The following is a 72,089-nucleotide window of genomic DNA, read 5'->3' on the forward strand; positions in this document are numbered from 1 at the left end:
TAACTGTTGATGTGCTGCATTCCACTGTAAAAACATGTCTATTGTAATTTCTGTGTATACTGATCATGTCTAAATATCTAAATGTATCTGTAATTTTTCTGTGTGGAACTTTTCTCCCCAGGCCTCTGCTGAAAAAGGGCCTTTTCGGCTCAGTCAGACAACCCCTGGTTAACAAATGTAAAATAAAAACATAAATAAAAAATGATACCACAGAGGAAAATAGTAGCAGTAGTGGTTATGGCCAAATGCTGGACTGTGGGATCATCCTGTCTGCTAGAACTAGCTATTCATTTAAAGGGACAGTCTTCTTGTAGCAAGCTAATCAGGGAAAGTACAATTGTGTAAAATCTTACCATAATAGCAGATGTGCTTCTCTTCACTGTTGCAGTATTCTTTACAATAGGGATCTCCTGCCAAGGGCAGCCCACCTTCTAGCCAGTACGCCAAAGCCTTTTGGTTGTAAAGGGTATGCTGTACGCCACACACTGTGTAAGGCATAAAGGTGACATCCGGATGTACCATCTTCAGAACCGAAAAACCCCAGTAGGAATAACAGTCCAAGCATAAAAACAGGTAACAAACACATCCAGAAGGAAAAAGGACCAGGGGAGGAGGGAGGGAGTGACTACAACAACAGTGAAGACACGATATCTACTCTTATGGTAAGACTTTATTCAACTGTACTATGCGCTTCCATATCACTGTCGCAGTATTGTTTACAATATTGTCCAAAAGCTCAAGAAGAAGATTGGGAGGAGGAAGGGCCAGCAGAGCCTCTAGGAAGCCATGGAGAATGGTCCTGGCAAAGCCAGATCTGGCCCTAGAAATTACTAAGCATTATAAGTTGGATGCGAAGGTAATGCACAGAAGTCCAGATTGCTGCTTCAAGAATAGAATTAGTATCCAAACCCTTGAAAAAAGCACCAGAAGAAGCCACAGCTCTGATGAATGAGCCTTAACAGATGAAGGAAGGCTCTTCCCATGAGAAGAATAGCAAAAAGAAATGGCTTTAGATATCCAAGAAGAAATGGTTTGCTTGGAAACAGCCAAACCTAAAGACCTAAAATGAAAAGAAACAAAAAGCTGTTCCGAATTACGAAAAACTTTCATCTTATCTAAATAATAACCAAATTGTCTGTACAAATCCAAGGTGTGCAAAACTTTCTCACAAGCAGACTGTGGAGAAGGGAAAAGTGGGCAAATGAATAGACTGATAAAGAGACAACTCATTAACCACCTAGGGCATAAAATGAGGATTAGTACAAAGGGACACCCTGTCCTTATGGAAAACTAAAAAAGGAGGAACAGCCATAAGAGCTTGCAGCTCAGAAACCCATCTGGCAGAAGTAAGGGCCAAAAGAACAGTCTTCCAAGAACAATGCTGTAAGGAAGCTGAAGCAGTGGGCTCAAAAGGAGCCTGAGTCAATTTCTCTAAAACAAAATAAAGGTCCCAGGAAGGAGGGGCAGGCTTCCTGGGAGACCTAATGTGAAGGACGCCTTTAAGAAACTGTTTGGCCTGAAATCTAGAGGCTAAAGGGGGAGTCAAAGTCAGACAAGCAGAGATAGCTGATAGATGGGCTTAACAGATGAATAAGCCAACCCAGCATTGAGCAATTCACACAAATAAGAGAGAAGCCAAGGAGCATCCACAGTAAGTGGATCCAGGTTATGAGAAAGACAACAAACAGAAAACCTCTTCCATTTGGATAAGTAAGATTTCCTAGTAGTGTGTTTCCTGGCCTACTGCAATCCCGGAAGCACATCCTCAGAAGAAAGATGTCGGTAAGGGATCAAAACTCTATCACCCACAATGTCATTTGAAGTGTGGACAGGTGGGGATGAATGAGAGATCCCTTGTCTTGTGTGAGTAGATCCACCCTGTGAAGTAACTTGTGATGATTGCCCTTGGCAAGATTCAGAAGATGAGAAAACCAATGCTGTCTGGGCCAAAAGGGAGACACCAGCAAGATTTTGGGAGCATCTTGTTTTATCTTGAACAAAACTTTCGGAATGAGAGGAAGGCATAAAGAAACATTCCCTTTTAAGAAAAAAGAGGCTGTCCACCTTCCAGGCTAGAGGGCATGGGACTCTGGCACAAAATAGAGGAAGTTGCCTGTTCAGAGTGGAGGCAAATAGATCTACTTGAGGAGTACCCTACTGGTGGACAATGCCCAGAAACACATCCCTGTAAAGCATCTACTCATGGGATAGTGTTATGGACCTCAGATAATCTACCACTATGTTCTGTTCTGGGGGAATATAAACTGCCTGAAGGGTCACCTGATACTGAAATGCTAACTCCTAAACCCTAAGAGTTAACCTGCCTTGTCCCCCCTTGTTTGGTGAAATTCCACATCACTGTGGTATTGTCTTAGAGAATCTTGAAAGGTGCTGGAAGAAAAAGAGAAAGAAAAGCCTGAAGAGCCAGCAGAAGAGCTCTCATCTCTTTGATATTGATGTGGTCTTTCTTTTGTTGACTTAACCAAAGGACCTGTACTTTCAGAGGGCTAAATGAGGCCCCCCCATCTTATGTCCAAGGCATCTGTCAAAAGTTCCTGAGAGGGGACTGAAGGTTGAAAAGGAAGCCCTGGGTTGAGGGACAACCGATGAATCCAGCAGTGAAGTTCGATCTTGAGGCATGGAAGTAGAGGGACTAGAAAATCTAAAGGATGAGAATGTTGAAGCCAAACTGACTTTAGAAACCACTGAAGCTCTCTCATGCGGAACTTGGCTAGAAGGAACATAGGAATGGTGGAAGCCATGTTACCCAGCACCTTCATAATTTATCTGGCTGTTACTGAAGCCAGAGGAAGAAGGGATTGAAAGAAAGCAATCAGAGTTAAGACCTTGGGAAATGGCAAGGATGCCAGCATTGGAACAGGGTGGATCCTACAACCTAGGAAATCATGATCCTGAGAAGGACTCAGGAATGACTTCTGGAAATTTACTGTAAATCCCAGGCTTTGCAAGAAAGAAATGGTAAAATGTAGATGCTGAAGTAAGAGCTCTTGAGAGGAGGCCTGACTAAGCAGGTCGTCCAGATAGGGAAAGACTTGCATCCCTCTTAACCAGCAGAAAGGAATCACAGGAGCAAAGCATTTGGTGAAGCCCCCAGTGGCAGTAGAGAGGCCAAAGGGCAAAGCAGAGAACTGAAAATGCCAGGAGGCAACAGAGAAATGTAAAAACTTCCTGAAAAGGTGATGAATAGGAATGCATAGATAAGCATCCTTGAGATCCAGGGAAACTTGAAAAGCCTGAGGAAGTAGCAAACGTAACAAGGTTTGAAAGGACAGCATCCAAATGGAATGGACCTTTAGAAAATTAGTTAGCTGACAAAGATCCAAAATGGGTCTCCGGGTACCGTCTTTCCTAGGGATTAATAACATTCTGGAGTAAAACACTTTCCACCTGTGAGGAGGTGGAACCTCTTGAATAGTTCCTTGGGACAGGCCTTGAAACATCTCTGGGGAAAAAAGGGTAATTGTTCCTGAGGAGGCTGATTTATGCCCAAAAAGGGGAAAAGAGGTTTCCAAACCATGTAATAACCCTGGCAAATTATGGAAGTAACCCAGGAGTCTTGGGCGATTTTTACCCAAATAGGAAGGGACAGGGAAAGATGCAGAGAAAGAGGAATGTGACTGAGAAGAAAAGGATAGTCAGACAGCACCTGGTGTGTCAGGAAAAGGAGGCTTCTGAGTAGGAGGAGTTTGGGTAGCCTTAGCAGGGGGGGGCCTTCTACTACTCTTTTTACCTTTGGGGAAGAGTGAGACTGTCTACGGACAAAGGCAGGCATATTAGGATAATTCCTCAGAAATTTGGGCACAGGGGAAACAAAAATATGCTTCAACTCCTGTAAGGCCTTGCCCTTTTCTTGCAGGGACTTAAAGAACTCTGCAATAGCATCACCAACCAAATCTTTATTATCCAGAGGAGCATCCATCAGTTTAACCTTGATATCATCAGGTAAAGGCTGAAGTCTGAGCCAGGAATACTTCCTCAAAATAGATCAAAAAGCAGCAGCCCTAGATGAAGCATCAGCTGCATCATAGCTGCATTTAACGGAATGGTGAGCTACTTGGGAGGATGTCCCAAGCAAAGCAAGAGCTGAGGCCTTCCTTTCAGAATCAGGGAGCTCAGAAATAGCCTGACAGGCTTGAGAGAGAAAAGAGCCAAAACCATATCTAATCATACGTGTCTGATAGTTAACATTCCTAAAAACTAGAGTAGCAGAAGTATACACCTTCTTACCTAGCTTCTCCATGGTTCTGCTATCCTTATCAGATGGCAACAATTTAGTGGAAGGCTTATCAGAAGCCACTGACACCACAGAAGAGTGAACAGAGGGGCACTTGTATAGAAACGTGCAGTCCTCAGGCACTTTATAAAACCTATCAGATATTTTGGGAGAAGGGGGTTAGGGGGTTAAATATCAGTAGCCTGAGAAGTAGTAGGAAAAGCATCCAGCAAGGCTGCAAGGTGACAAGAACTAGAGGAACAACAGACGGCCTTGGAGACTCCATTTGCAAAAGCTCATATTACCTCTTCTGAGCATCAGAAACTTGAGTACAGGACTATTTGAAAAATTCCATAATTCTAGAAACAGTATCACCAAATGAAATCTCCTCAAACAACAGTCAGGACTGACAGACTCTTCCTCAGAACCATAATCAAGTGGCAAATGAATCTGGGAGGAATATGTAAGGAACTCTTCATCAGAATCAGCAGCATCCTATTTAAAAGAATCCTGTTCCTTAGGCCTCTTAAGAAGAGTAGAAGACTGGGGAGGGCAAGAACAGAAATACCCTCTATAAGCCTGAGAACCATAAGGGCATTAAACAAGCCTTCACTGAAGTTCTGCCATTCACTCTGAGAATCCTTGGGAGTAAACAAAATATGTTTTGTTTTCTGCTTCTTTTTGAGTTGGACATCAGCCTTGAAAAATTTAGGAGGTTCTGACCCCTGACAGCACTCAGTAATGGTAGTCAGGACCTCTTCCCTAACTAAAATTTGAGGAACACCCCTAGGCCCTTCAGTAATAAACAGCCATGGTTCACCCTGTTCATCCAAGGCAGAAGTCTGCAAAACCTCCATGGACATGTGTGGTGTCAGGTCTATGCCAGCCTCTCAAGTGGTCACAGCAGAGGAATTTGAGAAAGAAACTGGAGGTTCCTCTGGACTTCACCAGCCTCAAGAGAGATTTCCAGTGGAGATGATACAACCAAAGCTTTCTTGGCCTTTTTCTTTATAGACAGCTGGCGCTTAGGCCAGGAACATCCTTCCATGGTATCCTTAGCCAACAATTTAAGTCATCTGTTCTTAAGATAAATTGCTAGGGAAAAAAGCCAAATCCTCAACATCTTTGGGACAAAGAAATGACAAATCTCGAAAAACGTATGGTCATGAGAAGTGCCTAAACAGAACAAATATTGCTTGTGATTATTTTTATGGAGAATCTGTCTTTAGCACTAGCATTTCCCTTTTCTGGATTACATGAAACCCAACAACCAGATTACAATGCAAATGTAAGGTAAATAAAATTGAAAACCCCAATGGGGCACTTATCTGAAAGCAATAGAACCAGCAGATGAATAGGCATTCAGATCGATGATCGAAGATGGTGTTTGGACTGGTAGCAAAGAAGTTCTGAGGATGGTACATCTGGACATTACTTTTATGCTCTATGTCATGCATGGGAAGCATATGTATGACATACAACATACCCTTTATAACTAAAAGGCTTTGGTATACTGGCTGTATGTCAGGCTGTCCTTGGCAGGGGAATCCTATTGTGAAGAATACTGCAACAGTGATATGGAAGGACATCATTTATGCATTCTATATTTATTGCAGTGAAAGTCATTAATTGTTGAAATAAGAGCAGACAGGTAACTGGATGCCCCTGACTTTTTTCAGAGTAACAGCAGGACTATCAAGACCAGAAGGCAAGCTGTGGGAAATTGGAGAATTCTGCCAGCCTTCCCTGTAAAGTGTGTGTGTGTGTGTGTGTGTGTGTGTGTGTGTGTGTGTGTGTGTGTGTGTGTGTGTGTGTGTGTGTGTGTGTGTGTGTGTGTGTGTGTGTGTGTGTGTGTGTGTGTGTGTGTGTGTGTGTGTGTGTGTGTGCGCGTGTGTAAAAATAATACTTTGTGTAAAAGGCACTTACAGCAGGTAAAGAGTGTGCTGGAAAACATTGGTTCACAGAAAGTATGGTGAGTCTTTGTAAGTGAACACTACTTAGTTAAATTTGGGACTGGGGGTTGGAAGCCTATCCCCAGGACAACAGTTCATATAGAGTAATTACCCATTATGGGACAACAGTGCATATAGAGTAATTGCCCATTATGGATAAAGAAAAATATACTTGAAGGGCAGATGATTTGAGCATGACATCTTATTTCTGATAATATGGTTTTGAGAAATTAGTTATTACTTATTATTGGGATGTTTAAGGAAAGGGATTATTCTATTCCCTGTATGCCAGTGTGGGTGAGAAACCTAAACTTATTTATAAAATGAGATGTACCTTGAAGGATTTCTTACATACCGATAATACTAAGGACCCATTCATTATAACTAGTAAATCTTTTGGGATCTTTTCTTGTGGTCAGTGTAACTGGTGTAAATTTATTCATGTGAGTTCTTATGTTTTTTGAAACATCTTAATAAGCCCATTTATTGTAAGTCACATTATAATTGTAATTAGTTTAGTATTATTTATTTTGCTGTGTGCGTGTGTGTGTGTGTGTGTGTGTGTGTGTGTGTGTGTGTGTGTGTGTGTGTGTGTGTGTGTGTGTGTGTGTGTGTGTGTGTGTGGTGTTTTTATGTTGGTATGACTACTAGGGGGTTGTCTACCAGGATTAGAGAACATAGTTATGCAATGAAAGCAAACTATCTTAATAATGTTTTGGCTAAATATTGTTCAATTTGTAGGGAACAGAAAAATAAGTTTTTATCTTTTATATTAGATCAAGAACCTTGTGATTATTGGCGGGGGAGGGGGTTGACTACAAAAATAGGTAAGAAATGAAAGAGGCCAGATGGCAAAAATATATATATATATATATATATATATATATATATATATATATATATATATTATACGGATGGATGTATCCTAAGGTTTGAATGAAGTTATTGATATTAAATGTTTTTAAAAAAATAAGAGATTAACTAAATGACTTACAATGGTACTTTTTAAGATTTTATATAGCTGTGGAGCTGGTTTAGAAATTTAATCAACTTAATATAGTAATTGTTTTGTAGTACTGTGTAATATTGAATGTTTCTTTAAGAATGGTGTTCGTAATGCTGTCATGTGACATGTTTTTTAAGGCGATGTGCTATATGATATTTTGTTCTAAAGAAGTCTTGCTACATAATGAAGGAAGTGCTAAAATATTTTTACAGCGTCTTTAGGGTGTTTTTTCTTCTTTTGAGTTTGTTTTTATGCATTTCCCATCACTACTGTTTGTTCTAGTTTGGTATGTTTTTATTTACTTTTATCATGACTGTATTGAAGGGGGTCCCTGCAAACCTTTCAGTTTTGCTCAAGAGGTCTGCATATAGCCAAAAATAATGGGGGGGGGGACAAAATAAAGGACTTTTTAAATTTAATTTGCTTAAAATTGAATAAAATAAACTTTACACCAATTTGCATGTTCTGAAAAATGCTAAGTAGGAAACTCTAATGTCTGATATGAGTCACTTGTTTGTAATCTTTAGTGATTTAACAGAAAATCAGGGACAGGACAAAAGCTCTGATGAAAAGGCATAAATGTTCTACAAAAATCAGGGATGAGTGGTATAGTTTCCTGCATATCTCGCAACTTCTTTGTGCACAAATTCTGAATATAGCCAAAAATAATCGTCGGACCAAATGTCAAAATCAGGGACATTTTTTAATTATTATTCTAATTCACTTAAAAAGTTAACAGAACATGTTTTGCATCAACATACATTTCCTGCACAATAAGAAGCATGAAACCCAAGACTTCCTGTCTGGGTGGATTAAGAAGGACACGTGGATTTTCAGCGCTCCCTCTCCCCCAAATTTCACAGTGGTCTTACAGCCTTCAGGGTTAATCCTGATAAAGGTTAGTCATGGTAGTTCACATGAGTTGGTTGGTCTGTGTAGACATATTTTTGTGTGTATATATCAAAGAGGAGGAAAGTGGGATAGAAAGTTTGCATGCAATGGGAAAAAAAATCTAAGCAAGCGGCCATTTCCTAGACTCTTATAAGTCTATTGAGTAGTGCCAAGGCTGCTATGGACCCTCTGCAGGCTATGAATGTTTCCAATACTGCTCAGTTCCAGGTAGTAATGTCAGAATTACAGAAATCAGCACAGAAGTTACAGACTGTCTTCATGGATTCTCAAGTAAGATTATGGACTTTGAGCACATGTTAACCACACACTCTGATGTTTCACTGTAGGATTTAACACACAGGCTGCTAACAGTGAACACACGATTAGATTCATAGAGTCTCAGCAGGTATACTCAGAAGGTCAAATCTGGCAGAAAAAACTACAAGTTTCTAGAGATTTCTATGACAGAGGCAGCAGTGGATTGTAAAGGCTTTTTTGGTGAGTAAGTTGGCTGGCAGAACAGATATTCCCTTGGAGAATGAAAAGGTTATTAGTGCCACAACAAATTAGATCCGGGATTCCAATACCTGTTATTATGATATTTTGACTCCTATATAGTGAAGGAAAAAATCCTTGGAGAATGAAAAGGTTATTAGTGCCACAACAAATTAGATCCGGGATTCCAATACCTGTTATTATGATATTTGACTCCTATATAGTGAAGGAAAAAAATCCTATCTTCTATGTGATAGCCAGGTAAATTAACTAATATCAGAAATGTAAGAGTAGTGTGTGACCTTTTCTCAGTAGAGACATGAAAGTAAAAAAAGGGTGTTTGTAATGTGGTTAGATGGTGCTAGCAACTTAATATGAAAACATGGTAGATTTATCTTACCCAGCTAAGGATTTATTTTTTTTTTTGATCTGGTTGTGCCTCATTTATTGCCCCAGAGGAAGCAGAGGTGAAGCTTAAATCTTTATTTATAGGCAAAGAGAATGGTGCTCACAACAGCAGTAATAAGGAATGGGAAAGGCAACCACTGAGTGCGCCTTTGACTCCAATGGCTAAATCTTCATGCCCCCTATTTATTAAGTGGGTAATGGGCTTGGACACAAACCTGGCTGCAGGAGAAAGTGATCTTTTTCATCCTTTGCATATGTTGAGGCATAAAAAAATGACATTTTCAATATGCAGTTTTGCATTTGTGTTCTTAGGAAGTAGGAGCCCACTACAGTGGTGCTTTTTGAAAAATTCTGCCATTAGCATTCCCAAAAGTTTCATGAATAAATGTGGAATCCTTTTGGAAACACGGGCTTCTAAATCAAAGAGCAAAATTAGCCAAAAACAAACTTTTCTGAGAACAGACTTTTTGAAAATGTTCAACAGTTAATAGGTTAAATGTTCCAGTCGTGGTTGCAGTTGCATCTATTACTATGATAGCATCTTTATGCACATTTTCAGTCAAGTTTTCAACAATTCAACTGTAGCTGTTTAGACATCAAGGGTTGTTCTTCAATTTTTGTAAAGTAAGATGTTTTTGTAGGTTTTTTTTCTTCCCTGCATTCTGAGTTTAACTGCTTATTTGGCAGTTTTTGGGCAACTTTCAGCACTCACACTGAGTGTATTTTCAATGATAATGTCTGTGTTATGCCTGATAGATTATGTGACAGAGACAGCAAGACTAAAATACAATTTTTGTCAGGTTCTGTTGCTTCTTTCCCATGCCATTGTGTAGTTGTATGCATTAGCTCACTTCCTTATGGCTTCATGGTGACAGCATTTTCTTTGTTCCACTTCCCCTTTTTCCACACATCCATCAGTTCTTTCTATTTGAGATGTTTTATGAATGACCTGCATTGCCAACATTAACTTTTCATTGTCTTTATTTATGGACAGCCGTTAGTGCAGCTCATGCACCTTTGTTTGTGTTTAGGTCACTGCTGCGGTCACATTTGGTTTTGATAACTCTACAGTCTTGTATATTCACAGAGATGGTTACACTACATCTGGACAAGTCCACATTGACTGTAGCTTCAGCTGGAAAAAACAAACCATTTTAAGAAGCTTTAACCAAATTAAAAAAAAAACATTTATGCATGGGTACAAGGGCCCTGGCAGCTTCCAGGTGGGGGATTTGTCTGCTACACCCATATTACATATACTAATTCAAAGATCACACAACCTTAAAGACAACTGAAAATCCCAAAACGGTATACTCTCTGCTTCCTCACTAATACAAATTGTATTAGCAGAGATTCTCAACTGGAAACTGTCATTGCTGAGCTGCAGTTTACGGAACTGTACTTGTTGAGCTGAAACCTGGTCCACTTAACAAGTGACCAAGGGTGAACACTCCATGTAACTAGACAACACAGCATTGTAATCTTCATCAAAGTAACAGACTGATGATGCTAACATTTAGTATTTCAATATATTTGACACGGTGACATATTCAATATTTATGTTTCAGCCATATATCATATATATTGCAGGTTTTTGGCATATATTTTGACTTTTGTCTTTCTACATTCAGTCTTTTGGCTTTAGGGATTTAGAAGTGCTCTGTTTTGACTACTGCACATTGAATAAAAAGCCACTTAGCCAGTCCATTTCTTGTTATGTTCATTGTGAGCACTGTATATTAGATGTACTTTAACAGTGTTTTATGTACACATTATATTGATTGCTCTAACTAGCTGCCTGTAGCTCCATTTAACTTGTGGCCCAATTCATAGCTTTAAAAGAATCAGTTTGTAACGGTTTACCTATTTTAATAAAATAAATATAGATCTATGCAGAGCTCCACTGAGAGGGAAATGCACATTTTTTTTCTAATGGTGCTACAAATGCCAGAATTCATCTATCAAATGGAAATCCTGCACCCCTTAACTCAGTCCTTTTATGCATTGTAGGTCTCAACTTTAGATGCAGTTTAGAAAATTCACCTGCGCCTAAGTTAATACCCACATGTGTCTTAAAGTTATATCACCTTGGAACACCTCCATTTTATATCCCAAAGCTTCCAGTATTTTGCTGGAGTAGCTGGTAGAGAAATTATGAAATATAAATGTGCAAGTCTCAGTAAGCATTTTCTGCATGAAATATACTATGGAGTGCAAGGGACCATTTCTAAAGACCACCAGGTAACTTAAACATGAAATATTTTTTTTTTACATCAGAGATAGAAAGTTAATAAATTGTATGAACACTAAGTATCAAAGGCCCTAGTGTCAGGAGCTGCTACTGGTAATGTACATCTGTTGAGGTTGTCTGATGAATTCTGAATGTATAAATGTGATGTTAAGATAAGTTGTTTTGTGATAGGCTGTCATGAGGATGAAATATAAATGCAGATGATTTTTGAAAAGCAAGTGATTTAAAGTGTCAGAGGACATTTTTCAGGTGAATAAACTGCTCCAAATAGTTTGTCATCATCTTCTGTTGGTAGTGATGAGGGAAGGATTCATTATGGGTATCAGTGGGCTGGTTGTGAAGGGGAAGAAAAGTTTTAAATAAAATAAGGATGACGGTTATCTGTATGCACAGATCTGCCTATTTATTTTGTTTAACGGGGTAGAGCGCTGATCAGGCATGACCAACTGCAGACTAAACTAAGGTCGTGAAGTTCAAAAGATCAAATAGAAATAACAGACATATGTATAACCTAGTAAAAGTTTACACCATTAAGATTATTAACAGTTTTAATACTAGACTAGAACAACAGGAAAAGTCATGTGTAATATTCATATGAACGATTTACATGACAGGCTAGTAAGACATAATGTTTAACCTGTACGTGAAACCAGCACTTACAGCAGAGAATTAAGGCTCTTCAGCTGATAAGCTACCTCCTGTAGTCAGGGGTTCAGAGTTTGACTGATTCTATTTGCCTACTGTCTGACTCATACCTAGTCAATTAACCAGATAGTGCTTCCAGGTTGGACCTGAAAAGGATACTTTGCCTAGTCGACTTATCCAGTTAACAGATTAAAATAAAATTAAAAATATCACCAGCTAAGTCCATTTTGTAGAAGCTGAGGGTCATAGGTTCTTACTAAGCTTATGGCCAAAGGAGACCATCAAGAAGTTCAGACACATCACCCAGTACTGGCAGGAGACTAGCAGTACTGCCCCCCCCCCCCCATTTAGTAGACTTTCTCCACATACTCCTGGTGAAAATTTCATCAGACTTGCATCCAGACTGGTTTTAAATGTTGCTAGAAAGTACCCAGCTTTATAGGTAAATGCAGCCTATTACAAAAATGGGAAATATGTTTGGTTAGGTATCTGTCATGCCATTTTATGTTGTTAGTGCGGCACAGTAGTTTAGGTCCCTAAAATGGATGTTTGCTTTACCACATGTTCTGTTTAGGTGAAGGAGTTCAAAAAGGTAACGGCATGGAAAGCTAAGCAGACATCACACCTAAGGAATCTGTATGACACCAAGTACAGGGACATGACTTTTAGTATATCTCACCTACTAAAGTTTCTGAGACCTGAGATCTTTTGATGAGAAAAAAATTGAGGTATGTCAAGCTACTATATGTGCTTGGTGAGGTACATGCCAAAGGGTGCATCATATTCAATGCTGGGCCTAATAAAGGATGAATGAAGTCAGACTATAATTCTTTGGACCTTGAGGAGATGCCATGAAGAAGCTGTGCAAAGTAGATGGATTTTCTAGCCATCACAGAGACGTGGTGGTCAAAAGAGTCTTGTTAGCATATGTACCCAAGTCCCTGATGACTGTCAAATTTAAGTAGAATGTTATAGACACGGTAAGCAGTAGTGACACTAGATTTACCAAAAGAGGCTATAGTGCATTTTCTGGTGTTGAGCGTAATCCCATTTGTCTGGTCAAGCCTTCGCTAGGGAATGTGAGTACCAGAATGTGATATGATATCTGCCCTAAGTTTGGAATCTTCAGAAAACTTAGTTAGCCGTTGCCCTTTGATATCTTTTTTACTTCGCAGAAATATATACCAATGAGGAAGAGCCCAAGACAGATCCATGTGAGACACTATTAGTGACATTTTTCTGTCTAGGGCAAATATCTTTGATATTAACAGTATAGGTTCTGTCAGACAGCCAGTTACCAATCCAGTGAATTATGTATGGGTTAATGGTGAGTTGAGAGAATTTGTTAATCATTTCAGCATAGAGGATAGTGTCAAAGCCCTTGGCAAGGTTTAGATAAGCAGTGTAGACTGTATGCCCCTTAACCATGGCGTCAGTAATCTTTTCAGAGAACTCAACCAGGCTGAGCAAACATGATCTGCCTTTTACAAAGCCAAACTGATGTGCATTCAGGGATATAAGGCAACTGTATCATTGTTTATTAATATAGCTATAATATGTTCCAAAGCCTTGCAAATAATATCAGTGAGACTAAGAGGCCGGCAATGTCCAGGATCAGTAGATGGATGTCCTTTATGCAAGGGCACCACAACTGCCTTTCTCCCTTCTTTGAGACATCACCAGTGTTGAAACAGACTGAAAGGCTGATCGAGGGGTTTTGCTATGAGGAATTTTATACTTCTCAACAAGCATGTATGAATATTGTCTGGGAAGCAGTGTTTTTAGTTTCGTAAAGTGTCAAAAGCAAAAGGACTTGGTCAAAATTGATTTCAGCTGGGGGGTGAGGTGGAATGAGGGGAAGAGAGGGGAGGGTGGATGGGTGTAGTGATGCTGGAATAGAATTTGTCCTCAAAAATATCAGCAATGTCTGAAAATGTTACTGTAATATTTCATCTGGTTAAAGGGCTGATGAAGAAAAGCACACTTCAGCTAGCTTGTACACATGTGGATAGTATGTGCATTTCTGCTACATTTTGCGCAGTCTTTCACTTGTTGTTTGTTTTTCATGTGCCCCACGTGGTAGTTACTGTACTCATATTGCATCCTAGCAAGAAAAGATACATGTAGCCACAAATGCTGCTGAATCAGATGAAGCTTCTTTTCCAGTGTACTAATGTGGGCTTTCTGACACAGACCTGATAAGTACGGCCCTCTATAAATGAAGCATACCCCCACTGAGTCCATTTTGAAAATGGGAACCAATATTACAATTTTCAACTAGAGTCAAAATCATGTCACTTAAATAAGGCAAGACTGCAAATGTGTGGGTGGGGATTTCATAGCATATAATGCATCTTATATAGCTCTACTACCAACATAAATGCATATTAGATGTACGTGAAGACAAGCTTACTGTATACCTTTCTAGAAGAGCAGTGACATTGTTCAGTTAGCACAGGCATATATCTCCTGGTAACCCGAGAAGGCATCTGTAGGAGATACTTCAGTTTATGGTGCTTCACTCCCATCTACTGCACAATGCTTATGGCTAAAAATGTGATTATTTAGCTTTCCTAGTTTAGCTACCACCACTGGATGGCTCAGTCTGCTGCATATAAGTGTTAATAGCAAACTTTAACATATTTCTTAAAGGAAGACTTTTTTTTATAAAACACGCAGTTCTTTATTATTTCAATTCTTTTCAGTTCTCCTTTACTATTGTAATGTTGACCACAGTAACAGTCATATAGCAATGCGTGTGTGTGTGTGTGTGTGTGTGTGTGTGTGTGTGTGTGTGTGTGTGTGTGTGTGTGTGTGTGTGTGTGTGCTGCGTGTGTGTGTGTGTGTGTGTGTGTGTGTGTGTGTGTGTGTGTGTGCGTGCGTGCGTGCGTGTGTGTGTGCGTGTGTGTGTGTGTGTGTGTGTGTGTGTGTGTGTGTGTGTGTGTGTGTGTGTGTGTAAGGGTCATGGGAGATGTTATGCTCAATACCCTGTGCTCTGATTAGTTCTTTGTAAACACAGGAAACCACCTAAGGAGAACAGCTTTTTCTCAATAATTCACTTACAGTTAAGCACTTAAAGCCCATCAGATATACTTCCTTACTATAAAGGTTAGCACCCATTTAGCACTTACTAATGCAAAAATTAATTATTTATGAAAAAAACATGCTGAAACAAAATTATCACTTAGCACCATTTCAGTGCTAGTGTGATAAGATCATCAAATCTAGAGTGTGGCAAAGAAGTAAAATAAGGCAATAAAAAATTACAGTTTAAAGGAAAATCACTTCTTGTTCTAGCAGTCCAAAATTTACCTTAATTAATAGTTCGCAGTTACATTAATAATTAGAATACTATTACTTATAGTCAGATAAGGGTATATATCAATTACAGTTTGCCTGGAATAAGGAATCATTTCCAGAACTCAAATGCAAAAACTTGTCAAGACCACCGAGAATTAATTCACCTGTCCTACCTTTCTCATGCTCTACCATCATCTCTGTCAGTGAATGTAGGTCTTTTAACATGACATGACCTTTGAACAATCAGTCACCATGGAGACAGGGTCTAAAGACAAGCAAAATATTTTCAGATTAAAACATACAACAGAATGGAGGTTTTCTATTGGAGAATGCAATCTAACATAACCCAGTAAATCCTGAATTAATCTAATTGAACCAATTAAAGTAAAATATTTTCAGATTAAAACATACAACAGAATGAAGGTTTTCTATTGGAGAATGCAAGCTAACATAACCCAGTAAATCCTGAATTAATAATACTAACAGCCTATTCTTTTATAGATGCTACACTGTAGACCCCGTTACAACTGGAGGATGCATTATATATCATTCACAGACAAAAGTAAAATAGCAATTTTTTATTGTATTATATCCGGTACATTCTCATGGTAGAATAACTTGTCTGAGTATAGCTAGTGCACCGAAGAACGCCCTTTAATAGTTTGACTATATGAAGATAGACATGACTGAGCTCTCGGATTATGTGTCAAAGGCAGGTATAACCATAGCCTTAAACATCATTCTGCCTTCTCCAAGGATGATGCCACAATACAAACAAAAAATTATTGACTTTAACAATTGGCTTAGCTTCTGGAGTCAGTCCAAGGGGATTCAATATCTGTCAGCTTGGGAAGACATGGTCGACAGACCACTCTGCTTTGCCAGAGATGGTCTGCACCAGTCTCCTGTAGGTTTTCAGATACAGGCAAAGGCATTACCCACCACTATTGTGTCTTTTTAGGCAGTGTCAAAATAACCAACCTCCCGATGTAATATAATCCTCTCTCAATAAACTCAAGGTACTGCTGCTTAATGCTAGAAGTCCAAGCAAGAAACTGCACTCCGTGGAAGCACTCCTTACCTTGGATGATGTTGACATCTGTGCAGTCACTGAGAAATGGTTCAAACATGCAGAAAGCACCCCAGCCATGTAGGGTTACAATGCCTTCCGTATATTCAGACTACAGACCAAGCGCGAAAGAACCAAAGAAGGAGATGTATCCATCTTCAATAAGAACAAGTACACCTTGAGACTGGTCGAACAGTACAACTCTCTTGAGCTACTCCATGTCCAGTTAACTATAGGAAAACCCCCCTACCACATCATAGCCCCCACTATGAACCAGGAAAAGCATATTGTATACCTGTATATAATAAATAAAACAATACTGTTCGGGGTCCCCAGGCTGTCGACACCAAAAAAGTTATTGAGACTCAGTCGATTGCGTCTCTTCAGACCATTAATTGGACTCCAAAAAGATTTTTCAAACACAAGTGTCTTAAATGCAGCAATATAAATCCAAGACATCTCTTCAGACCATTAGTGATATTCCATAAGAAATATATAAACGTGAGCATGAATTGAAACTTTTATTGGTAAAATAACAACTGGTAAGCGCTTTTGCTGAAAAGCTTTTTCAAACCTTCAAAATCAGCCCAAAAGCTAGCTTATGTAGTGCAGTCTTAATATAACAATTAAACAATCAAACAATTAGTACTACATTACTTAAAGAAACACTAAGCTGCACATAACTATCCCAGCAAAAGACCATAAAAGTACATTAGTATTAACACAAATACTGATGTAATAAAATATTGAAAAAATATATTAAAAAATATATTAAAAATATATTAAAAAATGAATTTGATATTCTATAAAATATTAACATATATTTTTAATATATTTTTTAATATATTCTTTTAATATATTTTTAATATATTTTTTAATATATTTTTCAATATTTTATTACATCAGTATTTGTGTTAATAATAATGTACTAATTGTTTGATTGTTTAATTGTTATATTAAGACTGCACTACATAAGCTAGCTTTTGGGCTGATTCTGAAGGTTTGAAAAAGCTTTTCAGCGAAAGCGCTTACCAGTTGTTATTTTACCAATAAAAGTTTCAATTCATGCTCACTCTTATATATTTCTTATGGAATATCACTAATGGTCTGAAGAGACGTCTTGGATTTATATTGCTGCATTTAAGACACTTGTGTTTGAAAAATCTTTTTGGAGTCCAATTGATGGTCTGAAGAGACGCAATCGACTGAGTCTCAATAACTTTTTAGGTGTCGACAGCCTGGGGACCCCGAACAGTATTGTTTTATTTATTATATACTGGCTTTTTATTTTCATCTGTTCGTGGTCAGTTTTCTGCTTGTGGTGTTTATACTTACTTGGTGTATATTGTATACCTGGACTTACTGGAGTCACTTGCCATATAGCTCAACACCTTATTCACGGGTGATTTTAACTATCCTTTCATCAACTGGGAAACATACACAACCACAAATATGCTGGCTCAGAGGTTCTTGGACTTTTATCAATGCAAATGGTTTGGAACAGCTAGTCAGCACTTACACAAGAGGCTCAAATGTCCTGGACATATTACTTGCTAACATTAGGGAGCACTGCACCCCCCCATGTGATGTCCTGCCTGGTATGATCGGACCATAAATCAATCTCATTCAATGTATAAGGCCAGATACCCTATCAAGCTCAAAAACATTTAAGAATTTTTCCACGACAAATTGCCTCCTACTAAGAGATGATATAAGAAGTTTCAAAGTCCCTCAAACACAGATAACATGCACTCCTGTGCAGAGGTGTACACCAATGCTCTGTATGACCACTTAAGCAGTTGTATAGAATCATCTGTACCGGACCGGATTAAAACCAGGTCTTGCTGAAAAACAAGCCACTTTGGTGGACCCCCTAGTATAAGCAGGCTATACAACAAGAGAAAGAAACTGATGTCCAAGAACAAGAGGGAACTGGCTCAGCAGAGGAAGAAAACCCTCTCTGGCTTAAACAAACAAGTCAGAGATCTTGTCAAGTCCTCCAAAGCTAATATGAAGCAAAAATAGCCTCCTTAGCCAAGGATGTCCAAAATCTTAAAAGGAATACCCAGCTATGTACTGAACTGGTTGGATGTCACCACCCATACTCATCCAGAGGTAATAGCCAACCTGCTAGCTGACAGATTTGGAGCAAAGTTCACCCCCCATCTCCACCTGCCATCCCCCAAAGTATACCTGCCACCATTCCTCAGTCCATTATCTCAAGAGAGCAGGTAATCTCTGCCATCTTCAAGGCCAAAAACAAAGCATCAATGGGACCAGACGATATCCGAGGTTGCCTTTTAAACAACTTAAAACATGACTTAGCAGATCCACTAGGATCCCTGTTTAACCACTGCCTGCAAACTAGCTATGTTCCAACAGAATGAAAGACAGCAACAGTAATCCCTCTGCACAAAGGGAGATCATCAAATGACCCTTGGAATATAGACCCATAAGCTTGACCAGCCTCATCTGTAAGACCATAGAAAAAATCATTATCGACCTTATCAACAAAGTCATAGGTAATCTCCAAACTCTAGACCCAACCCAGTTAGGATTCGTTACGGGTAGATAATACCTGTTAAAACTGGTTGACTTCTTCAAGAAAGTCACCAAGGCCCTGATAAAGGGAAAGGTAATGCACACCACCTACCTTGACCTAGCCAAGGCATTTGACACAATCCCCAACTAGATGAGTAGCCAAATCATTCACTAACAGGACACATACTGTCAAACTGGGTGACTTTACCTCTAGCAAAAGACCAGTCACCAGTGGTGTACCACAGGGTTTTGTACTGGGCCCTTTACTGTACTAAATTTATTTCTCAGAAGTCAAAGCAAACATGGATGGCCTGTGGCTGACCAAGTTCACTGACAATTGCAAATTGGTAGCAATCATTCAGTCTCCCAATGATGTTACTTTACTGCAGAACAAGTTAATGCAGACAAATGATTAAAGCCAAAGCCATGGATTAAAGCTAAATGCAAAAATATGCATTATTCTTCCCTTTGGAACAGCTGACATCCCTGCTAATTACATTATAGACAGCACTCTCCTAAGTGTAGACCCAGTGGTACATGATCTGTGTACTCAGGTTGATAGCAATCTGAACTTTGACCACCACGTGTCTACAGTGGCAAGGAAATCCTCATCTGTGGCATCAGTAAAGGCATTGTATCCTGGTCTGTGGATGTTATAAGTCTATTATACTCAGCCGTCACTGGACCAGTAATTGAGTACAATGTTCCCTTTTTCATGTCCCTTACTAGACAACTGGAGAGACAACAGAGATTTCTCACCAAGAAAATACAAGGTACACAAAACAAGTCCTACATGGAAAGACTGAAAGCCCTCTCACTGTATCTTGTTTCCTACAGGCTGCTAAGGGGTGATCTGTGCTGGCTAACAGGGCAGTCTCTGACCCAGCCATGATTGAAATGCTACACATTCATAAATCAAACTTTATGAGAGTCACTCACTCCAGGAATCTTAATGTAGACTCTGACATGAACAAATCATGCTGGAGAGGTAGATGCATCTCCCAGAGACTGCCGCTCCTCTGGAACAAGCTTCTAATTCATGTGAAACAGAGCCCCTCCCTGACCTTCTTCAAACGCAACCTAGATCAATGAATGGGTGACGGCATATTCACTGCTGGGGTGGCACCCATGTTGCTCATGGACAGAGGCAGTCAGTATTAATTACCATAGACCCTTACCTCTGTGAACTTCGCTCACCTAACCACTGACAATTGGGGCAATTCAGGATAAATATGGCTAGGGCTTATAAGGGCTCTAGGGCCATTAGCCTAGTAACCTTCTATGACTCTATGAACCTATGAAATGGCATGCCATGTTTACTTAAAATAGAATGTATTTAGCTGTACATGTCACTCTGCTAAATATTTCATCTTTCAGTTTTATGATGTATCAGTTCTGCGGAATGATCTAGAAGCCTCTTCCTTTTTTCTTTACAAAAGAAAGGAAAGGAAGGAAGGAAAAAAGTATTTTCAAGGGCAATATTAGACAGAGCAACAATAAAATTAAAACCAAAAGGAGCAAGACCATATAAACAGCAAGAAACCAAAGGCATATGCATTACTTTAACATTAAACTTGCTAAGGTATATAGGTACTGTGTAAGACAGGTAAATAATAGAGGCATAGTAGGATTATTATGTTGTTACGTTAAACTAACTGCTAGAATATGAACACTACAAAGAAATGTCTTAAACTGAACAGATTACACTTCCAACTGTTTGGCCAGAATTTAATCTTGAAATGAAGTACTGTTGTGCAACTTACTGTTAGAAAAGTTCCTCAGATGATCAGAGTTCATTAGAGTTTTCCTGTGGTATATGCAGTTAATACCAACTTCTTTTGCCTGTGTAGTCAGAAAGGCATTGTTTCAAATCTGGGAATGTATATGTGCAAACACTATTGACAGACAACAGTGGCTTACCCAACAAATAGTGATATGGCTAAACCACACTTGTGTGAACAATAACATAGGTAAATCTTTTGGGTTGTAAGCATAATGGCTTATCTCACAGACAATATAAAGGGTTTGATTCTGACATTTGAAAAGAAAATTAACTATGCTTAAAATGGCCCACAAGGACAGCTAGCCTAGTACTTGCCTATAAGACACTCCTGTAGCAGTACAATACATGTCTCTCTACATACCAAATACCAGTCATTTGTCCAGCTTGATTTTTCCAGTACTCAAATGTATAATTCTTGGGACACAACACCTGCCTTGCACTGATTAGCAGTCACTGGTTATAAAACTGGCACAACTCTATGCAACTTACAGGTCTGCAGCTAGGAATCTGACATCATAGAAATGATGTAAAACACAATGAGAGCTATCACTGTTGTCATTGTCACTCCATTAAAATGAGAATGCTCTCCACCATGGGTCACTGATGGGCTAATGATTTAGCAATCAGTCTTAAACCCAAATATCTATTCACAAATAATTGCTTATGTCTCCATTTAGGAAAACTGCCTGCTTTCTAGGGATTAGCTCATTTTCTTCGTAGTCTGTCTCTTCAATTTCAAAAGCAAGGCATCTTTCCTCAGAGCAAGCTAGCACTTGTTGTAAGTTGAGTGGTTAATGGCCACTTTCTTCCAATTTGAAATACCAATATCTGTTTTTTGTTTGCATCTTAAAGAATAACTGTGTACAGAGCAATGCATGCTTTCTAAATGTCACAGCTGTAGTCATCAACTTTGTAGATATATTAATTTTATCAGAAACACATTTCTTATGTGCTTATCATCAACAATAATTCAATAAAATTTGATGATCTTTATAAATATTCATTCCATTTTTTCACATAAAATGCTGTATTTTTGTATACCTGGAGACTATATTACCTTTCTATATTTTGGGATAGGTTTTTGTTGGCTTAATTTCTCCAAGTCTTTTGGGCTTCCAGTACCATGATGGGAATGGACCCCATTCTGAACTCACAGTATGAGTAACATTCCTGAAATTAGTTAAGTGAAAGACCAACACTGGTAGAGTTTTTAGTAGAATTTAGAAAATAAACTGCTGTTAAAAAAGGGATAATTAGAAGGGCCTTTAAAATATTGCATGATAACTATAAGATTCAATCAGAGGAGATTAGAAAGGACTGGAAAGATAAATTGGATAAGCAATTCACAAAGAAACAATGGAGATATATGTATGCCTCCCAAATATGCAACAAAGTCTAGAAAATGTAGGATTTTTGCTTGGAAGTGTTTGTGTTTGCACAGGTATTTTTGCACCCCAAGTAGACTCCAAAGACATTTTCCATGGGTAGATTGCAAATGTTGGAGGCATGATGCAGAATAAAGAGGCAATTGGGAGCATATTTTTGGGGAGTACAATGAGTTTGCAGACTTTAAATATGCACAGAGTAGGTGGGTATATTGTGCAGCCCTCCACAACACAAGTAAATGAAACAGAAGATTCATGTAGACACAGGGAGAAGTCCAGCGCTGATAAAACCTTCAGTAAATCTACACCAAGTGAATCAGTCCCATCCAAAATGGAAATGTTTGATAAAATGTTTTACTCCTCACATATATACAATAATAATAAGTGCTTTCATCCCAACAACTTGTGACATCTTCAGAACACTGCCTAAAAACACACTGTTTATACAGAAAATAATTTAATATCCCTTAATTAAGTCAATTAATTTAAAGTAACAGGCACATAAAAACCTTCATGTGTTAAAAGATAAAATGCAGAAAACAAAAACTCCATTAAATATCATAAAAATGCTTAATATAAACAACTGTAAAACAATTCAAAACTCCATCACAATTCAGCTGCTCTCGTTTTTAAAACAGGGCAAACTGAAATTTGATCATTCAGACTCAGAGCTGTAGGAGTGTCCAGCCTAACTTGCCAGAAAATCTTCATGTTTTCTATCCCTGTTTCCCATTGCCCACCTCTGGCATCTGGATATATTTTTTGCTAAAATTCCAAATTCAAAATTTCCAAAACCCTCCCACTCCAAAGAATGTTTATAGAAAGCATTATTTTTATTCTCCTTCCTAATATTATATAGATCCTTATACATTCTCTTACCCAAGCTCCTCTTCATTTTGTCAACATAAAATGATTGGCAATTATTACAAATTGCAATGTAAACAGATCCCTTTGTATCGCAATTACCCTTTATAAACATTATCATAGAATGGCAGTAATTCTTCAAAATAATAGACACCTTATCAATAATATAGTGACACTGGTTACACCTCCCACACTTTGTTGTTCCAGTTGAAAGTGCCCCTCATTCACTTTCATGAAATCAGGCTTGTTACTCTCCAGGTGTCTTTTAATATTTTTGTCTAACTTATAAACAAATTGTGAGGCATTTCCAACAGTCCAGAAAATAGCCCTGTGCACTTTGAAAATACACCAATTGTTTCTTATGCTCTTTTTAATAAGGGAACTATTATCATTGTATGAAATTGTTATAAAATTTTGGTGTGTCAACCTCACTATTAACATGTTCCTTTGCTGGTGTGTATTTACCTAAAAGAGGACTATATTTCAAACCTTTGTTCCTAACCACCTCATCATATACATCATTCAATAATTCTTGGGGATAATCCCTCTCCAGAAACATTTCACACATTCTTTCTATCTTGATCCTGAAGATTTCCTCCTTAGATGCCACTCTAGCTGCTCATACAAATTGCCCCTTGACTGAATTCCTCTTGCCATACCATTGGTGACAACTTCTATAATGCATGTAAGAAGTAGAAAAAGTACTTGTTCCATTAATGGAAGAAACAAAATTGTTATCCTCAACTTTTAAGTTAACATTCAATGAATGGGTAGATTGTACTGGGTAATCGTGGGTTTGTTTGTGTCTTTCGGCTTTTCCCGGTTAGGGGTCGCCACAGCGGAACTCCAGTCCGCTAATGATTGGTAGTGGGTTTTTACGTACCGGGTTACCAGCCCTGACGCACAACCTTCAATGAAGGCATGCCCCATTCACATATGCCTCCACATAGAAGACACTCTAACTGAGAATTGAACAGGACAACGTCTTGCTATGAGGCGACAACGCTACCGCAGCACCACCACCGCAAACGTTAAAAAAAAGTAGTGGTTTCTGATATTTATTTCAAAAGTTTTTTTATTTCTGCCAGATCTCTTTGCCACATAATAAATATGTCATCCAGAATATACAATAAAAGTTCCAAAAGAACTGGTAAGGGGAATTTAAAATAAACAGCTTTTCCCATGCAAGAATAACCAAATTAGCATAAATGAGGGTACATGCTGCCTTCATTGCTACCTGTTTAATTTGTCTGTAAAACTACCCTTCTAAAAATAAAAAAAAGATATCCTGGAAAACCATTTTCATTAACTCCATAATAAGTCTAACCTCCTTTCAATCCAAACCCCCATAATCTAAAAGTGCCTCATGAAAATATTCTAGGCCCACGTCATGTGATATAGTAGTAAAGAGCTCAGCAACATCCACAGTAAGGAAACTAATGCTGTTCTTACAGTGTTCAAGTATTAATTTTTGCAAAAAATTCCATGAATCCTTCAATACTAGCAGATGTCAGTTTAAAATATTCTTCAGTTTCTGATCAATATAAGTAGCCAGGGGGTATGTCTTAGCTCCCTGAGCAGAAACAATGTCTGTATAAAGGCTTGAGGATGTATTATATGTCTTAGGAATCCCAAACATGCAGGTATTAATGGTTGCTCTTTCAAAAGAAAGATTTATGTATCCAAAGTAATCACACCCTGTGTAAAGCATCTTTTAGGTACAGATCAGTTTTACCTGTATGCTATATTGATTTCATTCCTAGAAATAATAATATACTTAGTATCATCCTGCAACATATTAAAAAGGTGACTTGTATAATTAATCTGGTTAGCTATAACCATCCCACCCCCTTGTCAAGTTTCATAATCCTTATAGTTTTATCCTTAGTTCTTCAAGAAGTTTCTGCTCCTCCTTTGTTAAATTAGAAAATCTCATTCATGTTTTATTTAACATGGAATATATATCCTTTTCAAATGCTTTCTCAAATACCCAAACCATTATTTATAAAGGGGGTTATACACAGTTTGTTTTTTAATGGAATTAAAATTAGGTATTAAACTGTAGATTTTGCTCATAATTGCAAAATCTAATTTCCTGGTATAAAGTTTCACATCTAATATTGTATCAGAAATATCCACCCAACTGTTTGAACATTTACAAATTCCCTGCAGACTACCATATGAGAAATATTGGGTGAGCAAACTGGTATAACTAAAGAAATTATTTTAATGAGTTATGATACAGAATCAAAATTGCCTAGACATAGTAAGTCCTTGCTGAGTCTAATTATGGCAGCTGCCAAAAATGCAATTACTAGAAAATGGAAATCACAAAGTCTAAGCTGACTGTGCTAGAAGTAGTGAATATAATAACAGAGATAAAACAACTGGAATTGGGATCTTTAAAAAATGTAGGGGCAAATTACATAGAAAAAATAGGAATTGTGGGAACAACACATGCAGAATAAAGTTTTTGAAAAGGAATGAGGTTTAAAAGAAGTTAGGATTTGAATGAGCTATGTAATGTTTGATGACTGACAATGACTGGATAGATTTTAAGTGATGTATAATGTTCACAACTAAAACTATATCAATATGGTTAGTTTACATTTATATAAATGTATGATTGCAAATGTCATAAATAATTTAATAAAGATTTTTCTTGTTAAAAAAAGTTTATGAAATTAGCATTGTTTCAGTCTTTGATGTTAGCCAAACGTGTTCCTCACAGCATCTGCAATATGCCCAGAAATAACTCCTCCTGTAATTCATATGGCGTTAAATGTGTCTGTAGCATATTTAAATACAAATGCAAATTCTTTTCGAGACCCATTGCTCCTACTACTATTGGAACTCTCTGGGTATCATTCTTTCAAATTGCCCTAATTTCTGCATGCAAATCCTGGTATATTATAACTTTGTGTCTCTCTGTATGTAACACACTGTAATTACTGGGTGTAGCAATTTCAATAATCAATGCTACTTTTGTCTTCTTTTCATGGACTACTATATCTGGTTTCCTCAAATCTGTTTTTTTTTAATTGTTGTTAATGGGTGATCCCATGTAATATAAACTTCATCATTCCTACAATACTTTGTGGCTCATGTTTCCATAAGTGAATAATGTAATATTTGCACAATCCCAAATGCAACAGTCTTGACACATTATTATGCTTTTCTGTTTAAGACCCACTGCCATTAGTGTATCACACCCAGCAACAAGATGTGTCACTGTTTCCAGTTCTATTTTACAGAACCTGCAGTTGTCTGTTTCTCACATATGTTCAATGCACTTTGTAAACCAACTTGCATGTAGTCCACTATTCTGGGCCGCCAATATTAACCTTTCATTTTTTGGTCTAAATTCACCTCTCCTTAACCATTCCTGTATCAGATCCTGATCAACATGAGGTTGTTCTAGGAGTTTTCTATGCATGCAAGTATATTTATGCCTTTTCCACATTTTTTCCTTCTCATCTGATCCTTCTCCTTCTCTGTCTATATATATATATATATATATATATATATATAGCTATATATCTGTATCTACATATCTCTCTCTTTCTCTCTCTATATATATATCTATACACACATATATGTATATATATATATATATATATAGATATATATATATATATATACATAAGGATCCAAAACTAGCGGTGCGAGTGTTAGATGGGGGTGCTCCGGTCAGTAAACACCAAAACGAAATATCAGCACTCAACCCAGCAAAGCTTCTTGTATAAAGTGCCTAAGTACAGGCAAAAAAACACGAGTCTGGAATCACTTTTAAATGACTTAAAAGTGCTTCCAGACTAGTTTTTTTTTTGCCTGTACTTAGGCACTTTATACAAGAAGCTTTGCTGGGTTGAGTGCTGGTATTTCATTTTGGTGTGGTGTATATATATATATATATATATATATATATATATATATATATATATATATATATATATATATATATATATATGTGTGTGTGTGTATTTTTGGCACACTTAGTTGCTACCTGATTTTTTACTACATGTCTTCCAAGAAGTATGTCTGATGCAGTTATATCATTATCAGAACTGACAACTGTTTGTCTTCAGTTTCACACAGGCACATGGTTAAGTTCTATCATGGTGTCTACCATTATTTCCAATTCTTTTTCTAAGACAACAGTTATCATATACAGTCCCATGCAGTAGTTGTTAACTTTTGTTTATGTCTCATATGCATTATCTACCACTTTAAGGAATTCATATCTAGATATTTTCCTGTACATTTTGAGACCATTTAAATTAAATTATGGGATGTTGTGTGTCTCTTGATAGGAATTTGTGGGAAAAACATTTAGAAAGAAGCTAAATAAATTATCTTACAGGACTGATTGTTGTGGTATTTCCCCATCCCATTTCTTCCATTCAGAATGTCTGCTGCTGCACTTGGTTTTAATCAATGCATTCATCAGTCATTTAGCTAACTATTTAATAATCTACCTCCATGAAACTACCTTGCATGGAGCTTCAGGCTGCTTGTAGAAAACCTGACAAAAACAACCAGAAGGGCATGTGATATGAAAGTGAACAAAGCAGCTCATGCTTTTTCTCACTACAGCCCCCCCCCCCCCCCAATGCCTCATATCTCATCCATTAATTGTACTTCTTACCCTACTACAGGAAATCTGCTACTTTCCTACTTTCTATTAATTATCTTTTAGCTACTATCAAAATGTAGATCGAATCATCCTTCTCCATATTTAGTGAAGGGTCTCCCAACAATTTAAGAACAAAGCAGGTGTTATTTAGGTATTCTGTATCTTAAGGATTGAAAGTTTATTTGCTGAAAATGTGCAGAATTAGCAAAAAAGGTAGCGCATAATATTAGCATCAAAAGTCTTTCAACAATTTCCAGGTGACAGGTACCTTTCCACTATATCTGCCACATTGCATGTTCAGTATAAGGTTCCTATTTCATACATGTCAAACCAAAAGTACCACTTCACCGGCATTGCTGCTCCAGTATCACACTCAGCCCTTCCGTATGTCCATCCCATTCTTCATTAGCTGAATATTCACTGTGAATGCAAAAAAGGCATAACATACACAGTGGTCATTATTGTAAATCTGTTTTCATTTTTGTGGAGGAGGACTTTTGAAACTATTTATGCTTTATAATTTTGATAGGTATCACTGAATTGAACTGATGATTATTACAAAATACAATTTTCACAAGCCCATAGCATGTTGGGACATCATGGTATTCTTTTCATGAGCCTACAGCATGTTAGGATGTAGGAAATGCATTTTTCACATGCCTGCAGCATGCTGAGACACAGTGAATAACATTATTTTCCATGAGCTTGTAGCATGCTGAGACTTACGGAGTGAGTTGTAACACTAAAGCCAGAAAAAAGGCAGAATAATAAGCAGACGTACATGAATAAAAATTGATTAACCTGAGTATGGGTCTGCAGGTGACAGGTGAACTCTCTCTTAAAGAAAGTGCACAGATTCCCAACTGGGACTGAAAAGTTTGTGCTAGTTCTGGACAGGAATTTGTGGGAAATCATCAGCATAGTTTACTATGAAAATGTGATGAAAGCCTTAACTACATAAATTATCTCACAGGACCAGTTGTTGTGGTATTTCCCTATACCATTTCCTCTCATTCAGTATATTTGCCATTACACTTTGTTTTAATCAGTGTATTCATTGGTCATTTAGCTAACTGTTTATAATGGAGCTGCATCAGACTACCCTGTTTGGAGTCTGTGTTTTTGTTCCTTCCTGTGTGGTAACTGAGAATAAGGGACCTCCCAGATAGCTTCTGGTATGCAACAAGGAAATGGAGTCATGCTACATTAATTTCTGAGTTTGTGTTTGGTTGTTTTCCCTATATTCCTTGCCTGCCCCACTATGTTATTTCTCAATACTTACCTAAATATAAAAATGATCAGATAAAATAAATGTTGTGCAGGCTGCCTGTGGTACTGGTGGGACTGTTCTGATTATTTGATAAAGCTTTGAATCGGGCCTCTTTTTCCCTGAATGAAAAGAAATGTATTTTAATGATTAACTCGTGAATTTAAGGGAGAAGTATAAGATGGATTACATAGACAGAATTATCGAGATGGATCTCTTTGATAGAATTATTTCAGACATTATACTGCTTGTACGTCTATACAAATAAGATGGGAAACAACTATTTTCAGCTACCCTGAAACATTGTCAGGCAGTGCTAGTCATGGGATGCAAAGAACAGTTTATATTCATTATAGATGAGGGATTCATAATCTGTTTTTGGCAAAAAGTAGTATATAGTCATCATAGATGAGAGATCTGCACTAACTGGTCACATTAAAAGAAGATATCTGAATATAGAAAAGTACTGGAGACTCCTGTAAAATATCCACACTGCCTAACGCTTTCTTTTATCCCTGTATTTCTTGTGTATAAAATTAGTCATAGCTTTCAGTACTTTAGACTCTGTGTTTCTCAAGATGATGCTGTACACTACTCATGAATTAATCTGTGTACTGCAACAAGCCTGTTGTGGTCAGTAGCCTTCCTTTCATTAAGATGGGTATTTATTGATGTTTCTCAGTATGTCGCTGTACACACTCAACTTAATGCTATCATCCATTAGGTCACCGCAACCTACAAAAACATTGCAGTAACTTCTGAATCAATGTGCATTTCAGCAAAATACAAGTGGTCAACAAGCAAGCATTTTATATCTATATATATATATATATATATATATATATATATATATATATACAGTATATAGCAACGAGCAATACATAATATGGCCTACTATTTGTATGCAATACAAGTAACATACTCCTGCAGGAGTTGTGCATTATAGAAGTCTCCTCCGGACTGCATGAAGAGTATAGCCACACTGCAGGGCATGAAACAGCTCCTGAAAATCATTTATATGAATGGTAAATATGAGTCTTGTTAAAAGTGATAAAATCACCATAACAAAAATATAACTCAAAGGTTATGTCAGCTTGTTTTGCCTCTGTGAAGAGGCCAGTATCAAGCTTATCACATAACATTTTAGACCATCAGTATCATATCTGGAATTATGGGCATCTAAGATTTGCCACTCTCAACTAATTCCCTGCAATTAAACTTGCTTAAGTGAAACATCAAAAACATGTTGATCGATAAAAGCCCATAGGATAAGTAACATAAAAAGAACATTAAACAACACATACATTAGCATATACAAGATCTGCATTATATTACTGGCACTTCTACTGCATTGTTGTTAGAAGAAAATATTCATTCATCAGGAAATGATAATATACAAATGACTTTTATCAAGATAAGTATTTTTTAATTACTCGGCTGTATAAAAGAGCAACGCTTACCTCCTGGACCATTCAAATGTACCTAAATCTGGTGACATTTATACTGAAGTCATGGAAAAAATCTTAATCTACTATGAAAATATCAAAGATTATTACTTCAGAAAGTCCTGAAATATAGTGTGAGATATTAGATAATGTTTCTGCAAAATGGACATAGTTATGAAGTGGAATATGTTAGCGCCTGTATTAAACTGAAAAAAAGTAGCCCTCCCCTGCGCACTCTAAAAGTATGTGTTTAGGAAAGTAAATTATACCGAATGGGTGGTTAGAAATGGTACAACTATCCATGAGTATGTTACATTCTTATTTTAGATATCTTACAATGGAAGGTTGCAATACTCAAGAACTATGAAGTAGTCCAAGCCCTAAGGCAGAAAATCTGAGCAGAGCAGTATCTCTGACTTGACAAAAGTAAGATGGCCTGCAAGTTCTATGCAAATTAGATGTTAACTGAGGTGTAAATGTATATTATTAGGAAAGTGCATCAGTGTGGTACTTTAGTGGCTCTTGCATATAGCATGGGACATACAGTAGCATATGAAATTATCAGGTGCCAGAATTAAGGCATCCTAAAATCTTCTGAAAAGTGGCTATTGCAAACAAATAACACATGCTATTATAAAAATGCTTTACTGTAATGTTAGAGTCCCACTACTGCATCTCAAACTCGAGGCCCTTTGGCCTCAAGTAGCCCTCAAGACAGCATAATTCCTGGTGAAACAAGCAACTACTCAACATTCCTAGCTGCAATGATTACCTTTCTTTTTCTTTTGGTGATTGTTGATCTCAGTTAAATGCACTATTCCACATACAGCCTTCATGGTAATTTGTGTTTGAGACCTTAGATAAGTACACCTCCCATGCCAGAATATTCCATAGCATATAAGTTATTGGCATATGAAAAGGTTAGATATTCCCTATGTTTTCCTACAATTCAGATGTCATAAAAATATGCAACACTTGTTATTAGAATACTGTACTATAGCGCATGAGAGAAAAGCAATTTATTTATTTATTTATTTAGTTGAGATTTGTTAACTGGGTATGTCCGTCTGAGCATGAGCCCCTTTTCAGTGGAGGCCCTGGGAGAAAAGCTCCACAAACAGAGTATATAGCAGATACAAATAAAAATATTCTTTGAAGCTATACAAAGTATTTAAAAAAGTCCTTAATCTAACAGCAAAAGTTGCTATCAAATATAGAACAAGTATTTGGAAGAACAGTACATTTTGTTACAATGAGTTTGAGGTGAAGTTTAGTACAACGTCGGCAAAGGTAGTTGTCTAAAGTAAAATAAGAAGTGATGCAGCTCCACAAACATTATTAATAGCAGATACAAATAGAAATATTCTTTGAAACTGTACAGAGCATTTTAAACATTCATTAGTCTGTGATGACCCATCACTGCCAACCAATATGTGACATGGATATCCCACCTCTGGGCCAGTAATCAAGGAGCCTTAGTCCTCACCACTGGCATTTGTGGGGGGAAGTTCACTGGGAGGATAACAGGTACACACACACAGTATTTCCAGATGCAGCTCTCTGCATCATGTGCAATTTCTCTTAAGAGCACACAGAGACCACAGTCAGTCTGGGGCTGGTTTTTCCTTCTTTCTCCAGATGCCCAATAAGACTCCCCACTGGCACAGCTATAGAGTTGTCCTTAGCCAGGGTTCCAAGTCAAGTCCTCTAGCACTCTCTATGTCCAAGCAGCGCTTTGTATCCCTGCCCAAGTAGCTGACAGACACACTCTTGGAGATTTGATTTACGCATGCGCACACACACACACACACACACACACACACACACACACACACACACACACACACACACACACACCTGGGAAAGGTTAACTCAGGTTCACCAGCCATGTCCTCTTTTTTCCAGACTATAAGGTAGTTAACACTGCCACCAGAACCCCTTCCAGCTACTTTAAAGCCCTTAACAAAGGGTGTCCAGTCTTACTGTGTAATATTAATATTAATACAAATGGTAGTTTGACCAAGAGCAAGACTGTTGGAGTGGCCCACAGAGTGTCACCAAATAAATATGCAAGTACTCTCAAAACTTAAATATCTCTAAAAAGATCAGCCACAATGAGAGAATTAAATATATTTAATAATAAATAATAAAAGAAAACAAGAAAATACTAAGTATGTAGTGGGTATATATTCACAGTGACAGCAGAGTTCAAAACAGAGGAAATACTTAAAATAACATTGCAGGACAGGCTCAGATAAAGAAAGAAACACAATATCTAAACTAAGCTTCACTATATTTGACTGTATCTAAGAGGCTCACTATACCCTAATAACTTACTTTACAGAGCAAGGCAGATGATGTGGTGAATGGTTCTTCTTCTTGTCAGGTCCAAGGCAGAGTACAGAATGCTCTGTCTCACTAAGAAACTTCACAAAATAATATCTAAAATATTACTGCTGGGATAGCTTGCAGAATGACATCATTTCTGATCATCTGACTTCTAGTTCCCATGCAAAACTCCCATTGCTGGCAGCTGGTGGTATTTAGCACCTACCCATAAAAATGCACACACAAGGGCTTTTGCTCAGATCTGTTGAGCTTCTGGAGGTTATAAAATAAATAAACACTTCCACCCTTTCTGAGTGGCAATTAGTTCACCCCAAAGACAATATAGAAAGTTTCCTAGTACAGGCTTTGTGTCTCTGGCTGCTTTGAAACCTGTGAGGTAGCATCTTTACGGCCTAGCCTATAAAGTGATTTAATCTCACATATTTTTCTAAAGTTTTCTGGGCTGGGGTTAGGCTCCAGTTTCCTCCATTAAAACATATATATTTAAACAGTTACAATAGTGCATGTACACTTCTGTTCTCTCCAGTAAGGTACACTGTGCATATATTTCAAACACAAGCACTTTACCTTTTCAACACAAATGTCTGTACAAATCAGTTTGATATACACACAACATACAGTTCCAATAACACCAGCATCTTGTATGAATCAGTTTGATAATCACAAATGACATATAGGTTCATAGGTTCATAGGTAGATACTAGGCTATCTGCCCTAGGGCATTTATAAGCCTAGCCAGAGTGTATTTGGCTTCCGCCTCCCTATTAGATTAGCCTACTGTGCCTCTGTAAAGTAGGTCACAGAAGGTACCCTTTTAAGATTAGTTTACTGTGCCTCTGTCTAGCAGGGACACAGGAGAGATCCCAGGGGTGAATTTGCGATTTCCCATCCACGCGTCCAAATTTCGCTTAAAGAGGGTCAGCGAGGGGCTATATCTAACATGAATTGTGATTCTATTCCAGAGTGAGGGGAGCCTCTGGGAAATGAATCTGTCCCTCCAGCATGTCCTATTTATTTTTGTGCTGAGGTTTAGGTCCCTTGAGCGTGTAGCTCTAAGGGACTTGGATTTTTTGAGGTGGAGCATGTCCATTAATTCTGGGTTTGACATGGCTTTGTACATCAGGCATAGATCGCCTCTGAGTAGGCGGTAAGCAACTGAGTAGAGCTGGAGTTTCTTTAGTTGAGCTGCATAGGACATCTGTTTGCAGCCCATGATCCTCTTGGTGAGGTACTTTTGGGGTCTCTCCAGTTGCTGCAGGTGTCGGGTAAGGTACATCCCAAAGGGGCCTGGTATTCAATTATGGGCGTGGTGAGTGGCAGTAGAGGGCACAATGACCTCTCTTGATCTAGATGCGAACCCTTTCGTGATAAGGTGGGCTATATAGAAGGTCTTTCTAACCACTTTGGCAACGTGATTATTAAAGGAGAGATTACTATCTACGTTGGTCCCAAAATCTCTAATTACTTCTTCCGTACTTAATGGATTACCACCTATGTGGTAATTTGTGGGCACCTTGTTTTTTCCAACGGGGATGACTATGCACTTTTTAGCATTTAGCTTGAGGCCATGGTTCTGGCACCATGCATCCGTCTCTGTGAGACCCTTTTGGAGGATGCTTGTGTCAGCTGGAGATTCGATTATGGCCCCCAGTTTGCAGTCATCTGCGAACTTTGTCAGCCATAATCCCCCGTGTTAGCCTGAACCTCAGAGAAGTATATACCGAACAAGAGAGGTCCCAGAACTGAGCCCTGTGGGATGCCACTTGTAACTGGTTTGGATTCGGACATGGCACCTGTGATTCTGACCATGTGGGTTCTATCTCTGAGCCAGTTTGCAACCCATCTTGTGATATAGGGGTTGATATTTAAGCTGGTAAGCTTATTTATGATGCCCGAGTGGGGTATTGTGTCGAAGGCTTTTGCAAGGTCCAGGTAGGCTGTGTGGACTACCTTGCCCTCATCTATGGCTTTGGTAACTGTTTCAAAGAAATCAACTAGGTTTAAAAGGCAAGATCTGCCCTTAACAAAGCCGAATTGGGTAGGGTCCAGTGTCTGGAGGCTCCCAATGTCTTTGTTTATGAGTTCCATGATAATACGCTCCATAGCTTTACAAAATTCCAGCTAGCTGTGCTGGCAGTACCTCCTTTCATCACAGTAACAACAAAAGTTGCAATTATATGCAGAACAACAGTACAAAAGAGCAGTACACTTTGTTACTATGAGTTTGAGGGGTTTAGTACAATGTGGGCAAAGGTAGTTGAGTGAAGTAGAGTAAGAAGTGAAGTTTTAAGAACAGATAAACCTAGGTAAGTCAGACATAAGAGAGGGAGATGGTACAAGCAAGTGGAGTTGTCTCAACTAGTTGTTAGGCAGGGGAGAGCGAGTATGAGTAATAGAAAAGAATGAGAGTAGAGATATTAAAATTGTTTTTTGCAGTGACAAATCCAGGTGCTTAGTAAGTAATCTTTTAGAGCTTTTTGAATTTGTGAGTATTGGCTGGTGTTCTAATGGGCAGGGGTAGATAAAGCAGGAGATTAACTGTACAGATTTTTGGCCTATTGATCTTTTGGGCTTGTATATTTCTAGGTGAAGTTGATCAGAGCCTCTGAGGGTCTGAGTAGGAGAATATTGAGCGATGAGAGAAGAGATACATGGGCAAGAGTTGGGCTTGATGAGAAGTTGGGGTAGAAGGAACTGATGTGGGAATTCTAGCCAATTTAGAAATTTGAGAGAGAGAGAGACAGTCATATAAGTTAGAGCTGTAAATATAGCTACTTTGTTATAAGTGATTCCTAGTCTGATTTTTAGGAAGGATTGCAGGTGAGTTAAGATTTGTGAGTCATAAAAAAGACAGGGAAGAAAGTAGGCATAAGCAAGAGAGAGTCTGGAATATTTGGTAAGGAATGTTTTATTTCTGTGTAACAGACCCAATTTTTGGTGCATCTTCCTGATGCACTGATGGATATGCAGTTCAAATTTGAATTGGTCATCAGTGATGGCACCAAGGAGTTTGGTGTGTGTTTCTACGCTGATGACAGTGCTATTAAGAGATGTGATAGAAAAGGTAGATTTAAGATGAGCAAGTGATTTAGAGATAAATAGGAGAAGTTTGTTTTTTGGGACTGATAATAAGTTGGTTGTTAGAAAGCCAGTTTTCAACAGAGTTGAGTTTTGAGTTAGAGTGTATAGGTCAGCAAGATTATCAGAGGTAGAGATGATTGTGAAGTCCTCAACATATTGTATAAGAGAATAATTAGAGCAGGAGGTGAGCAGACAGTTAGTAAAGATATTGAATAAGAGGGGACCAAGAATGGAGCCTTGAGGAATTCCCATTTTAAGACAAAGAAAGGGAGAGAATGAAGACAGCCATTTTACAGGCTGCTGTCTGTTGGAGAGGTAGCTAGAAAACCATTCAATAGAGGGACCAGATAGCCAGAGGTCAGAGAGTTTGGAAAGGAGTTTGGGGTGAGAGTGAGTGTTGAATGCTTTAGAGAGGTCTAGAAAGAGACAGGAAATGAGTTTGTTATTGTCTCTGGCTTGGGAGATAGTTTGGGTAAAAGAAATAAGGGCAATAGTTGTGCTATGGTAGGGATGGAAGACATGTTGAGTGGAAGTGAGTAGATTTTCTTGGAGTAGATAGTCCAAGAATTGCTTGTGTGCACATTTTTCTAGTAATTTAGTGAAGGGGGACAGTATGGCTATTGGCCGGTAATTTGAGAGTTCAGTGAACTTCCCTCCTTTGTGCATAGGTATGGTAAAGAACTGTTTCCAGATTGTGGAAACAGTACATTCAGAGATGGACTGATTGAGAAGGATGGAGATCGGGTACGCTATGGAGTTAGTGGCAAGTTTAAGGAAGAGGGGAGGTAATTTATCCATGGAGGCAGAGCATGACTTTACTTTGTAGAGGAGAGTTTTTATGTAATAAGTGGGAACTGTTTTGAGTGAGAAGGAGCTTGTTTGGATTGTGGGGGGGGCATGGGGTTAAAGGAGTTGGTGGTCTGACCTAATTTACTAATAGGTCTGATGAAGTAGAAGGTAAGTGTGATGGCAGTTTCAAGGGGAGTGTTGTTAGGACAGGGGTTAGATTTTGTGGGGTTGCCAGGATGGAGTATAGTGTTCCAAAATTTTTGGGGGTTGTTGTGATGGCATGTCTTAGGTTTTAGGTAAAAATGTTTCTTGTCATTGTGGACATGTTTTTTGGTTAAATTACAAAGTTCTTTGTAGGATTTATGATGAGCAGGGAATTTGGTTTTGAGCTAGAATTTCCAGGCTTCAGCATTAATGATTGCATGGATTGAGAGAGCCAAGGTGAGAAGATCGATTTAACTCTGATTTTCCTAAGGGGAGCAAGGGAGTTAAGCATGTCAAAAAAATGTGGTTACATTTTTGTACAGCCGCATCCAGGGGTAGGTATGAAATGAAGACCAGTTGATAGAGGAGAGCATGTTGTTAAATATGTCAGAATTGAAATTGGAGAAGCTCCGACATTCTCTGAACTTGTGGGACCTAATTTGGGGAAGGGAGTATCTTTGAATGCAAGTAGGGGAGTGGTCACTAATGGAACCTGGAAGTGTTTTTGGGTCATGGTATAGGTCAGAGTGGGATACAAGGTTCCAGTCAATGATAGAAGTGGTGTTGGTAAGCTTATTGTAGTAGGTAGGGTAGACAGAAGTTGAGAGAAGCCATGTAAGTTAATACCTGAGTTGGAGGAGTTAGAATTTAGGGATTGCCAGCTGATGTTGACATCACCTAGCAAAGTGGTTTTGTTGGGTATGTTGTGTGTGAACTAGGAGGGAACATGTTCCAAAATTGGAATGTGTTCTGCAGCAGGACTGTATATGGCAGCTATAATTAGTGTTTTGCGGTTGTTGAGTTTGCAATTCACTGCAACAAGTTCTGGAGGGTGAAAACTGAGGGGAGAGAGGGACAGTGAAGATAGTTTAAGGTAGCTGGAGTAAATTATGGCAACACTCTCTCCTTTTTAAAGAAGAGGTGTGAGGAAGATGGTAAGAAGCAGATTGCTATACTGTGGAGCGCTGCTATAGAGTTCTGAAAGAGACACTACTAAAATGCAAATAACAAAGAGATAATTTGGCTGTAATGGACAGACTGTATGGAGGCTGAGACAACTCAGACTATATAGAGTGCCTGTGTAGAGAGAATAAAGTTGGAGGCTCAGAAGTAGCAGTAATGAGAAAGACAGGAGAGCTGCAGTGGTTAATTTAGGGGGATGCTAGTTAAAAACTGCCTAGGAATGTAATTCTGTAGAATAAGTAAGACTTAATGGAGCAGAAATGGAAGGGGAGGAGGAACAAGAATCCAGGCATTTTGGTGATGTACTAGAAGCCTTTAAAAGTAATGCATTCTAGGTATCTTAATATTTATATTCAACAGGAGTATTTCACAGATGTAGAAGATGTAGAAGTAAAACTAATATGCTGGACTGTATGCAGCTTAGGAATGTGTTTTCACACCTGTATTTCTCATGCATTAAGATTTTTTTGTTTAAACCTTTTGGGGTAAAAAGTAAAAACACAGCAGTGTTTAGCACTGTACTTTATGAAAGATATGCATGTCAAAACTTTACTATTTGTGTGAAATTATATTACCAATTTTTTATCTCATAGTATTTCTGATATTTGTGTTTTTATCATTCTCTCATTACAGTTTGTAAGAAAATGGAAAAAAATTATCTTGGTCTCTTACAAGAATAATTGTATCCCAAAAGATAAATCTACATTTTATTTAGTTTAGTTATTTGGTTACATCAACCCAATTTATCCTAAATCATCATTAATAAAGCCCTTTTTATTCACTTCTTGCTTGTGCAGCTGTTTAACTAATCCAAGTAGTACCCAATTTGAATGCTGTTCCTCTTTCTTCACTGTTATTAGACCTTTTTTCCATCGCAAAGTTTTTTTTTTGTTTTTATAAAATTAAAATAGCAATTCAAATGTCAAAGTTATCTCAATTGCAATGTGTTTGCATTTAAAACTGTATGAGATGTTAAGCTAGGTCTCTCCCTTTTAATTTCTCCAAATCTTTTGGGTTTCTTATACAATAACGGGAATGGACCCCATTCCTAAGTCAAAGTGATTAAAGTTCATGAAATTAGTATTGTTTCAGTCTTTGATGACAACCAGAAGTGCTCTTCACAGCACCAGCAATGTGCCCAGTAATGACTCATTCTGCAATTCGAATGGAGTTACATGTATTGGTAATATATCGAAATATGATTATAGATTCTTTTTTATAAGACCCATTGCTCCTACTACTATTGGAACTGTCTAAGTATCTTTCTTCCACATTGTTCTCATTTCTGTCTGCAAATCCTGATATTTTATGACTTTGTGTCTCTCTATATGCAAGAAACTGTAGTCAGTGGATGAGACAATTTCAATGATCAATGCTACTTTTGTCTTCTTTTCTTGGACCACTATATCCGGTTTCCTGGCATCTATCTTTTGAACTGTTGGTAATGGGTGATCCCATGTGATATAAACTTCATCATTTTCTATATGCTTTGTGGCTCATGTTTCCAGTGCTTGTCAGCCACTTCAGTACCATAATGTTTGTACATCCCCAGTGCAACAGTCTTACCACATTATTATGCCTTTCAGTATACAATCTTTCTGCCATTAGTGTGTTGCAACTAGCAACAAAGTGTGTGACTGTTTCCAATTCAGTTTTACAAAACCTACATTTGTCTGTTTCTCCCACATGTTCAATGGACTTTGTAAACCAGCATGTATGTAGCCCACTATCTTGGGCTGCCAATATTAACCTTTCATCTCTTGGTTTGAATTTGTCTCTCCTTAACCATTCCTGTGTTCGTTCATGATCAACATGAGGTTCTTCCAGAAGTTTTCTATACTTGCAACTATAGTTATGCTTTTTCCACATTTCTTGCCTTCTCATCTGGTCTTTCACCTTATATTTTTTCTTTTGTTTTTTTTTTTTTTTTTGTCACATTCAGTTGCTGCCTGTTTTTTATCTACTTCTGGTTTGATTTCCATTCCTGCTTGACATTGATATACTTTTGCTAAATTAAGCAGAGAAGTCATCTTAGATTTATTCTCCTCATTTTTCAAAACTTTCACTACATCTGGATCTTGTGAGGTCAGTAGATATGTGTGTAGTTCCACGATTGCAGATCTACACATGTAATCAGTTTGAAGGAGGCCCATCCCTCCTTTGGAATGGGGAATATGTAATCTTGGTATGCACTGCTTTTTAAAAATCATTTGGTGAGCATGAAGCATCCTTCTTGTTTTAACATCTTATCTATCCAACATGTTTTGGGGTCAGTCAATCACTCCAAAACTGTAAGTTAGGACAGGAAGAGCAAATTGGTTTATAGCTTGGATTTTGTTTCTGGATTTCAATGCTGTTTTCAGGATTAATGTATGTCTTCTAAAGTATCCCTTACTGAGTTTTATTCACATTTGTTTATGTTTTATTGCTGATCCTTCATCAGTTACCAAGTATTTATACACTCCCTCTTTTATATCACATTCCTGTCCCAAACTGATGTTTTCCTGGTGCTGCAGTTTTCCTGCTTTAAAGGTTGCTTTTGCACATTTATCAAGACCAAATGACATTCTAATATCATCTGAAAGTTTTGACAACCTGCAACTGTGCTTTCAGTTCCTCATCTGATGAGCTATACAGTTGTAAATTATCCATGAAGAGAAGATAGAAGTCTTTAGACTTTGTTGTTTTCTATGAGCCAAACTGTAGCCATGACCTAAGCTGTTAAGTAGACAGCTTAATGGGTTAATGGCAAGGCAGAATAGCAATCCTGGGATAATAGTCTGTCCTTTATCATGGCTTAATTGCAAAGTGGACTACCATTGTTTCATGGTCACTGTAATGTAGTCAATCAGTGTAGGGTGTATCTTATACATTTTTAAGCACTCTTTTATCCATGAATGTGGGATACTATCAAATGCTTTTTTGTAGTCAATCCATGCCATACTTAGATTATTCCCCGTTTTACAGTTCTCCACTATAACTTTATTTAACAACAAATGATCCTTTGTTCCATATGACTTTCTTTTATTGCCCTTTTGTTCTACTCCCATAATTGTGTTTTCTTCTAAATGACTATAAACTCTGTCAGCGTAAATTACCATGTATAGTTTATACAGCGTCAGAAGGCAAGTTATTGGTCTATAATTTTTAGGGTAGCTTGCAGGTTCACTCTTAAGTAAGAGCATTGTTTTGCCTGTAGTTAGCCAGGTTGGTGTCTGTTCAGGGTGCGTATAAATAGTTCTTACTCATGGCTAAATCCTCATGCAAAGATGTTAATACTTTTAACCAAAAGTTAGGTAGTGCATCTGGGCCTGTGGTTTTCCAGTTAGAGGCTTTTCTTAATTTTGTTTCAGTCTCTCTGGCTGTTACTTCATTCCATTTCATATCCTGTACCTTTAAACTTTTTATTCTTTCTTTTACTTCTTCTATCCATTTAGCATATTTGTTATGTTCCACAGGATCTTCATAGATAACTTCTCCAAAATCTATCTACTTCCTCTTTTTTTTTGGTGGCCTTTCAATTCATTTTACCTTATTTCCCAATTCTCTATAAAACTTTTTTGGGTCATCAATAAATTGTGTAGTTTGTACTTTTCCCTTATATTTATCTGTGTATCTTCTACGTTTTTCCACCTGTGCTGAAATTTTTTGTTTATTTGCCATAGTGCATGATAGATCCTGGTCTGTTCTAATACTGCTCATTGCTTTAATCGCGTCTATCTTTCTTAGTATTTTTGTTGATCTATTCCCTCTTGTATAATCTTCTAACAGTGACACTTCTTGTCTTAATTGCTTTTTATTTTTCTCTATTCTATATTTCCATGATGGTTTTTGATTTCTCCCCTTCCTTTCCCTCACTACCCTGTTTTCTTGTGGTAGAACTTTATCAGTTTTTAATTTAGCTGTACAGTAGTATACGCTGTTTACTTCTGTTATATCACATGGATCTCTACGGACAGCCCTAACTACTGCATTCATTTGTTTTATCAGGCTTCTTACTTTTTGGATTTTATTGACCTTCTGCAGTGTATTTCTCTCATTGATCTTAATATATCTAATCATGTCCATTAAATCAAGCAACTCTTCTCTTAGCTCATTTTCTTCCATACTGAGGGCACATCCCCTGTTTTCTGTTTCATGCTGGCATTCTATAGAAAGTTCTATAGCATCTTCCTGTGGCAACTTCTCTTCAATGTCATCCTGTGCCATCTGTTGCTCTGTCATATGGGATCTCACTGGCCTATCACTCCTCAACATTGATTGCATCAGAGTTTCCACAGTTTCCTGTTCCTTTCCTTGCTGTCTAGCTACAAGTGAACATTTATACTGGTTTCCTGTGGAAGGTTCCAAAATATTTTGATATAGCACCTGACCAATTGCTTCCTGTTCCACTGGTTTCCCCTTAATTTGGATAGCCATTGATTTATCCTGTTGTGGTGCTTTCTGTATTGGATTTTCTACACTGAATCCTTCTCTTTGCAGGTATTCCATAACCTCATTTTCTTTGACTTCTCCATTACTAATCACTTTTTCTCCTTTTCCTGTTAGTCTTCTTATTTTTTGTACTGTAAAATTTTCCATATCCAGATTCTTTTGTTTGTATTTCTTTTCAAATATCCTTGGTGCTGCTCTTTATGTTTTGGTTAGTTTTGCTTTTTCCTTTGCATAAATATTACACCATATTAAATCTGTTTTCCTTTCCACTGTCCATATATCTTCTTCACATGTCTCCTGATCTTCTTGCTTTTCCTTATTCTGGGGACTCACTCCATCATGTTGTAATGTAGTTTGTGTTAGACCTACATTAAATCCTTCACTTCGCAGGCACTCCATAACTTCAACTTCTATTTCTTTAACTTCTGCTTTACTAATCTTCTTTTCCACATTCCATCTTTGTGATATTATTTTTTTTTATTGTGAAAGTTTCCATATCTGGATGCCTTTGCCTGTATTTCTGTTCGAATATTTTTGGGTCTGCCTTCTCTATAGTTAACTTGGCTTTCTCCTTTGCATAAATATTGCAACATATCAAATCTCTCTTTCTTCCCCATGTCCATATTTTTTTTTATATTTTTTCAAATATCTCTAGGTTTTGTTGTGTATATTTTCACACTTCCTCAGATGCTTCTTTTTCCAAACAGATCAAACTTTCTTGATCTATATACTGTTTTTCAAAAATCTGTTGTATTAATAAATGCAAATTTTTATTTGAAGCTTCTGACTGTTTTTTCTGTAGAAATATTTTTCTTTCCGCTAATTTCTTTCTTAATCATTTTGTATATCTTGTGTCTGGAAATTCTGGGCTTTTTACATAATAGTAACAATACATAATTTCTTTCTTATCCTCAATAGTCTGCTCTATCATCTTTATGACTCTTCTTTGGCCTGTCAGTTTATGTGATTTTTGTGGACTGCTACTTCCTTCTACAACAGGGGGGGGGGCATCCTCCCCCTGGGCCTGCCCTGGCCCCATTGTAGGAATGTTTCCGTATTTTGAGGATTCTACACCATTATTTTTTCAAGTCCTGGCACCAGTGCGCCTACCAGGATTGGGCACTTTTTATCCTGCATCTTGTACACCCAGCTATCTTTTCTTGTTTTTGACTTACTTCTGTCCATGATATGTGTTATATAAATACATCAGTGTCGCCTTGGTGAGATTTTGTGAAAAACAGGGTCCACCTCGCAAAGGTACTCACCAAGACTTGAGGATAAATTCAGTTTTAGCACTACTACTCTCTTTTGCTTGCTGACTTTCCATCTCTCCATTAGGACCCCTAAATTAAGTCCAGTGTACCTGGGCTGATGATATTAAAATCTTCTTAATATCACCAAAATATTTTAATATTTTAACTATATACCTTCCTGATATGTTTAGAACAATTTCTTAGATACAAAACTCCCTATGTCACCACAGCCTTTCTTCCATAAGTATTTAATGTCTTGCATAACCCCAGTTGCACTTCATACTTTATTGTATAAAAAATGTGCACATCATTAGATCCATACCCCTCAACCTCTATATGAAAGAATTATGTACAAAACCAAAAATAATTGGGGGGAACAAAGGCACAAAATCTGGAACAAGATTTAAATCTTGCTATTATAAACTTAGGAAGTAGGGCATCTGTGTATATCATTGTATAGCATTCTCAGGTTACCTTAAGGGCATAGGCTTTCAGCTCTGGTGTCACTTGCTAGGGGAAAAAACAGTAGGTGTGGATGTGCTTGCAAAGGGTAAAGTGTGACTGTGATGCCGAGGTCTGGATCTATAGCTTTGTTGCCTAGGAGGCTTGGGAGAGGTTTGTTTTTAGTTACCCAGCATAAGAGGGTTTAATTTGCTTATCCTTGACTGCTGTGGTGTGATAGTGTTTTGTAGTGATGACTGTAGTATATGTTATGATAGCCTTCAGCTTGAATAGGTATTTCTGCCTCGCACAGCCAAACTCGATCTCTGGCTGTTGCCAAGAAAGTGGTATCAGTCAACAAGAGATAGTTCCAGTACCACATCAGGGTATCTAGTGCCATCAGTCCGAGAACAGATGAACTGAAGGCAGACTTCAATCATATGGTGGTGGAGAATCGGTATGCTAATGACCCAGTAAAATACATATGAGGGATTCTCAATATGATAGAATTGGGGGCAAAATCAAGAAGAAAATAGAACTGTAGCTCAGTAAGGTAGCAGTGCAAACTGTAGGACAAAATACAGTGTACCATACAACATAGTACAGTATTTTAAAAAGCAGACAGAGCAGTATGCCGAAATGTAACTGGGCTATGCCAGGACAGGTACCACAGTCATTAGTGTAATTGTAGTAAGACAGAAACACAATTAGTAGTGTAATTGCAGTAAGTTACAAACACAATGAAAATTACTTCACATGCAGTAATAAACAGGCAGCAAATTACAAAGTCATAATAAAAAGTGTTTGTCAGAACAGATATGAAGCAAGGACAGTAATGTATATAATACAGTTGGAGAATGCAGGCATGGGTGCATCAAATAATGGAACAGTGCTAACTGGCAGAGCTATGACCATACCGTCCAAGCACAGGTGCCACAGATATTTGAAAAGAGCACTTTACTAAGGATATGGCTGTATGACCCAGGCATGGGTATCACAAATAATGAAACAGGTCAATTTGCTAAAGATACAGTAAATATATGACCGAAACAGTATAGCAACTAATGACCCACTAAACAGTAAAGTTTGCTTAGAAACAGAGTAAAAGAATATTCCTTGAAAGTGAAATAGTAAAACTTTTGTCACTTGAGTTAAGAGAGATGCATAAATGCTCACATACTATACAGTATGGGGTAGCATCTCACCATTAATGGAAAATAATTCACTTCCAGGAATTAAGGGCTTGGTTCAAAAGTCTATTTTGGTGAAATCAGAAACAGTGATGAGCATTATGGGACACCTCTGCACAAATGCACACTGTCTGCACAACATTCCTAAAAATAAAGTGAACAAGAGTAGTCATATAGCCAATAGAAACACACTGTGATAACCACCATCCAGCAAATAATCACCTAGAACTGAGAGAGTACAGAAAATGTACCCATATCCTGATGAAATAACCCCTAGTTAGTATAGTTTCTCCTGGAAAGGAACTCTACCTACAGGGGAGTAACATGGTCAGTAAATACGTTGTCTGGTAGTAATGCAGAGGGTCTGCCAGTTATCACACAAAATGAAGTCTGTTAAACTACTGTTGAGCTACTTCATGTAGTCCAAGGTTCAATTCCCTCAGTCTCCATTTGTTTCATCCTTGCCCCTAGTCAAGCGGTAAACAAATAGAGACAACTTGTCCCTAGTGAAGCATTCTCTATTTGTTTACCACTTGACTAGGGGGAAATCACTTAGCCAGACAGTGTTCTGGTGAATTTGTAAAATTGGGCTAAGCTCCTCACTGGGCTTCTGGACTGCATGTCTAGTAACTATCTTTGAACCTCTATATATATATATATATATATATATATATATATATATATATATATATATATTTATATATGTGTGTGTGTGTGTGTGTGTGTGTGTTAATTTGTCTGATGCTTTTCTCCCCAAACCTCTATTCAGTCAGAAGTTTCCTGTGAATGAATGTAGTGAACAAGTTGAGCACACAACCAGAACATAGCAAAACAAAAACATACTTACAAATGCATTTGATAACCTCATTTTATTAAGGTATCTTGGCGGATATGTAAATTCCCAAAAAATAAAACTTCAGTACACTGGGTCATAAATGTCAATACAATAATAAACTCAGGCCAATAAGCTAGAATTCACTGACCATAAATATGTTTAGACATTATTTGAGCGGATCAGCAGAGTATAAGAAGAAAGTCTAGCTGTGTTCTGAAGTGAAGACTTATATTTACAGCAATAGTTTGATTAAGACTCTTTTTAGGAACAACAAGGAATTAGTCTAATTTTTTGGATTCATATACAACCTCAGTGATAGACTGAAACTCTTGACTTGGAAATAACATTTAGTTTTTGGGTTTAATAATTTAGCAATTCTAATCATAATTTTTGTCCACAAATGTAAGCATACATCAACAATGTTATTAATAGATACAATATTTAAAAGAAAAAGACACCTTTCCAGCTGAAAAAAACATAGGCAAGTAGCCTCTTTTGATGCCAAAAGGTAGAACATCTACACTGCCCAAGCCTGCTGAATGGATACCAGCTGATATACCCAAAGCATCTGCTGTACTGAATCATCCTATGCCATTACATCATCATTTAAAGCTGACCCTGACAAATCACATCAGAGGAGCATCTGAGACTATGGTAAGGACAAGTCCTGCAGAACTCATGTTTAGGAGAATATTTAACAGAGGACTTATTCTAGCAGGTTTCCCATATCCTAACAATATCTGCACTTGGCACACTGTCTATTTTCATTGCTGTCCATTTTTCTGGTGTATTATTTGCCAGAGATTTATTCCTTGTTAGAAGTAGCCCAGCTTAGCTTTTATTGAAAGGGAGTTGAATCATGATTTTAGGACAGGTCTGTGATTATTCCCAGGAGAAACAAGTTTATTGCAAGACATGGTAATACCAAAATCACAATCTATTGATCCAAAATAAAATCAGTTTAACAAGATTAATTATTTGTCTATCCATTTAACTGGGTGAGGGGACTGATCCAAAGATCCTTTTCAGCTATGACCCTGGCAGTAATGACAAAGCAAAAGTAATACTGAAGCATCATCAATGCATTAAGCGGTACATTTGGCATAGGTTATATAAATTGTAAACAATACATGACATGGTGCATTCTGGGATAGTCAAAGACACAATAAAACATTATTGTGACAATTTTATGGAAAATAATCAATCTTTTGAACAAAAAAAAACAGCAAAACATTGCAGGATTAAGTTCTTGGTACAGATTAAACAAAAAAGAGAAAAATAAAAAAAATAAAAAAAGGAAAGTAATGCAGATTTACTAGATTACCAGAGCTCTGTTGTGCAGTTTAGCAAGACAGGGGAGAAAGAGATAGAGACAAAGATGGGTAGAAAAGAAAGGTGGACAAAAGATAGGCAGCAGAACACAACAGAGGATAAAAAATGCAAGTTAGTTTTTTAAATGATACAAAGATTGCTAAATAGGCAGACAGTAAACTAATACAGACGGCTAAGTAGGCAGAGAACAAAGAAAGGCAAGTAAGAAAGTAGTTGTAAGACAAATAATGGTAAAGTAGGAATGTAGTTTGAGTAAAAGCAGGAAGTCAGTGAATTGGAGGAGAATTGGGGAAGAGCTTATCATGAAAAGGGCACTAGCAGAGGAAAGGAAAGGAGAAGTGCGTGGTATATGCATTGGTCAGCTTAGTTGACAAAATGGTAAGTTTTATTTACATTTTTTAAAATAGGTGAGCTTTGAAGGTTATGTAGATTGAGTAAGTGGAGGGTGGATTCCAATTTAGGAAATAGAATGTGTTTGGCTATTAATGTAAATGATTCTGGGGTAAGTTGGCCAATAAGTCTGTAGGTAATTTTAGGCTGAGAGAGCTCAACATCCATGTGGAAGGAGGGTACTGGATTAAATGTAACAAGTAAATATTTTAAAGTGTCTGAATTATGAGCTATATACAGCCCCAGTGATAGGTTCTGGGTTTAAGTTTAAGTAGACAGCTCCCTCCCAGGATCATGCATGTTCATTTAACTACATTGATATACGACTCTGTCCTCGACTGTCTTCTATATCCTTCTCAGATTTTCATTTGAGAAAGTCCATAAGAAGAGGATTGATCAGTATTGCATCAGGCATTCCCTGTTACCTGATACCATTTTTTTTTCTCTGGGAAAATTTCTGTTACTTCCTCACTATATTATTACACTCCTATCAAACTCCAGACTTCAGGTTTTGTCCTAGATTGAATACATGGTGTAGATCAGTACAACAGGGACCTTTTTGTTCGCTGTTGCATAGGTGCCTAGTAGGATTCCTGCTCCCTTTAGATCACAAGTCCTGAAGTAGCTATTGATGTTCACATTCCATTTAGCTTATCGCTCCTTGGAAGCCTCCTATCACTCATGTTGTCTTTAGCTCACTGGTTGCCAGTTATCTACTACAACTTGTTCCTTTTAGACCACCATTCCTACTGTCATCCTGTTTCCTTTAGCATTCCTATGTTATTACTACCAGTCATGTTTCATTTTCCTTGCCATTTGTAGGGTCTTCCCTTTAGCTTACATCACTTAGGTCTACCACTGATGTTCCTTTCATCACTTTAGCTCAGAGTTCAGAGGATATCCTTTAAGCGCATGTTTCTTATAGCTCACAGTTCCCAGGGCACCTACCACCACACAAGCTCTTTAGCATACAGTCCCTCGGGTATATCTTATAACACATCTCCCTTTAGTTTACTGCTAATAGGGTACATACTGCCATTCGTGTTCCTTTTTGTTCATGGTTTCTAATGTACCTATCATGTTCCCATTAACTCACAGTTTATCAGGTACATAGTGCCACTTCAGATTCCTTTAATGCACCATTCCTTAGATACCTACCACCACTCATATTCTCATTAACTTACATTTCATAGCTTACCTTTTACCACTCATGTTCTGTTTACATTAGCCTGTAGACTACCTTCTACAAATAATGTCCCTTTAGCACACAGTTCCTAGAGTTCCTAATGCTGCAATCATCATTCATCATCATTCTCTTTCGGCTTTTCCCGTTAGGGGTCGCCACAGCAGATCATCTTTTTCCATTTCTTCCTATCCTCTGCGTCTTGCTCTGTCACACCAACCGCCTGCATGTCCTCTCTCACCACGTCCATAAATCTTATCTTAGGCCTTCCTCTATTCCTCTTACCTGGCAGCTCCATCCTTAGCATCTTTTTCCCAATATACCCATCATCCCTCCTCAGCACATGTCCAAACCAACGCAATCTCGTTTCTCTTGCTTTGTCTCCAAACTGTCCAACATGAGCTGACCCTCTAATATACTGATTCCTAATCCTATCCATCCTAGTCACACCGAGTGCAAATCTTAACATTTTTAACTCTGCCACATCCAGCTCTGACTCCTGCCTTTTTGTCAATGCCACTGTCTCCAACCCATATAACATAGCTGGTCTCACTACCCTCTTGTAGACCTTCCCTTTCACTCTTACTGGTACCCGTCTGTCACAAATCACTCCTGACACTCTTCTCCACCCCATTCCACCCTGCCTGTACTCTCTTCTTCACCTCTCTTCCACATTCACCATTACTCTGAACTGTTGATCCCAAGTACTTAAACTCATCCACCTTTACCAACTCTACTCCCTGCATCCTCACCATTCCTCTACCCTCCCTCTCATTTACACACATATATTCTGTCTTAGCCCTGCTGACCTTCATTCCTCTGCTCTCTAGAGCATATCTCCACCTCTCCAGAGTCTCCTCAACCTGATTCCTACTCTCACTACAGATCACAATGTCATGCTGCAATGTTGATAAATATGTCATCCTTTCATATGGTCTAATAATGTTTACATGGATATTGGTATATGCATAGTGAGGTAAAAGAAGTACAGTCATTAGAAGACTTTGTACAAGCTAACAATGAATATCCCTGACAATGAAACTGCATAGAATGTTAATCAAAGGACTGCAAGTCATGAACTTTTTTTTCCCCTAAAAGGGAACAGTTTGTGCCAAAATCTGTTTTCTGTAAGTTCATGCAGGATTCCATCTGCCTAGTAAACAGAAAAAAGTGACAAGAGAATAAAACGCCTAAAGCACAGAAGAGCATATGATAAGAGCCATGAAAAAGGATACTTTGGATACTAAAATTACTTTAGTGAAATAAACGGCTAACATGCGGGCATAGAGTATGCTTTACACCATTAAAAGGATTACCTCATTTTATATTTTTAGTATATTGACAACTAGAATTACATCATCAGAAACGGAGTCTTAAATTAGGATTTAAAATTGTTTTAGTTTTTTTATTATGATACAAGTGGCTTTGTACCATCGTAATCCCTTTCTTCTCTTCATAACTGCCTGTATAATGTTTTCATTAAATGCATTATATAAATAAAATTCCTGATTTTACTTGCCTAACAGTATCACTTTGCAATTTCTTAGCATACTAGGAGCTTGTCTATGTGAGGAGGAATGATGGTGTGGCAGAAACAAAACATGAAACCCAGCATCTTTACGTTTTACAAAAAAAGAAACCTCAGAGAAATCAGATAAGGACCTTCCAAAAAAAAATAAAAGAAAGAAAGAAAAAGAAAACTGTGGTCACAGAAAGATGTAAATGAACTCCAAGCAATAGATTTAAAGCTGCTTTTAGATAAAAAAAACAATAAAAAAGTAGGTGAAGCATGTGTAACATCTAAGTATGAAAAGGCTGCTGTGTTATATAAAGTCCTGCATATGTGCTAGCATTCACATCACATGTTAGACAGCGGCCTTACCTGCATGTGTCAGACGTTGCTCAGGAGGACATAAGAGATTCCACAGCACTTAACAAACAGAGTAGAAGAAGGATATCACCTCTGGTCTACCCTGAAAAACGAGCCTGCTGACCTAATGGACTAAGTCTGCCAGCAGAGTATAAAATAAAATACACAGATGAATACATCAATATGCAGTGACATAAAAGAACACAAATATAGTAACATCTGAACTGAATGAAATAAAAAAAATTGGATATTTATTTTACTAGCATTTAAATGGTTATAATAAAGTAAGTGTATAAGAAAAAAACGTTTTACATACATCTAATGGAATATATATATATATATGTTGTTGTTGTGTCATTCGGCTTTTCCTGGTTAGGAGTCGCCACAGTGGAACTCCGGTTCGCTAATGATTGGCAGTAGATTTTTACGTGCCGAGTTGCCAGCCCTGACGCACAACCTTCAACGAAGGTACGTCCATTTACGCATGTCTCTAGACAGAAGACGCTCTAGCTGAGAATCGAACAGGACAATGTCTTACTGTGAGGCGACAGCGCTACCGCAGCACCACCACCACAGTATATATATATATATATATATATATATATATATATATATATATATATATATATGTCCCATACAGAACACCGACAGCTCACAACGCCGACACCCATATGGCCAACGCCATATGGTCGATGTTCAGAATATCGACAATGGGGAAATGCTATCTCCTAATAGTGCAGAATGGAAAAATTTCCATTCTTGCACTGTAGTGCAGTCTCGGAGTTGGTATATTAAAGGTACGGGGGGTGGAGTGCAAGGGGTGTACCCCCCTGCTAGCACAAAAAAGGAAATTTTATTTTCCTTTTTTGTGAAGTTCTGGCGCTGTTGATATTGTGAGTGTCGACCATATGGCATCGGCCATATGGGTGATGGTTTAGTGGCATTCTTCAGACCTTCTTACTTTCAAAATAAGCATCCTAAGTTAGAACTATTTACTATTTTTAGAAGGAAATCATGCCTCAGTTCAAATTTTTGAGAGACAAAACAGAGAACACGACTTGTGGCCAGCATTTGAAAAATAGGAGTACTAGCTGCTGGCTACAGAGTTAAACTACTTTTGTACCTATCATAAAAATTTCAGGGATTTTTACTTTTTCATTGCCTTCATAAAATAAGTTATTGCACAGTACTGTAAAATAAACAATATAATATGCAGGTTTTAATAAAATGTTCCTGCAAGGGAGCAACAAAATACTCATGTGCATGAGAACAGCCAGGCAGTACATCCTTGAATAAAGATGAACAGTCTGTAATAAAGCAAATGTAGCTTGTCATAAACAAGTTCTACACAAACTACATCCTGTCAGATTAAAAACAGCAAAAACATTGTCTAAAAAAACTGCTTGCTTTGCAATATCTACATTCATCCTTAACTATGAGTGACCGTTAAGGAGCTGAGACTTCTAGCAAAACAGAAAACAAAGCTAGTCAATCTGTAGTTACACTTGCATATGTCATCTATTTTCTGACGAAAAAGAAAGACAGAGAGCAAACATTCATGGCAAATATTTTAAAGTCTGCCTCCCTAAGATGTATGACCAGAGAGCAAAGGGAGCTGAAGAAGCAGACATGCCAGTGACTGCAAAATGAAATCAGTGCAACATTATTTTTTCCGACTTTCTTATCTCCAGAGTAACTGTTAGAACATTTTAAACAAAAGAAGCAAACCAACAAAAAGGCTGTTAGCCCTTCTACACCAAGGCATGTACCTTTAAAAGCAAGGGAAAGCTATCCTACTGGGGGATGAAGTTTGACATCTTGAGAATCAGTTGCCCTAAGGTTCAAGTTGCTGAATACTGGGCAAATCACTGTCAGTGAGATGCGTCAGAAGTAATGTCCTTTTTATCTTCACGTTGGTGCAGCCATGTGCATGGTATATACAAGTTCAGTGAGGCACTGTTTGGTGATTCCAATTTTCAGCACTTTGATTTTTGACAATCCATACTGGGATCCAAAAGGAGAGAGAAAAAAAAATAGCCAGAGATGTCTGTGACTACAAAATATAATATAAATAGAAAGTTTCACCCCCCCCCCCCGAAAACTTTCTTATTTACAGAGGAAGTGATGCGAGTTCTCACAGGAAAACAGAGAGCAAAAAAAAAATTCTAAATTTTAAGAGTTACTTATGCCTACACTATGATTATAAAGTAAATCTTTAGGACTAATGACTACATGAGTGAGTCTAGTAACCTTTCTGCTCCCTTTAGTTATTGGAGTACCAGTGGTTTTGTCACAGCTAAGATATCCAGTGGGTCCAAACTACTTATCAGTCTTTGCCCTGGCTATGAGGATTCCTTAGGCCTGGCTTTCAGTGATTTGTTCACTGCTGAGACTACATGTGAATGCAAAGTTTGAGTATTTAGCTATATTTTTCACTAGAATTATTTTGTAGATGTTTGCTAGTTTTGAATTAATGATTTACTCGACTCAGAGTTTAATGCATTATTTTATTAGTTGGTATGTACTTGAGGTCTGTGTTAAATATCTCTTACTTTATTCCTTTTGTACACATTCTTACTGATAAATGTACCATAGTCAGAGGTCTTGGTTATATCATAAGAAGTAATTTAATCTTGATCAGTTCACTTCTTTATTAAATAACTAAATAAATTCAGTTCGGTTCTCACTCAAACTCTTTTTCTAAAGAGACAATAATTTACTATAGCTTATACAATTACAAGATTGTATTTCTACAAGCAATCTGAACATCCTTGAAAATGAAACTACAATGGTACAATGATATCCATTTTTAGCACCTACATACCGCAGAATCAGTGCCAGTGGGTTCATTGCTGCAGATATACATCTAAACATCAATGCCACAATCAGTGAAACAGTGAAAGTGCACCAGCAAAGTCCATTGCAAGTTAAACATATAAAAAAACAAGAATTTTAGTATGGGGCAAGCCCCAGTGAACCATCCATATTTGGTAAAGTCTCATTCTCACACCCCCTTACTTAGAAACTTACTCTACATACATACAACAGAGAAACAGCAAACACTCCAATGCAGGAAACCTCTTCCCATTCATTTTTGCAGCATTCTGATGCACATTAAAGAAATTTGAGCTGTACCCACAGTTAAATAATGTGAAAAACATAAGAACCTCATCAGTATTGGGCCTGAATTACTCCAGAAAAGGGGCACTTCAGCATAATTGCTTTATACAGTTAACAAAGGGAAAAAAATAAAAAATAAAAAATAAAATATATTTCCAAAAGAATGCCTTGATGGAAGGTGCCAGCATCTGACATTTATTTATGGAACAGTCTTGCACATATTTTGTACTGGATGCATTTTTTTGACTGAAAATACCATCAAAATCAGGCATTCAAAGAAAAATAAGCACACACACACATACACACACACACACACACACACACACACACACACACACACACACACACACACACACGTATATGTTCTGCCCTTGTCCCCTCATGAAGGCATTTAGAATGATGGGTAAAAGAATAAGGCGCACTGGAAGGGAAATAAAGGCAACTAAGAGAAGTGACAGGGTAACGTCACGTTAAAAGTGACTGTGAATGTTCATAAAAGAGACTAGAAAAGGCCATTTGAAAGCTCCCTTCAATGGCATGCTTCCTGAGATTCAATGCTATTATGGGTACTACAGGAAGCCAAATTAGGGAGAAGGACCTGCTCATATCAGTAATATCAGTAGACTTTAAAGGTTTTCATGAAATGTTTATTTATGTGCAACAGAGTACAATCTCTAGACAGCACAACTTAAATATACAAATAATAGTTTACACAGCTGATAACATGGTAGATCTTCAGTTGTATTTTACAGATGGCAGTAACCTATACAGCCATTGTAAATCACAATGAATCTAACTTGCCATCACTTGTGAGTTTGCAATCATGTCATTAACTACAAAGAATAAATCGGTGAAAGGGACATGCTGTTATGAAGTTCTTCACGCATGCCTCTCAACTGTACAGATTTTCACGGAATGTCCAGATTTATTCCTCATATTTGTGGTCCATTTTTCATAAAATTGTGGTTTGTTGGCAAGTTAGTGGCAAATCATTGAAGACTGAAGTTGAAAATAATGAAGGTCATTTGAGTTTCAGACTTCAAACCCTTCAGAAAATTCATACTAATGCACAACCGGTTATTCTATCAACTTTCTATGTTTGTAAGAGCGATATTTAAAAATTGTCCCTATTTTTGGGCCTTTGTCCCACTTTTATTTATGGCTTTGTCCAGATTACTTGCTCTAAGAGGTTGAGAGGTATGTCTTCAGCAAAAAATTATGCATGCAAATGCAATTTGTATTTGTTATGCTTCAGTTTGGAGGCTTTCTTGCGTGCAATTTTAGTAGTTAGATGGAACAAAATCTCTGTAGGATATTAGCTGGGAAAATGTCTCTGATTTACAGATCTGCAGTTGTTCAGAGTTCCTTTTGCATTTCAGCATTACTGTACAACTACGCAAGTAAGATAAATGATGCTGAATTTTAACTGATTATGTTAAAAGCTTTGCAGGATTGATTGCTATTTTCTCATCCCAGCCTTCTATCTCACAGTGTCCAGATCATAACCACTGTCAAAACAGACTATAATCTGGTTAGATAATAAATCTTCTTCCAGGCCAGATAAATACATTCCTCCTCCATAATTAAGAAAACAAATAACTATGCTTTCTGCCCTGTGCATCTCACAGGGCAGGCTTTGATCTGGTGTGTGTACTAGAAATAGAAACACAGACATTTTTAGGATAGAGAAGCTTTATCCAAGTCTAGTCCCCACCCCTTCACCCTACCCCAAGGCACTGCATTACATAAGACCAGCAATATCACAAAAAAATTCCTAATTTAGAGCACTTTTCTAAAACACCTCTTGCTTCAATTACATTTGTTCTCATGCCTTCCTAATACCTATTTATATTCACCATGTAACTTCTTGTGTTTTGGAGTGCACTGCTTTTTGTATGAAGAAACATCTTTGTATCTTTCCTCTGTCCACACTATCTACTGGTTTATGAGAATTTCAGCAATGTCATAATGTAATGCCTTTTATTCGTCTAGTCTAGATGTTAGAACAAAAAATCAACATTTGTAACAATTATGCTGGACCACTAAAATGCATGTACTCATCTTTTTTTTCTAGAATTCTAAGAAGGCCCAATAAGGCAAGATAAGATAATGCACTGTTTTCTTCTCTGATGCATTTCATTCCCTGTCAGGTATTTCTTTCCCATGTTCTAAGATGTTTATTGACATTATTTTTCCACCACTACCTAAACCTGTTAAAGAGAAAGTACAGCTATGTAAGATCTTACCATAAGAGTAGATGTCCTTCTCTTCACTGATGCAGTGTTCATTACAACAGGGATCCTCTGCCAAAGGCGGCCTAACATCCAGTCACTATACCAAAGCCTTTAGGTTGCTTTAAGGTTCGCTGTACATCACAAGTATGTTCCCCGTGTATAGAGTAGGGCATAAAGGTGAATTCCTCAAAACTCAGAGCCCCAGTAGGAAGGCTAGTCCAAAAAAAGAGGTAACCAGTACATCCAGAAGAGAAAAGAACCAGGAGGAGGAGGGAGTGAATACTGCAACAGTGAAGAGAAGGACATCTACCATTATGGTAAGATCTTACACAACTGTACTATGTCCTTCTAATTCATTGTTGCAGTATTCTTTACAATAGGGAGGAGGAAGGACCAGCTGAGCTCTTCAGGAATCCATAGAGAATGGCTTTAGCAAAGCCAGCTCTGGCTCTAGAAATCACATCCAACTTATAGTGCTTAGTAAATGTATGCACAGAAGAAGTTCAGGTAGCTACCTCAAGAATAGAGTTTGTATACAAACCCTTGAAAAAAAAACACTGTAGGAACCCCCAGCCCTAGTAGAATGAACCTTAACAGAAGAAGAAAGGCTCTTGCCATGGAAAGTATAACAACAAGAAATAGTTTCCTTGGATACAGCCAAACCTAAGCATCTAGGATGAACGGAAACAAAGATCAGATTTAGGAAAAGTCTTAAGCTTATTCAAATAAAATCTGAGTTGCCTATGCACATGCAAGCTGTGCAGTACCTTCTCACTAGCAGATTGTGGAGAAGGAAAAAAAGTGGGCAAATGAATAGACTGAGTGAGAGACAACTCATTCACCATCGTGGGCATAAAAGAAGGGTTAATATGAAGGGACATCATGTCTTTATGGAAACTGAAAAAGGAGAACAAGGCATAAAGGGCTTGAAACTCAGACACCTGAATTGCAGACGTAAGGGCTAACAAAAGTACAGTCTTTGAAGAATGATGCTGTAAGGTATCTGAAGCAGCAGACTCAAAAGGAGCCCAAGTCAATTTTTCTAAAACAAAATTAAGATCCCAGGGAGGAGGGGCAGGCTTCCTGGGAGGCTTAATATGAAGGATGCCTTTAAGAAACTGTTGAGCCTCAAATCTAGAAGCTAAAGGAGGTGATAAAGGCAGACAAGCAGAGATAGATGATATGTGGGCCTTAACAGAAGAATAAGCCAACCCAGGATTAAGCAGTTCACACAGATAAGATAGAACCAAAGGAACATCCACAGTAAGTGGACCGAGGTTATGAGAAAGACACCAAACAGAAAACCTCTTCCATTTGGATAAGTAGGATTTCCTAGTTGTGAGCTTCCTGGTCTCCTGTAGGACCGTAAGCATGTCCTTAGAAAAAAGATGTCTGTATGGAAATAAAATCACCCACAGTGTCAGTTGAAGAGTGGACGGGTGAGGATGGACGAGAGATCCCTTGTTCTGTGTTAGTAGCTCCACCCTGTGAGGTAACTTGTGATGACTGTCCTTGGCTAAATGTAGAAGAGGGAGCCAATGTTGTCTGGGCCAAAAGTGAGTCACCAACAAAATTTTGGGAGCATCCTGCTGTATTTTTAACAGGACTTTTGGAATAAGGGGAAGGGGAGGAAAGGCATAAAGAAACATCCCCTTCAAGAAAAAGAAAGGGTGTTCACCTTCCAAACCAGAGGGCCTGGGACTCTGAGACAAAATAGAGGATGTTATCCATTCAGATGGGAGGTAAATAGCTCTACTTGAGGAATACCCCACTGGTGGGCAATGTCCATAAACATATCCCTGTGAAGCACCCACTCATGGGATTGTGCTATGGACCTGCTTAGAGAGTCTGTCACAGTGTTCTGACCCGAGAGAATATAAACTGCTTGAAGAGTTGCATGGTATGGGATAGCTAGTTTCCAAACTAGAAGAGCCAACCAGCAAAGGAGGCACGATCTCATCCCCCCTTGCTTGTTGACATACCACAACACTGTAGCATTGTCTGTAAACATCTGAGAGGCCCTGGGGAGAATAGAGGGGGAAAAGCTTGAACAGCCAGCAGATGAACTCTCATCTCTTTTATAGTGATATTATCTTTCCTTTGTGGAGAAGACCAAGGACCCTGCTCCTTTAGACAGCCAAAGGATGCACCTCATCCCATGTCTAAAGCATCTGTGAACTGATCCTAAGAGGGAAGAGGGGGTTGAAAAGGGAGCCCTGGATTGAGAGTCAACTGTTGAATCCTTCCAGTAAAACCCAATGAGTGGGGCACAAAACTGTTCAAACAACTCTTTACTATATTAAATTTGGTGTATACTTATGTTATTGACTGTATATTGTTATATATATTGAGCTATGCTGTATGAGCGTTTTTCAAGAACTTAGATTGTTATGTATTATCTTGAGTAGAGTGGGAGGGTTGACAGAGCTTCATGAATCTGATTGGTGGTTACTGGATTTTGAAATGGGTATTTAAGTAAAGTTTAATTGATTTCTAACTGTCTGATGAAGCAATGTTGATCATTGCGAAAGTGCTCACTCAGTAAAACATTGGATTTTTATTCCTTGTGGATTATCTTACTTCTTTCAGTTACCTTTAGCCTTTGGATAAAATTTGTTGTTAGAACAGTTTTGTGCCTTGCTCATTGGGTTTTACTGGGAAGATTTATTGTCAATTTTTGGTTTGTGAGGATGGCAGAAGGTAATGTGATGCTTAATGAAAAAGAAGGAAGCAACACGGATGTAGACAGTTGTTTGTTGAATTTGTTAATGGGACAGAGTAATCCATTACTCATGTTTGAACATTTGGAAGCTGATCAATAGCCTAATGTACGCGAGGGTAATGAGCAAGAAGTACGAATGCTTATTATGGAGAGCAATAGAGAATGACTTGTACAAGTTCAAGCAGCTTCAGTGCCAGCGGTCCCATTTTGAAGCTTGCTTGAACATGAATGTGGTACCAAGAGGACTCTGTGTACTGAACATACCAACTTATGGCAACGCGTACCCTGTGCTTTTAGCACAATGGCAAAAGATTAATTTGGGCACTAGTAAAGCTTATCATAAGCTTCTTATTGACTTTTTTCAGCCAATGGAAATCGAGCTGAATGAAAAGATTTGCAAGTAGCAATGAGCGCTAGCTTTGGCTGATGGGAAGGATGCCACTGATATATATATATATATATATATATATATATATATATATATATATATATATATATATATATATATATAAATGAACTGATAGACAAAGTTATTCAGTATGACATAAGGCTACTTGATCAGAAGAAGAAAAAATTGATTAGAGATGCAACTGACTTCTCTAATCAGCATGTATTTACTTGGCCGAGAGCAGTGGAGCACAGTGAATGTCGCTCATCCAATCCACAGGTGATTTTGGGCAGGACAACTAATGAAACGATTGAGGGAATGCGCCCAACCAATCAGCAGAAGCGGGGGCATGTCCCATCATTTCCACAGTGAGAAAGACCCAGTACGAATCAACAGCAACGACCTGAAGAGGTGACCAATGATCCTTTAAAGGGAGAGGTATTGTCTAATGGCCTAATTAGAGGGTGTGTCTCCTCACCTGAGCCAGCCGTTTCAGTGTATTCCACTCCTACGAAGGTTCCGCTTAATTTAACAGCGGCAGAAGGAGAACAGTTTGCAACATCAGCAATGGTCGTAAGGTGGAAAATCAACTTGGATCCTAAACAACAGGTTTTTCCAGTGTTTCCCTTGCCATTTCGTACAGGGAGAAGGAGGTCAATGGAGCAGGAACTGCAGAAGGGGAGTTTGAAATGGAAAGAAGCCCCAACAATGCTACAGACGCATATGCTGAAAAAGATGTGGGGATATGAACAGGAGGTTTAGTTTGGAACCTCTCACATCATGAATTGACTGCAGTGGAGTTTTCATTAATCAGCAAAGGTCTGAATTGTATACCTTCTAGCAATATGGACATAAGTGACTTATTAATTAGTTTAAGATTATTTACACGTAATGTAGTTTTGAAATTACAGCCCAGTCTATGTAAGTGATTCACAGTATAAAAGGAAAAGCACATTTGTACCAACTCTACCATATAATGTTGAAGCTTTTTTGAGAGCGTGTGAAAATGCTATTTATATGCATGATTTTAGAAATGTTGATGGTGGGAGATTAAGTAACTTGACAACATCTGAGAGACAAGCATTGTTTCAGTTACAGAGAAATAATGAAATAGTTATTTGTCCATCAGATAAAGGGGGACCAATTGTGATTTTAAATTCACATTTTTATTATGATGGGATGAATTAAATGTTGAAAGATACCACAGTCTACAAGATTGTAGGACTGGAGGCAGTAGACAGTATGAGTATACACATTTTCAATACTTTGCATGAGTGCATGTGTTTGAGTATGTTAACTAAAGAATTATTTCAGTTTTTTATAGTTGAGAAACCACTGGTTCCACGATTACATGGTCTACCCAAGATACACAAGAATCCAAGATGCCCTAAGTTCAGACCTATTGTAGCAGGAGCTGGATGGCTTACAGAACCCATATCCATTTATTTGGATGGGGAATTGAGAAAAGTACTAAATGATTTTGCACAGGTATTGAAAGCCACTGAGCATTTTCTGGGTGACTTATACAGGGTAGTTGAGGAGCCTACGTTAATGGAGATGGAACTATTAGCTACTTTTGATGTGGGTTCATTGTTTACAAGTATTCCAAATGAAAGAGGCATTGCTATGCTGACATCTGTTTTGTTGAAACATGGTAAACTGTCAGAGCAGTGAATAGATTTTTTATGTACTTTTGGAAATTGTTTTGGAACACAACATATTTATGTTTGGAGATAATTGTTACTGGCAAGTATCGGGAGTAGCTATGGGCACTAGTTGTGCCAATACATATGCTAACCTGGTTATGGTGGACTGGGAAGAACGATATTTGGTACATGATTCCCGTGTCGTCTTCTATAGATGATTTGCGGACGACCTTATTGTTGGCTGGAAGAGGGATGAGGCTGGTTTAAAAATGTTCCATCAGTATCTTAACAATGGAGCGGCCATGGTGGTGCAGTGGTTAGCATTGTCGCCTCACAGCAAGAGGTTCTCCAGTTCGATCCTCGATCTTCTGTGCGGAGTCTGCATGTCCTTCCTGTGGTCGCATGGGTTTCCTTCATGTGCTCCGGTTTCCTCCCACATCCCAAAGACATGCTGTAGGTGGATTGGACACTCTTAATTGGCCCTAGGCATGAGTGTGTGCATGCGTGTGTGTGCCTTTCTGTGGAAGGTTTGGCGCCGGGCTGGCAACTCGACACTGTAAAACTCCACTGCCAGTCATGAGCAGACAGATGATCTGCTATGACAACCCCTAACCGGGAAAAGCCAAAAGAAGAAGAAGAAGTATCTTAACAACACAGGAGATTTTTTACAGTTCACTATGAACTGTTCTAGAAGCAGTATAGATTTCTTAGATGTTACTGTCTTTAGGATTGAGAGCACCAAATTACACAGGAAACCTTGTTATTGTCCAGCTTTTTTACATCATAACAGCATGCATACAGAGCATATTTTCCCTAATATAGTTAAGGGACAAGCAATGAGGGTTTCACGCCTCTGCTGTCAGGAAGATGAATATCAGAAAGAATTGGTTAGTTTGCAAGAAGGTTTTTTGAGTAGGGGGCATAGTGTACATGAAATTGAGGAAGCCTATTTGAAGGTACAGAATGAGAGAAAAGGGAAAGCTAGACCCTACTACACAGCAAAAGCACTAGCACAGTGTAAAGGGAGGGAACAGAAAGATTCTTCTCAGGTTTCTATGGTGTTACCTTATGCTTTGGATGTTGAGAGATTTATGAATATTATATGAGAGAATTGGCATATTCTCTTGCTGGATGAGGAAACTACTAATATAGTAGGCACACGACCCTGCTTTATTTATAAAAATAAAAAGAACTTAAAACAACAGTTATGTTACCCTAGATTGAGGAATGTAATAGAAGATGCTCAGTATGGGACACATAAATGTGGAAATTGTGCTGATTGTATATATAGAGATGAATCAAGGTTCTTTAAGCATCCAGGGACAGGGCATCTTTGGGAACTTAGAGCAAGAGCAGACTGCAACTCCCCCAATGTGGTCTATGTGGCACATTGTAGGGCATGTTTTCACTTCTATGTAGGGAAGATGAACCGTCGTCTTAGAAAATGGGTTAGGAATCATGTTTATTGTACCAGAAGGGGGTTGGATTGCAGTGCCCTAGCCAAACACACTATGTTGACCAATGAAGAGCATGTGTTTTTGTTCCAAGTGTTACATGTACAAACTATGAATAGTAGGTTGGGGGAGCATGTTCATAGGTTCATAGGTAGGTAGGTACTAGGCTATTGGCCCTAGGGCCTATATAATCCTAGCCAAACAGTACCCTGGCTTTTGCCACCCAAGAAAATTATTTTCCTGTGCCCCTGTCAAGCAGAGCCACAGAAGTGATCCCCGGGGTGAATTTCCTATCTCCCATCCAATTTTCTTGAAGAGTGCTAATGAGGAGGTTTGTTTGATATAGATAGGTAGTTTGTTCCAGAGTATGGGAAGTCACTGAGACAGGAATCTCTCCCTCCAGCATGTTCTGTTTATTGTGGTGACAAGGTTTAGGTCCCTAGAGCGTGTAGCTCGGAGGGATTGGGATTTATGTGGAGCATGTCCAACAGCTCTGGGTTTGACATAGTTTTATATGTTAGGCAGAGATAGCCTCTGAGTAGGCGATATGCGACAGAGTAAAGCTGGAGTTTTTTGAGACGGTTTGCGTAGGGCATCTGTTTGAGGCCAGTAATCCTCTTTGTGAGGTATTTCTGTGGCCTTTCCAGTTGTTGTAGATGTCTTGTGAGGTACATACCAAAAGGGACGTTGTACTCTATAATGGGTCTAATGAGTGACGAGTAGAGAGGAACAATTACCTCTTTTTTCCTGTATGAGAAACCTTTTGTGATGAGGTGTGCCACATAGAAGGATTTCCTGACTACTGTGGTGATGTGATTATCAGTGGAGAGACTACTGTCCACCTGTATCCCAAGGTCTCTTATCACACTTTCGGTGTTAAGTAGACTACCACCTATATATTAGTTCATGGGTACAGAGATTTTACCAAAAGGGATGACAACGCACTTTTTGGCATTGAGCTTGAGGGGTTGGTTTTGACACCAGGCATCTGTCTCAGTGAGGCCCTTTTGTAGGATATCCACATCATTAGGAGATTTGATTATGGCTCCTAGTTTGCAGTCATCTGAGAACTTTGTTAGCCAAAGACCTTCTGTGTTAGCCTGTACTTCAGAGAAGTAGATACCAAACAGGAGAGGACCTAGGACTGAACCCTGTGGTACTCCACTTGTCATTGGTCTGAAGTTGGATTTAGAGTCTGCTACTTTCACAGTGTGGGTTTGGTCAGTGAGAGAGTTGGCAACCAATCTTGTGACATAGGGATTTATACCTAGTTTCATACCTCTCAGGTGTACCTCATTATGAGGAACGTACCTCATTTGGGGTCTTAAAAAGTTCATGTTCCTCGAAGTTCCTCAAAGTTCCACATTGAAAGAGTCTGTCACACATTCAGTGTTAGGAATATTTTTAAGTGAAATCCATGATAAATAGAAGTTAATCATATTAATTCATTAAAGGACCTTCTTTATAAGTAAAATCAGCATATTTTAACCATTCTATGAACTTTCTAGTTGAAGTTGTTAGTAAGCCATTAGTATGTGTTCCACATTTTGCCCATTTGTTCCACATTATGAAGGCGAGTGTTCCTCATTTTGGCGATGGAAGGTTGAGCACTATGCCTAGTTTAGTGAGTTTGTCTATAATTCCAGAGTGGGGGATGGTGTCGAAAGCCTTGGCGAGATCTAGATAGGCTGTGTGTACCACCTTACCCTCATCTACAGCTTTGGTGACCGCTTCAAAGAAGTCTATCAGGTTTAGAAGACATGATCTGCCTTTTACAAACCCGAACTGGGTAGGGTCCAGAGTTTGGAGATTACCAATGTCATTGTTTATAAGTTCCATGATGATACGCTCCATAGCCTTGCAGACCAGGCTCATCAGGCTAATGGGATGGTAGTTCCCGGGGTCCGTGGTGGCTCCTCCTTTGTGGAGCGGGATAACCGTTGCTGTGCGCCATTCAGTGGGCACAAAGCCTGAGGTGAGGCTATGATTGAACATGGTACTTAGGCGGGGTGCCATTTCGTTCTGTAGTTCATGTAGAACGCAGCCTGGGATGTTGTCAGGTCCCATGGATGCTGTGTTCTTGGCTTTGGAGAGTGTGTTTTTTACCTGTGCAGCCATGATTACAGGTACTTTGCATTCTTCCTGTATAGAGATGGGCCCTTTAGGGGATGAGAGAGGGGTAAAGTTAGCACTAAACCTATCTGCCAGAATGTTGGCAATATCAGTTGGTTCTGTATATTTAGTGCCATTGTGCTGTAACTCAGAGCAGATCTGAGGGTTGCCATTGAGACTCTTGACATAGCTATAGAATGCTTTGTGGTTGTCTTTAGAATCAGTGGCAATTTTGTTTTTGTAACTAGCTTTGGAGGATTTTATGAGGGATCTCAGCTTCTTACTGAGGCTGACCACGGAGTTCCTCCAATCATAGGATTTTACTCTTTTTTGCAACAGTTTCTTTCTTCTGTTGTAGAGTTTGTTTATAGCAGGGGACCACCAGATTGGCTTCCTTTTTTGGAGGATAGCATCTTGGTTCTGTTAGGGATTACACGATCCATGCACTCATGTAAGTGCTTATAAAGTGCAATTGTATAGGATTCAGGAGTCGTATCTCTATTGTCCGTCAACATGGGTATCGTGAAGTTTGCCACTTCTGTCTTAAGAAGCATGAAGCTGGCTTTGGAGATTTTTTTTACACTGGTTTCCCTAATGAGGGGTGGGGCTGGGATGTGGATGTCTAGGGTGATTTGCTTATGGTCGGATCTGACCAATGAGGAATTGACCTCTGGTGTGGAACACCGGTTGCCCATGTTGGTAATGACCAGGTCTAGGATATTGCTGCCCCTGGTGGGGGTGTGGATAAGTTGATCCAAGGCATTGGAATTTATGAATTCCAGAAAACGTTGAGCACAAGAGTTGGTACATGAGTAGTTTTCCCAGTTAATGGTGAGGTAGTTGAAATCGCCCATTATTAGGGTGTTAGGTTGTACCCTAATATTTTCCAGTGTATCAAGAAATGAGGAGTGGGAATCCTGGGGCATGGTGGAGGATCTGTAGCAAGCTACAATTTGCATTGTGGTGTTGCCCAGAGTTAGTTGCACTTGGATAATCTCAGATGCATTATGCTGAGCAACTAGCCTGGAGGTGTGGATATCCTTAATGAATATGGACACGCCTCCGCCTTTAGTGCTTCGGTCCAAGTTAGATGACTGAAAGGTGTGGTATGAATTATAGCCTGGTAATGCAGGGGTGCTCTCTGGAGCCTTGAACCAGGTCTCTGTCACTGCACAGATGCCGATGCTCTCCATTTTAAGGAGTGCCTCGAGTGAGTGCATTTTGAGGTTTAGACTTCTAGCATTGAGTAGCATTACCCTCAGATTTTGCTTGCTTGTACCTGTTACGGTGGTGAATTTGTCATTTGAATCTTGCCTAAAAAAGGCACTATAGGGGTGGCAAGAGCCTTAGCAAGTATCCGGAATCCCAAGGGCAACAGGTGCAGGCCATCTCTAGCAAAGCATCGTGGTTTGTCAATCAAACATTTGTCGATGTTAATCAGAAAAAGTGTGTGGAACTACAGTGTATCGTAAGGTTGGGGGCACATAGAGGGCTGTGTCTTAATGACTCAGTCCCCCTTAAACCAGTGTTAAAATCTAGGAAATTTAAATAAAATAAAAGGCTAGGTCTTATGCTTTATTGGAACATATATTTTTTCCTTTATGTTTTTAGTTTATACACATGTACTCTTTAATATATTAAATTTGGTGTATACTTAGTTATTGACTGTGTATTGTTATAGATATTGAGCTATGCTGTATGAGTGTTTTTCAAGAGCTTAGATTGATATGTATTATCTTGAGAAGAGTGGGAGGGATGACAGAGGTTCATGTATCTGACTGGTGGTTAGTGGATTTTGAAATGGGTATTTAAGTAAAGTTTAATTGATTTCTAACTGTCTGATGAAGCAATGTTCATCATTGCGAAAGTGCTCACTCAATAAAGTGCTGGATTTTTATTCCTTGTGGATTATCTTACTTCTTTCAGTTACCTTCAGCCTTTGGGTAAAATTTGTTGTTGAATCCTCCGCTGAAATTCCAGCTTGAAGCATGGAAGAAGAAGAACTTAGTAATCCAGGAGATGAGAATGCTGACGGCAAACTGACTTTAGAAACCACTGAAGTTTTCTAATGTGGATTTTGGTTAAAGGGAGCATAGGAATGGTGGAGGCCATAAAACCTAGAGGTCTCAGAAACTCCCTTGCTTTGATTAAGGCCAGAGGAAGAAGGGACTGAAAGAAAGAAATGAGAGTCAAGGCCTTGGGAGGAGGCAGGGATGCCAGCATTGGAATACTCTGGATCCTGCACCCCAAAAATGCACGATCCTGTGAAGGAGTCAGAACATACTTTTTTTGGAACTGTAGAGAGAACCCCAGGCTTTGCAGGCAGGGGGGGTGGCAAAGTGAAGATACTGCAGTAGAATCGCTGGAGAGGATGCCTAAGAAGGAGATTATTTAAGTAGGGAAGGACTTCTATCCCCCTTAGCCTGAAAATAGTAATCACAGGATGACATTAATATATGGCGAATACCCTTGAGGCAGTAGAAAGGCCAAAGGGCAAAGTAGAGAATTGAAAATGCCAGGAAGCAACAGAAAAACTTCCTGAAAAGAGGGTGAATATGGATGTGAAGATAGGCATCCTTGATGTCCAGAGACACTAGAAAAGCCTGAGAAAGCAACAGAGGAAATAAAGTCTGAAGGGACAACATCTGAAAGGAAGGGACCTGCAGAAAGGTGTTTAAATGAGAAAGGTCTAGAACAGTTCTCCAAGTGCCCTCTTTCCTTGAAACCAAACACATTCTGGAGTAAAATCCCTACCTCCTTTGGGAAACTGTAACCTCCTGAATAGTTCACAGACTCAAAAGATCCTGAAGCACCCCTGGAAAGAAAGCCAACTGTACCTGAGGGGGCTGAGGAATGCCCCTGAAAGGGGGAAGAGATTTCCAGAACCCAGGAATCCTCAGTAATCTTTAACCAAATTGGAAGGGATAGAGAAAGATGAAGAGAAAGAGGAATGTGGCTGAGAAGAACAGGATAGTCAGACAGCAACTGGTTTGTCAGGAAAAGGAGATTTCTACATTACAGGAATCTGGGTAGCTTTACAAGAGAAGCCCTTTTACCCTCTTCTTACCCTTGGGAGGAGGGAAAGACTGCTTTAAAGACTGGCTTATTAGGGTAAGTTTTTTGAAACAGGCACAGGAGAAACAAAAGCATGTTTAAGTTCATGCAAAGCCTTTCCCTTATCCCGAAGAGACTTAAGCAAATCAGCAGCAGCTTTACCAAATAAGTGTTTATTATCCAGAGGAGCATCCATTAACTTGGCCTTAATATCATCAGACAAAGGTTGAAGCTGAAATCAGGAATAGATCCTCAATACAGAGCCAAAAGCAGCAGCTCTGGTAGAAGCATCTGCTGCATCATACCTGCACTTAATAGAATGGTGATCCACCTGAGACGTCCCCAACAAGGAGATGGCAGAAGTCTTCCCTTCAGAATCAGGAAGGTGAGAAGTTATATGACAGGCCTTTGAAAGAAGAGCCAACATATATCTGGACATATGAGTTTGGTAACTAACAGCTCTAAAAGCCAAGGTAGCGGAGGTATAAACATTCTTACCTAGCCTTTCTATAGTCCTACTGTCTTTATCAAAAGGAAGAAGCTTTGTAGAAGGCAGTAACTGAGATAGCTTATCAGATGTCACTGACACCACAGAAGGGTCAGCTGATGGACATCTATAAAGGAATTTGCAATCCTCAGGCACCATGTAAAACCTATCAGTTTTTTTGGGGGGCAGGTGGCTGGGAGTCTGGAGCCTGAGATGCAGTAGAAAAGGCAGCCAAAACAGGAGGGACAAAAGAAGGTCTGACAGATTCCATTTGCAGAAGATCATAATACCTCTTCTGTACCTCAGAAACCTAAGCCAAATCCCATTTAAAAATTTCCATCAACCTGGAAATTGTGTCCCTGAAGGAAATCTCCTGGAAGGGAGTGTCAGGACTGGTAGAATCCTCTTTCTCAGAGGAATGCGCTAAAGGGGAAGGAATCTGGCATGAGTAAGCTAGGGATTCCTCATCTGAACTGACCTCTTCCACAGAGGAATCCTGTTTTCTTGGCCTTTTAAGAGGAGTTGAGGACCAAGTTGGAGCAGGAACAGAAACTGCTTGAGGAGGTTTCAAAGCCATAAGGGCATTAAACAAACCTTGAGTGAAATTCCGCCATTCACTCTGAGGGTCCTTAGGGGTAGGAGAAACATGTTTATTTTCTCTTTCTTCTTCAAAGGGATGTCTGCCATGTAAAACTTAGAAGGCTCAGATGCTGGCTGACATTCCACAATTGTAAATGGAATTTTCCCTCTAACAAAACTTTGAGTAACAACCCTAGGCCCTTTGGTAATAATCAGCCACAGATGCCCCTGAACATCCAAAGTGGATGTCTGGGAGGCCTCCAAGGACGTGCATAAAACTGGATCCATGCCAGCCTCCGAAGGGCTCATGGCAGTGTAATCCAATGGAAGAGCCGGGCAATCCTTTGGGATTTCACTAGTCCTGGGAGAGATGTCTGGTGGAGGCAGTACAGCAGAAGAATCAGACTGAGACTTCTTGGTCTTCTTCTTCATAGATGGCTGACCCTCAGAGCAGTAAGTTCCCTCCATAGTGTCTTTTGCTAGAAGCTTAAGATGTTGGCTATCTAAACACAAGGCCAAAAAAGGAGAGAGAGTTTTGGAATGAAAGGCTGAAAATGGAACAAGAATTATGGTCGTGGGAAGCACCGAGACAAAATAAGCACTGCTCATGACAGTCTTCATGGGGAATCTGTCTCGCACACTGGCATTTACCCTTCCTGGATGATATGAAACCTCACATACAACAACACAAAGAAAGATAAGAGCAACACATCCCAATGGGGCACTTTTATGAAATAGCTTGGTGAACCAGTGATGAAATTGGTGTTCAGACCGACGATGAAAAGATGGAGTTCAGACTGGCAGCAAAGAAGCTCTGAAGATGATTCATCTGGACTTCACCTTTATGTCTTATGCTATATGCAGGGAGCATACGTGTGATGTACGGTGTACCTTAAAGCAACCTAAAGGCTTTGGTAAACTAGCCGGATGTCAGGGCACCCTTGGCAGGGATCCTATTGTAAAGAATACTGCAACACAGTACACAGATTCCAAAACATGTCAGAAGCAGGCTTGTAGCTTTATACATCAGTTTTCTGGATCACAAGTAGCTCATACATTATGGTAAAATGGGGTGCAATAGTGGTACAGTGAATAAAGTTGCCTCCTTTAGCAAGAGTTGTTGGCTCAGTTCTCAACTCTGGTGTCTCTGTATAGAGTTTGCATGCCTTTCCTGTCCTGTGTCCACATGGGTTTTCTCTGAGAGTTCCAGTTTTTCCCACCTTCCAAAGGCATGCAGTAGGTCAATTGGTATTCTCAAAATCGCCACAGGTAAGCATGTGTAGTGTGTAGGTGAATGCATGTTCTGTGATAGTCCAGCACACGTTTCAGTGCCTTGCACTCACTGGCTACCAGGACAGGCTGCAGTCTCCCTACATCCAATTGAAGGATAAATACAGGTTATCAGAAAAATGGATTGATGGATAAAGGCAACATCAAATCCTTAAGGAAAAAACTGCCAGGTGTGTTATCTGGCTTTCCTTGAAACTGAGCAAAATGAATAGCACATAGTACAGCAGGTGTGTGTTATTAATTTGCATAGTGCACTGTGTAGTGTGTGCCAGCAAATGGGGATGTTGAGTAAACACTAAGGTGCACACCAAAGCAGGACTGCAAGCCCAGGGGAAGGGGACACAATCCGCATGCATGTCAGACAGGGTGGCCTAGATGGCTATAGCCCCTCTAATATTCAGAGATCAATTATTTTATTTTATTTTTGTATTAATTTGTTAAATGGGTTAAACCCATAATTGCAAGCTCTAGTTATCATTGGCTACCTAGTAGTGCTTTCTGCTAAGAAACTTGTTCAGAGTCGCATGGTATGTAACTGGAGTTTAGGAAAATCAATCTCTAGACAACAAGATGAAATTTGTTAGCAGCTGTTTTATTTAATTGTCTTAGATTTACTGCTAGATATAAATGAGGTAAGGCTATATGCTGTAAAAAGACATCTTTTTAGCACCCTCCTAAGTAACAGCACATGAGCTGTTAAAAGAGTAATACCATGATGCTGACGGTAGACAGCAGGACAGCACAGTGCAGCCTTCACCAACATTACACCTCCATGCTTGATCATATGGACCTTTATGACTGGCAGCAGATCTGTGGCATGCAAACGTGGACATACGTAGTGTGGACCATTGCTGCTGGACTAAAAGGCATAGCAGTGATTACCTATTTATGTGTACTAGTGCTGCTCTGCACCCCATGCAAGCTTTGTACTTTGTGACTGATGCTGCATATGCAATGAGTCCTAATATGTTATGAGCCCTCAGTGAGAAGCATTGCTCTCAGAACAGGCCACATATAAGTAGTGGACTTAATGCTGATGTTGGAGTACAATAATAGGTTAGCATTACACAGATGATAGATAAACTTAATCAACCTGCAGATTTTTCTGTGTGTTTGTGGGTGTGTGTGTGTGTACATGAGCACACATGTATATCTGTATTAGATAAAGATATGTGTGTGTGAGTGTGTGTCTCTATGCATGCACACACACACAAACATATATGTGTGTGTGTGTGTGTGTGTGTGTGTGTGTGTGTGTGTGTGTGTGTGTGTGTGTGTGTGTGTGTGTGTGTGTGACTGTATGTGATGTTGAAAGGAGGAAGTTTGGTTGGGAGAACTATGTTTTCGATTTGAATGTTGAAAATTTCTAATATTTTGAAAGTTTCAACATTAAGATGTGAGCATTTGAAAGTTAGGATTACAGTAACAGCTAATGTACTGGATAGGTTTAATGTGTGTGTGTGTGTGTGTGTGTGTGTGTGTGTGTGCGCGTGTGTGTGTGTTTGAGTAGAAGGTAAGTGTTCGGATTTTTAATGTGGAAATGTTTGGATATACCATAAGTATTGGCATTAGGTGTGTGTGTGTGTGTGTGTGTGTGTGTGTGTGTGTGTGTGTGTGTGTATGTGTGTGTGTGTGTGTGTGTGTGTGTTTGAGTAGAAGGTAAGTGTTTGGATATACCATAAGTATTGGCACTAGAGGATGGCTAAGTGTGTGCCAGTGTTTATGGGCGAGGGTTAGAGTAAGGGCTAGGTAAGGGGAGACATTTAGTGTTGTGCATCTTTGCTTTGGTTTGTTGCATGTTGGAATGTCTTGTGTAATGGGAATGTTATGGAGAGGTTTCTTCTAAGGTAAGGTGTAGGGTATTAATACTTGTTAACCTTCACCTTGCCCCAACCCCAATGCTATAACAAACCTTAGAAAAAGACTCCCCATAAAACTAATATGTCTGAGTGCTGAATGGCAGGTTTTATTTTAAAGATTACAAAAATAAACTTCTGTGATTGTTTTTTTCTTTTGCTGGCTTGGGTTTTCCATAAATTAGATAAAAAATAAACACCAGTGGAAACAATAAATCCAAACACAGGACCGTAAATGAGTTAATAGTTAAGCGCTTTCACTCACTTTAATCAACATGAGCTTCTTCAGAACAAACAATTTCCCAGTTCCAAATGCATTTATAAACTGTTGTCAATTATGTCACATGACATTCTTAAAGGAATCTAACTTCATATAAAAACAAAAAAATAAATAAAATGAACAATTTCAATGAATATTTAAATACAATACTCTAATATGATGTATCTTAATACATGCAGCATTGAAAAACAAATAAAACACATATTATTTGTACACTAAAAAAGTTAATAGGTAGTCCACCTAATAAACTACCTATTTCTAGCCATTGTTAAGAAACATTTAATGTTAATGGCACCATTGAGACCAGGAGCCATAAATTAGCATTTTGAATCACAATTAGTTCTGTTTTGATGCTTTTACATTTCAATCAAGGGTCATATG

The sequence above is a fragment of the Protopterus annectens genome, chromosome 7.part0, assembly GCF_019279795.1.
Source record: "Protopterus annectens isolate FY-2018-M chromosome 7.part0, PAN1.0, whole genome shotgun sequence".
NCBI lineage: Eukaryota > Metazoa > Chordata > Ceratodontiformes > Protopteridae > Protopterus > Protopterus annectens.